The sequence below is a fragment of the Tachypleus tridentatus genome, unplaced genomic scaffold, assembly GCF_004210375.1.
Source record: "Tachypleus tridentatus isolate NWPU-2018 unplaced genomic scaffold, ASM421037v1 Hic_cluster_2, whole genome shotgun sequence".
NCBI classification, from domain to species: domain Eukaryota; kingdom Metazoa; phylum Arthropoda; class Merostomata; order Xiphosura; family Limulidae; genus Tachypleus; species Tachypleus tridentatus.
In genome coordinates, this window is record NW_027467782.1 from 62,808,757 (window position 1) to 62,880,845 (window position 72,089).

The window sequence follows — 72,089 nt, forward strand, 5'->3', positions numbered from 1 at the left end:
TCCGTATATCAGTAACAGATCTGAAACATACTTTCAAACAATTCCAACTCATTTAGTCAAAAACTGGAGAAATCTTTGAGAAACGTTTTATTCCAAATCCCATCACTTACACTACAAACGCTTACTCTGTCAAAGATGGTGTGCACTGTCAAAGATGGTGTGGAGAAGAACCTAGATCACTGATTTATTTGTACGATATGCAATAAAATGTTTATAGAGGGTGCTTATAAGCCTTTCCTTACTAGAACTGAAGATCTCCAATTAACCAAATCAAGTTTGGCACTGGTAGAGTCTTCAAGTACATGTTAGTTCAACCTTTTTTTATATATATATACCTAGCTTTCTAGAAATTTTAGAAAAGATAAGATGTTGAAAGATTAAGTTCTTGTATATTTTTGAAAATTATTTAATATTAATAGTATAATTCAAAGTAATTTGTGTTCGATAAAAATAAGAATTACAGTGTAAAAGTAGGCTTAGTAAGTGCAAGGGTACTTCCAATTTAGCTATAATTCAAATTACTGGCAAATCTTAAATCAGGTTTAATACATTTTTTCAATATAAATACAATATAAAGACTTATTTATTGTGTTTTGAAGATTAATGTGTTTATTTGAACTCAGACCCACTAGTTTGAATATTGTTATAGGTGGAATATAATATAAATCAAGTATACACCAAAGACTAGTTATTGTCACTTCTAATGACGTTATGTTTCAAAGTTTTATATAATTAAAGATAAAGTTTATTATTATAGTGTTACGACAAGCTAGTGATAAAAAGTAAAATAATTGATGTTTAAACGTTGGGCTTATAAGTAAGTGTTAACAATAGACTATTGGTATTTGTTTGGTATAACTGAATATTTATTTCCAGGCAACAAGCGTAAATACAATCTTTAAAACTAGTGTATGAAATAGGTGTTCACAGTTTTTAGGTGTGATGGGTGCAATAAGTGGCTTTTATTTGGGAACTCGGGACTGGCGTGATCTTTTAAGAAAGCTAGTATTAAAGACGGGTAATTTGTATGTATAGGTTGGAAGAAAAGTTGAAGTCATAATTAAAAGTAGCTGCAACAGATAAAGTGTAGTCTGTTGGAATAGGCAGAAGGAATTAAACAGGAGTTTAAACTTTTACATTCATGAAGGTAACAATGACGTTAGGAAGAGTAGTGTTAAAACTAAAAGTAGTGATACATAAGGTAACAATGACGTTAGGAAGACTAGTGTTAAAACTAAAAGTAGTGATACATAAGGTAACAATGACGTTAGGTAGACTAGTGTTAAAACTAAAGGTAGTGATACATAAAGTAACAATGACGTTAGGAAGAGTAGTGTTAAAACTAAAGGTAGGGATACATAAGGTAACAATGACGTTAGGAAGACTAGTGTTAAAACTAAAGGTAGTGGATTTAATTGTAAGGAACATGTTCTATTGAACAAATATATCAGCCTTTCGTTGCTGGAGACGAGGAATTATCGGAGCGAAGGAAAACAAAGGGAAAGACGTGAATGATAAATTTAAAGAGGTTGTAGTTATAGGTGATTATTTTATAACGCATGGGGATAGGATAGTCTCTGAGTGAATAGGGAGACAAGAATTAGATTATGCCACCTAGGGGCACAAGTAGAGGATATAACTGACAGAGTACGAGATATAATAAACGAGACTAATAGAGATGCAGCTTTTGTGGTGCATGTAAGGACTAATGTTATATGTAATGGTAGTCATAGGAGCTAATTAATAAGTGCAAAGGGTTGGTAAAGGCATTTGAAGAAAAGTCTTAGGTTGTCTAAAAATAAATGTAATTTTTGAACTGCGAAGTTTAGAAAAGTATAAACAAGTGTTGTAAAACATGATTTAATCAAAGTAAGTATCATTTACTTTAAAACACTTTTCCCAACATGTAATGATGCTGTTTATGCCGTTGCTGTAGAAATCAGAGTTTCTATGGTCAGTGAGCTCTCTGAAAGCTTCTTCTACAGCTGCCTGGTATTGAAAGCGTTTATTATTCAAAAAAGTCGTCAAAGTGCTTGAAAAAATAAAAATATATTGGGAAAAGGTCTGGAACATAAGATGGATGAGGCAGAACCTTGATTCCCAATTCATTCAATTTTTGGAGCGTCATCATTGACAGGTCTCATAACGCCGATTTTGTTGATCTTCAGTCAACTCACGTGGAACCAACTTATCCAACTTCTTCATCTTTCCAATCGCACTCAGGTGGTTGGCAATGCATGATTTGCTTATGCCTAATTTTTCTGCAAGCTCACATACTGTTGTACGAGGGTCTGTCTCAACTGCTTCCCTTAATGTGGTTTCATCTAAGTATGGCTTCCTTCCATACTTCTCTGTGTTAAATCCTTTGGAACTAATGTTTAACTGTATGCTCAGTAATAGATCCATGGCCGAATGCCTGGCTGATGTTCCTTGTGGTTTCGGTAACTTTTCGTCCAAGTTTGAAGTAGTAGTGAAATATCAGACGAAAGTCCTTCTTGTCCATGCTGTCTTGGGGATTACGAAACTTACTCTGAGTAGAGTTGAAACAGCAGACAATTAAGACATCTTGCAAGCGACAAAGGCTGGATTAAACCAACTCATTAATCAGTTTCTAAATGTCATCTTAATAATTCCGACGTTTATTTCTGGACGACATGATACCATAATTTAACTGTGACAGGGATACTGCTCAGAAAAAACTGTTGAAAAGCAGCTATTAGTACCTTACTGGAACTAAACGCTAGGCTTAGGTTAGTATTTAACGATGAGCAGATTACTGGTTGGACATGTAAGATTAGTGCAATGAAAGAAAGGAGCTTTCTAGAATTGATGGTTTGATTTAAATAATATAGAGGTTGGCTTGTTTGCTAGGACTATTAATTCAGCTGTAAGAGAAGTTTTAAACTTGGAGTAGATAATGGTCAGGACGAGAATAAACTTAATAAAAATAATAATAACAGTCATAAAAAGTTTAGCTTGGGAAATGAGTATTTCTGTAGTCATAAGGGTAGGCTTAATTGTTACTGCTATAGTGCTGGGAATGGAGGATTTTGATATGATGGGAATCACTGAAACAAACTTAAATATAAATGATTTTGACGAAATTTCTTTGAAATACATTATTACAGACTGTTTAATAAGGATAGCTTACTAAAGAGAGGAGAAATGTGAAATGTGAGTTACATCCTGTTGAAGTTGAGGATATCTGAGGTAACAACAGGGAGATGAATCTGCTTGAGTTTCTATTAGTGAATATAAAGGGAAAAAGCTTTAAGTAGTAATTTGTTACAGACCACAAAATGACGTTGATAAAATTAGGGATAAAACTTACAATAATATTAAGATTCCAGCTGTCAATAAAATCATAATTATGGGTGATTTTACTTTCAGGCAGATAGATTATGAAATGCTAGAGTCAAACTGTGACGGAAAAAAGGTTTCTGAAAACTATTCAAGATGGCTTTGTTAACTGATTTGTCAAGGAACCTTCTACAAACAACTCTATTTTGGATTTATTGTTAACTTTAAATATAGAAATGATTGGGTGAAAATTGAAGAACGTCTGCTCAATCAGTTTCAATATCTTGCTGCATACGAAGATAAGGAATAATACCTTGGTTACAAATTAAACAAAGTAAATTTTGAATGGATACGACAAGAATTACCTGTTGTAAACTGAGCAGCAGCTGAGATATTTGGAGAAAGTGATTAGATTTGCAATTTTTTTAAATATTCAGGCTAAACATATCCCTTATAAAAAAACACTTGAAAGTAAAAAATAACAAGTTGGCTCGCAAATAGTTTAAAAGATAAAATTAAAGAAACGTACCAGATATGTAAGAAATTTAAATTGGCTACTAGAATGAGAGATTTAGAAGATTATAGAACATCAACAAAGTTGGTGAAACAGGAAATTAATACATCATAAAGATGTGTGTGAAAGTATGGCTTAAAATATAAACATTTAAAATATAAAACATTAACAATTTATGTAGAAGAGTGGCTGGATGGAAGAAAGCAGAGGGTTGTTACAAATAGAGTTCAGTCAAACTCGACTAATGCAACAACCGGAGTACCTCAAAACTCAATCTTGGGACCTTTGTCCTTTTTTACTTATATCAGTGGCATACACGAAAGAATGTTAAATAATATTTAAATTTACTGATGGAATTAAGGTCTTGGGTGTTGCTAGCTGTGAAGAGGATGCTGCTGATTTACAAAATGATTTAGATCATTTAGTGAGTTGGAAAAATAAATGGCAAATGGGTTTTAACTATAATAACTGCATGGTAGTGCATCTAAATTATCATAATTTGAATTATTAGTATAATTTGTATAGTAATAACCTTAAGTTTGTTATGAAAGAAAAGGTCATTGGTGTAATGGTTGATCAGTCTCTAAAGTCATCCAAGCAGTGTGCTGTTGCTAGTGGCAGGACAAATAGGATTTTATGTTGTGTCTACAGAAATATTGAATACAAGTCTAAAGAGGTTATAATTTCTTTACATATGTCACTGATTAAGCAACATTTGGCATGTTGTGTTTAGTCTTGGGCTCCATACCTTAGGAAGGACATTGAATTATTGGTAAGGGTTACTAGAATGTTTTCTGGGACTGAGAGGTTGCCTCACAATGAGAGGTTGAAATCTCTCAAATCATTTTTTCCTGAAAAAAAGGAAAGTTAGAGGAAATATGATTAAGGTATGTAAGATTTTAAAAGGAATTGATAAACATGATCCATTATTGAATTTTCATACTTAACAGTGACAATAGTAGAAGAAGGAACACAAACATAAGTTTTGGCAGGGTAGGAGTCATTTTAGCTGAAACAGTTTTATTTTTCTAGTAGGTTGGTTGACTATTGGAATGAATTACCTTTGGATATTTTGGAAGCAGTTAATTTAAATGAGTTTAAGAGAAGTCAAGATAACTATGCCAATGCCTTTAAAATTAATTCAAAAATAGTTATAGTTTATAGGTTGGGACAGCCAAGGTGGACCAGTGGGTTCTATGTTGTTCAAAACCATTATATTATATTATTCTCGATAATATAGTAGTACGTCATAGTTTGTACTTCCAAGTAAGTCCAGTGTTTTACAACATTATAAAAATATAAATTTTTATATTTTCACACTCAAGACAACCTCTATTACACATATGTACCAGTATAGAAATCTGCTAATGCCGGTCATAATATAATTCATACCATGAATGGGGTGTAGGTTGTCTTCCACTATTTCGAACCGTTCGTTTTATTCGTTATCCATTTCGAGTCTATTCTCGGGTTGTCCCGAGTTTCGTCATGCGATATTATTCAAACTGGTTGAGTCACCTTGTGACGTACGGACGGACAACACTGTAAAGATGACGAAGTGATTAGAAGCATCACCACCACCCATTATAAATTCGCACTTCCTTCTGTTGAAGATTCAAGTGAAACATCATAACTTTGGGTTCGAAATGAAATTTAATAATTAGAATTTAAAATGATAACAGTTTTAAAAATTGTTTTAGTCACATCCTGGAAGTGTCCTTGATAGGAAAATTTGACGGATGTGGCTCCGTTTAAATATATCTACTGTGGTTTTGTTTCCTTTGAAATTGTCCTTGAACAAAGACAGCCATTTCTGGCACAAACTGGGCTCACTCGATGCTATAAGAAAATAAATTCATTTTTCGATATCTCTGGTGGGCGCAAGACAGATAGTCCATTGTGTAGCTTTACGCCTTACAATAAACAAATAGCGCTGAAATCTCTTATTTAACTAGATTGTAACATGTATTTTTACTATTTTTCGTTGTGGTTTCTCTCTTTATGTTAACGTTTACATTTACGAAACATAACGTACAAAATGCACAATATGTCGTCTTTTTTATTTCTAGGTCAAATTTTTGAGAACACCTTTTCTTAACACTTTCAGACTTTAACTTACACTTTTTTTGCAAGTTTTAGCAGCTGGATTTTGTATCTGTTGTTGTGAGTCTGTGTTGTTGGCTCTGTTATTATGGATTCTGTAAAACATACATTGTTGTACGTATCACACATTCTAATTTATAAAAGAATAAAAACAACACGTTTGCATTCTCACATTCTTAGTTTAGATTCATTAAAAATTAAAATAGCTACTCGTAACACCTAGGAACAATGGTCAACAATAAGTAACGGGTACTAAAAATATATTCAAACTTATCTAAATAGAATCACGTCATGTCCAACCTGTCCTACCTCTCATGAAAGTAGGTACTTGAGCAAAACTATTTTTGGTATCGTAAAAAGAGAAAGAATTGAAGAGCGAAAATAATTTATAATAAAGACCTTGAAGTATGAAGGAAGGTTCTCAAGCGACAATAGAATAATAGAATTACGTGAATTACCTTTTAATTACATTTTTAATTAGAAAATCACAGGTTGTATAACATATTATACCAAAACAGGTCGACCTATCAGATGTGTTAGAAAACTAACACCGATCTTGTAGGGTCAAATTGGGAACATGAACAACAAGTTAGGCGACATATCATACCAATCTCAGTTTTATTGACTGAAGTTAGGAGAACATACGACAGACTCTACAACATAGTAAGCCAATAGTATTATTAATTACGTGTAAATACATCCAGATGGGAAAAAGTTGCAAAATAATTAATCATGTATTTCCTCTTCCCACGCGGTTTACACCATGCTTTTCATCTTTGAAACGTTCGAAGAACTATATTTTTCATTCTACAAGTTATATGGCAAGCGCGACACTTTTAAAGGCACAATTTTCGTGCTAAAAGTGACGTAATTCACTTCTAGAACGATTCAAGGAGCACGTGGACCAGTAGAACAGGTGCATATTATATATGTATATAAATGAGACAGCCTTCGGTTAGTCGTTTTCGGGAAAGAGAAGACACCCATTCGAGGATTAGAAGCTGAATAGATACAACCTCCAGTCCCTGACGCTATCTGTTTAAGTATTAAAAAGGACGCGTTTATACAGCAAAATCGCGATTTCTGATAAACGGAGACCCATACACACCTAGTCTGCTGCAGAACATCCATGTATCTCATAACTTTGTTTATCACCACCTTCATCAACGCTTGCGCATGCGACGACGACGCCATTTTGTTTCCAGATTCAGTTGACATATCCGGAAATCCATCAACATTTAACGGTTTAAAGGTAAGCAGCTTCATGGTATAGTTTTATATCTATTTATGGTTGTATGTTGGAAAGTGTGAAAACTGTAATGGACAGTGACTCTCCCACCACCTTCCTTGGAAAGTGTGAAAACTGTAACAGACAGTGACTCTCCCACCACCTTCCTGGCGACAGTTTATTTCTAAAGAGGGAGTGAATTTTAATGATGCTTTGACACATTACGCAGATATTAATAAATATAAGGATAGCTCAGTCCAGTTATCTAGGTATCAAAGTAGTTCAAACTTAATATCTATATGTCAGTGTAGTCCAGACCTGGTATCTCAAAGTCACGATAGTTGAGGCGGTATCTGGGAATATGTTAAGAATAATACCGTTCATATAGATATTGGTTCCATACTACGTACATACTAGTCTATGTAATTTTTTCCTGTAACAGACACAGTACCAACCTTCTGAAACTGCGTTTTCTAAAATACCATACCACTCGTATGTAATGTATATCAATCTATATCTCCTGTACCAGATACTATACCACTCGTATGTAATCTATATCTCCTGTATCACATACGATACCACTCATATATAATCTATATCTCCTGCAACAGATACGATACCACTCGTTTGTAAGCTATATCTCCTGTAACAGATATGATACCACTCGTATATAATCTATATTTCCTGTATCACATACGATACCACTCATATGTAATCAATATCTCCTGTAACAGATATGATACCACTCGTATGCAATCTATATCTTCTCTATCAGATACTGAACAACAATTAATCTTCAAACTTACACTTATAGTCTTTAGGATTTTTGCTCATAAACCAACCAGTTTCTCAAACGGGGCCCTTACAGTTTCAACACGATCTGTAGGATAATATTTCATTCTATTTGGATTATGCGCCTCGAAACACTTTCATTTAACAACAAGTGTTCGTTTTCTCTGGTATAAGTTACGAAGAATGATGAAACACAGGAAGTGTGATCTACAAACGATACACCTCGAGAATACGCTGCCAAACGGAAGAAAAATTGGAGAAATGGAAAATAACAAAAGAAACCTGTTCCTTTTCGGCACAACAAGGTCCCTGTATGTCATGACGTCAGCTGTTATTGGGAGGTAATATCGTGTATCTGTATAGTAACAAAAAGCACGCAATCCTAACAACTGTATTGTAAATTCCTTAGTAAGTTTAATATTCAAATGTGCAAGTTTCTCGCCCTCTAATTCACACCCTCTATTCGGAACTTATTTGTACCTCCGTGTTGAACAAATGGTATGTAAAAAATGAACCAGAAATACATACATACTGTTTTCGTACGAGAACAAAACGTTTCTAGCAGTATATAAATAACAAACTTAATGGTGAACTACAAGTAACAGATGTGTCTTGTTTTAATGTGAGACTTGTAACAGAAAAATGGGAACCGGAAATAAAAACCGACCAATTTCCGGTTTAACTCGAACTTAACCTGCGCAGTACAGCATTTGCGTCTGTCACGTGACTTTGATAATATAACTAATACTGTTTTGTTTTCCTCAGAAATGTATCTCTGAGCCTTTGTCAAGTTTCTTGATGTCACATTTAATAGAATACTCATATGAGTAGGACATATCAGTAACACCCACTCATCTATCAACAAACGAATCTTATATTTATTGTGAACCGTGGTGTCTATCTCCAGTTTGAAAAGCCGTGCACTTCGACAAAGCTCAACATTCACTTTTGGCATAAGAGAAGAACAGGCATGAACAATGTTGATGTCAAATTTAGTTTCATAAGCCACATAAATTGTTAGGAAATAATCACATTATCATTCACATTTCAAAGTGTGACGTAACTTGATAAAAATGTGTCGTATGTTATTGTCTAGTGGTTCCTGACATGATTGAAATTACTTTTCACAGTGGACAATACAAGTAGCCCTAACTATGAGTGAAACCAAGACTGTGACGTAATTAACCACTTTAAAGTACGTGAAATAATTTAAATTGATAGATTAACTTAAGCCTTTCCCTTCACTGGGGACGGGTAGTGTTACTTGTTAACAATATATAACTCACTACAGGTAAACACGAATAATACGAATGGAACAAGCCTTAAGAATTTGCAGCTGTCAAATTACATACAACATGCTTGATAAATCCTATAGAGATTGTCAAATGCAACAGAAGAGATTACTGAAGTTAATTATGAAGCTTCCTACTTTTAAACCTGCAACGTGCTTACACAAAGTAAGTAACTTACCATTAATAAAAGAGAAATTAGCTCCCCTAGCAAAACGTACTATCGTAAGACATAAATCATTTAACCTCTCGTCACTTTTTTAGTTCCAGTTTTTATCTTCCTTTACAACTTTGTATTATCTTCACTAACGGCTGCTGTGTTTTTTCCTTGTTACAACACTTAATGTCCAAACAAAAATCGGGTAAGGTTATTCATTTTTTAACACACAATACACAGGTATCTCCATCAGTAAGAATTAGTGGTACTGACGTCACTCTTCATGGTGGTTTGTGTTATTTGTTGGGTGTGTTATGAAACCTGCTAAACAACTGTGTTTATGTGAAGTAACTTATATTTACACTGTCAGCAAATAAAATACGTTTGTTGTTTGTTTCTTTTTATTAAAAGTTTTGCGCAAATAGTTAATTACATTTATCTGTCACAAGTTAGGAATTGACACACGAGAGAGGGATGACTGATTAAGAGTATACACAGGCAACTCGTATTCAACTAAAAGAATAGTTGGACATGAACAAAACTCCCAACGTGGGAAACATATTTTCACAGCAATCCTCAGAAAAGTTGAATAATTATACTAACCATTAGACCTCCTTGACTAATAAAACAGATGTTATGTAGTTAAATTAATGAACAGTTGTAGGACGGATCCATTAACTTCAACTGAATATTGAACTTTGATAAATACACTGTTAACAAAACGTTAAATTTAATCTTGCAAATAATTAACGATTTACATTCAGAAGAAATCTTCGTGTAGTATCCATGGGGTACCTCTCCCCACCAGTGGCAAAGCTGTATGTCTGCGGAGTTAAACCGCTAGAAACCAGGTTTTGACACCCGATTCCAAACAAACAAACATAATCCATGGTGTAGACTTGTGGTGAATCAGCAGTACATATGGAATTTTGTGACAATAAAATATCTGGTTCCAAAGCACAGATAGCTCATTGTGTGGCTTTATGTTAAATAACAAATAATGAAAGCATGATTTAGAACTGCTAACGAAAGAGAGCGATCAGTGAGACACAGACAGAGGGCGGAAATGAATCAAATTCATTTAAATTACTTTTAGTTATAAAACTTTTTCAAGACGTAATGTATAGACAGACGTCGCGGCCATACGCAAAAGCTAATTATAACGAAAGTGTCTGGGAATCGTGTGTGGCCAACAGCATGATTAAAATATCTGTAAGTCACATGTTAGCTAAGACTAGTCTTATTCTATTGAGTAAAACAGCTGTAAGTTGTACATTATCTAAACCCAGTCATATTCTGTTGATTAAAATAACTACAAATTGCACATTAATCAAGCCTAACCACATTCTTTTAGTTAAAATAGCCGCAAATTTTACCTTGGCTAAGCCTAGATTTATCCTGTTAATTAAAACAGCTGCAAACTGTACATTAACCAAACCTAGCTTTATTTTGTTAATTAAAATACCTGCAATATTCTCTTCAGCTAAGTTAAACCTTATTTTGTTGATTAGCACTATTTAATCCAGGACACTGTGTGACGTGACACATTGATCACAGCACTTGAATCTCACTGTGAAGTGACACATTAATTACAGCACTTGAATCTCACTGTGAAGTGACACATTGATTACAGCACTTGAATCTCACTGTGAAGTGACACATTGATCACAGCACTTGAATCTCACTGTGAAGTGACACATTGATTAGAGCACTTGAATCTCACTGTGAAGTGACACATTGATTAGAGCACTTGAATCTCACTGTGAAGTGACACATTGATCACAGCACTTGAATCTCACTGTGAAGTGACACATTGATCACAGCACTTGAATCTCACTGTGAAGTGACACATTGATTACAGCACTTGAATCTCACTGTGAAGTGACACATTGCTTCCAGCACTGGAATCTCACTGTGAAGTGACACATTGATTACAGCACTTGAATCTCACTGTGAAGTGACACATTGCTTCCAGCACTTGAATCTCACTGTGAAGTGACACATTGATTACAGCACTTAAATCTCACTGTGAAGTGATTCATTGATTACAGCACTTGAATCTCACTGTGAAGTGACACATTGATTACAGCACTTGAATCTCACTGTGAAGCGACACATTGATTACCGCACTTGAATCTCATTGTGAAGTGACACATTGATCACAGCACTCTCGTGTTTCAGATTCCAGAATCGTTACTCATCAAGATGAGCACTGCGAAGAACTTTACTCAGTTCGTGAATGAATTTTTGATAGACGTTCCTTACATCTTTGGTAGGTGCAATTTTCTCTCTTGGTCTAAAGCTAATCCTAGAAAACACGGAATTATTAACCATTAACAATGTCGATGGTTTATCTACAACACTGGAGTAAAGCTTATATTTCAGAATAATTTTTATAGTCTTGGTTTTATCGTAAAATATAATAATATGTCAGGAAAGACGCAGTGTATAATTCACTTTTTCCTGTTGTTTATTTCCATATTTTTCATCATCTCACATCAACGAGAGTTTGATGTTCACTCTCTGAGTTTCTTCACCAAGTCGTTTCCAAAGAAACTCCAAAGATGTGATGAATTTAAATTATTTATGTAAACACTTTGTTGGCAAACGATATTTTTTTGTAAAATGGATAATTTGAACGTCGAAAGATAGCGGAACATGACAAGCAAAACGGTCTGACATTTGTTACAAAATAACAACAATTGCAGATGATTCCATCTAATTTATTCTTCTCGGAATTCAGAATCAAAGATATATTGGCTTATAATGATCCTCCAATTTATGGAATGTAACTTACCATGTTTAAAGTACTTTTGTGTCTCATCAACTAGCCCAACTAAAGAGTTGTACGTTTTGTTTTTTTTAAATTTCGAGCAAAGTTACACAAGGGTTATCTGCGCTAGCCGTCCCTAATTTAGCAGTATGAGACTAGAGAGAAAGCAGCTAGTGATCACCACCTACCGCCAACTGTTGGGCTACTCTTTTACCAAGGAATAGTGGGATTGACCAGCATATTATAACGCCCTCACGGTTGAAAGGGCGAGTATATTTGGTGCGACTGGAAAAAGAGTTGTAGTATTGACGTAATGTCTTCTAAACACTAAGTTATCGGACTCTGGCTCCGATAAACTGTTATTTTTTATCCTAAATACGTTGAAATATTTTAGTACTTTCCCTAAATTTTCATTTAAATCATAATTCCCTATATTCTACACACCTCTAGTGTCATTTAACTCATAATTCCCTATATTCTACACACCTCTAGTGTCATTTAAATCATAATTTCCTATATTCTACACACCTCTAGTGTCATTTAAATCATAATAGAACTGCAAATAATACGTTCTAATGTTTTTCACAACAAAATTTGGTGTTTAGTGTTGTTTAAAGAAAGTGTCTCTGATGTTAAAACAGAATGTATTTACATATTTTTTTTTCAATTTTCCAGAAAGACGTAAGGACGTAAGCGTGCCGGGTAAGTTATCCATTAAATTACTTTTCTCTCGTGTACTCTATCGCTATATTACAATGGTGTCATTATTGACGTAATACGCAACTTTCGGACATATAGACTAACAAATCTAAAACATGGGATTAAACGGACATCATAAAAGGAGAAATAGACACGAAAATGTGTGTGTACAGTTTTTTTGTCGAATGAGATTCTGGATCATTGGTTTTTATATTTAATTTGAGAATTTGAACATATTTAAAACAAACAAAGTAATATTAAATTATTGTGGTCTAGCTCTCTATTCCCTCTGTATTTACATCACCTTTCACGCTATCATATGGTGACTTGATGAGTTATTAACGTAAAGATATATAGGAGTACAGTGTAGGAGTATAGTAGAATATGGTGATATTTCCAAAGTGATCAGAAGTATAGCTTAATATTATAATGGTGATATAATAATACGGTGTAGTAATTCAAGTGATATATTAATACAACTTATTGGTTTCATAGCGATACAGTAATATAATATAATTGGTACACATACATGAATATTCACGTATAATGTAAGTGCTATGATTTAGAAAATTTTATTATAGTACAAGATTTAAACCTATTTTACAATTCGATAGTTTATCGCATGTTTGTTTACGTAACTGTGTAAGAATGATACACTGTTTAGCTCAATTATTGTAAATTGGCGTTTGTATTATTGCGCCATGTTAACAGAACCTTCTATTTGTTGCAGTTTCTTTAACTGATCATTATTTCGCGTAAAATTAGTTTATATAAAGTTCTAAGCCCCGATCAGGATATAACTACGTTTATAATGTGTAGATCAACTTAAGTTAGAAAAGTTAGACTGCGTTATGGTGAGTTTAACCTCACAGAGCATACAGTGACGATTTCTAAAATGAAGTAGTTACTGATCGTATCTTTATAACAGAGAAGAGGGAAAATAGGTTGTCTTTTTCAATGTGTTCTAAAACAACCGAACCAATTTGTGGGGCCCTTGACGAAGATGAAGACAATTACTTAAAGTTTGGATACAACTGAGATAACCAATAGTGTAACGGGCATTCATACATACGTTCGATTTGTTTTATTATATTACTTTAAAACAAGTGGACTGCATGCTGTTTGTTTATTGTTGATATTTATAGCCTGCAAGTCACAGACACCTAACGTACAAAATCCAGCCCATACATACATACATAAGAACAGACAATAATAACACAATAGTTACATAGTAGCATAGTATAATATTAGACCAGAGATATAGTTATATAATATAACATTATAACAGTGATATAATAGTACTTTGTAACTTTTCTATAGTGATATAGTAACAGAGTAATGTAACTTCAGCAGTGGTAAAATTAATGAGTAGTTGTGCATAGAGGTATATTCGATATAATATTAATATGAATGGATACTACTGTCTATATGTGTATTGGATATGATGGTAAAATAAATAGATAGTATTGTGTATGTAGTTGTGTATTAGATATACAGTAATAGTATTAATGGATAGTTGTATATAGTTGTGTACTAGAGATATACGGTAGTAACATTAATGGATAGTCCTGCCTTGTTGCGAATTTACTATACACTGCTGGCCGAAACCTTAAGGCCAATGAGCATAAAGAAAAAAATATGCATTTTGCGCTGCTAGACTCAACCACTTATTTAAGTAGAGCTTCGAAAGATGAAAATAAGAAAAGGGAAAATAAAAATAAAAAACGTTTTTAACATTTAATAGGGAAAATGTGAACACTATGAAATTATCCTAAAAACTAGCTGGTCAAAAGATTAAGACTATACTGAAACGAAGCATTAATCGCTAAACACGTAACAAAATTGAGTCATTTGTGTTCAAGCATTAGCCTTGTCAACATCTTCCACTGACATCTCCTGTGTTACATTGGGTAAAAACATGGCAAAGGCTAAAAAGTTGACAGAGTTTGAACGTGGCAGAATTGTCGAGCTGTAAAGCAAGGTCTCTCTCAACGTGACATCACTGGTGAGATTGGGTGTAGTAAAACTACTGTTACAAATTTCTTAAAAGACTCTGAGGAATACGGAAGGAGAATTTCAAGTGGTCGGCCCAAGAAAATTTCGCCGGCGTTGAGCAGAAGAATTCGACGGGTTGTCCGGTAGACACCAGCCGATCGTCGAACCAGGTTAAGGCCCTTACGGACGCAAAATGCAGCTCAAGAACAATGTAACGACATCTACGAGAGAAAGACTTCAAAAACCATAAACGTCTTCAAAGACCACGCCTCCTTCTACACCACGAAACAGCTCGGTTAAACTTTGCTGAGAAGCACCAAACATGGGACGTAGAAAAGTGGAAGAAGGTTTTGTTTTCTGATGAGATAAATTTAATTGGGATGGTCCAGATGGCTTCCAACGTTACTGGCATGATAAGGATGTTCCACCGGAAACATTTTTTACACGACACAGTGGAGGAGGTTCCATCATGATCTGGAGTGCTTTCTCCTTCCATGGAACAATGGAGCTTCAGGTTATACAGGGGTGTCAAACAGCAGCTGGCTACATTGGCATGTTGAAGAGAGCGTCTTCATTGACTGAAGGCCCTCGCTTGTGTAGAAATGACTGGATCTTTTAACAGGACAATGTTGCACTCCACAATGCTCGCAGGACAAAGGACTTTTTCATAGCGAATAACGTGATTCTTTTGGGCCACCCAGCGTGTTCGCCCGAACAGAACTCCATTGAAAATGTTTTGGGGTGGATGGCAAGGGAAGTCTGTAGAAATGGACGTCAATTCCAAACAGTGCATGATCTTTGTGAAGCCATCTTCACCACTTGGAATAACATTCCAGCCAGCCTTCTGCAAACGCTTATATCGACCATGATAAAGCGAATGTTTGCAGTTATTTACAATGACGGCCGGGCAACTCACTACTGAGACCTCTTGTTGGGCATTTCTTACTCTGTTTAGGACTTCTTTTGGTATGGTCATAAACATTTGACCAGCTAGTATTTAGGCTAATTTCATAGTGTTCACATTTTCACTATTAAATGCTAAAAAAATTATTTTTATTTTCCCTTTTCTTATTTTCATCTTTCGAAGCTCTACTCAAATAAGTAGTTGACTCTAACAACGAAAAATGCACATTTTTTTCTTTGTGTTCATTGGCTTTAAAATTTTGACCAGCAGTGTATACAGTGAAAACATTAATGGATAATCGGGTTGTGTGTTTTATGTATATAGTAGTAACATTAATGTATAGTTTTTGTGTTTAAATCTGTATTAAATATATAATGGCAAATAATTTGATAGCTGCTTCTGTAGTAACATCAATGGATAGTAGTGTCTGGTTGTGTATTTTATATAAACAGTAATAACATTAATGGATAATCGTGTCCAGTTGAGTATTTTATGTATATAGTAATAACATTAATGGATAGGCGTGTCTAGTTGTGTATTTTATGTGTATAGTGGTAACATTAATGGATCGTTTTTGTGTCTTAATATGTATTAGGTATATAGCAGTAAATAGGTGGATAGCTGCTTCTACTTATTTCTGTAGTCTATATATCCTCTAGTAAAAAAACTAAATAGTTTCGTCTAGTTGTGTATTGTATATGTAGAGTAGTAACGTTAATGGATAGTCGTGTGTAGTTCTGTATTTCATAATATAGTAGTAACATTACTTAATTGTTATGCTTAGTTGTGTACTACATATATAATGGTCTTAACGTTTTATTTACGATTAATAAAGTCATAAACATACTTATTTATATTATTTAGCTACTCCGGCAACTTGCGAACCATACCTTGACATAGTGGAGCTTCCTAAGTCTTCTGACCCGTTGCTTGTGTCATGGCCTCCATGCACGAGACTTAAAAGATGTAGTGGTTGTGCTACCAGCTCCTTACTCACTTGCGTTCCTACGAAGACTAAAACAGTATCATTAAAGGTTTGTATCTTCTCTGCTCTGATATAGCAACGATTAACGTTCATATGCTCTTGTGATAGGTTCAGTGATTATACATAACATTTAGAGATCATATGCTATTGATATAAGACAGTGAAAAAACATAACAATTAAAGTTTATGTGTTTTTGGGATAGGCTCAGTGATTATATACAACAATAAAAGTTTATGCGTTGTTGGGATAGGGTCAGTGATTATATATAACAATTAAAGTTTATATGTTGTTAAAATAGGGTCAGTGATTATATGTAACAATTAAAGTTTATGCGTTGTTGGGATAGGGTCAGTGATTATATATAACAATTAAAGTTTATATGTTGTTAAAATAGGGTCAGTGATTATATGTAACAATTAAAGTTTCTGTGTTGTTGGGATAGGGTCAGTGATTATATATAACAAAGTTTATGTGTTGTTGGGATAGAGTCAGTGATTATATATAACAATTAAAGTTTGTGTTTTTGGGATAGGATCAGTGATTATATATAACAATTAAAGTTTATGTGTTTTTGAAATAGGATCAGTGATTATATATAACAATTGAAGTTTACATGTTGTTGGGGAAGGGTCAGTGATTATATATAACAATTAAAGTTTATGTGTTTTTGGGATAGGGTTAGAGATTATATATAACAATTAAAGTTTATGTGTTTTTGGAATAGGATCAGTGATTATATATAACAATTGAAGTTTACATGTTGTTGGGGAAGGGTCAGTGATTATATATAACAATTAAAGTTTATGTGTTTTTGGGATAGGGTTAGAGATTATATATAACAATTAAAGTTTATGTGTTTTTGGAATAGGATCAGTGATTATATATAACAATTGAAGTTTACATGTTGTTGGGGAATGGTCAGTGATTATATATAACAATTAAAGTTTGTGTTTTTGGGATAGGGTCAGTGATTATATATAACAATTAAAGTTTATGTGTTTTTGGGATAGGGTCAGTGATTATATATAACAATTAAAGTTTATGTGTCTTTGGGATAGGGTCAGTGACTATATATAACAATTAAAGTTTATGTGTTGTTAAAATAGGGTCAGTGATTATATATAACAATTAAAGTTTATGTGTTGTTGGGATAGGATCAGTGATTATATATAACAATTAAAGTTTACATGTTGTTGGGATAGGGTCAGTGATTATATATAACAATTAAAGTTTATGTGTTTTTGGGATAGGGTCAGTGACTATATATAACAATTAAAGTTTATGTGTTGTTCAAATAGGGTCAGTGATTATATATAACAATTAAAGTTTATGTGTTGTTGGGATAGGGTTAGTGATTATATATAACAATTAAAGTTTATGTGTTTTTGGGATAGGGTTAATGATTATATATAACAATTAAAGTTTATGTGTTTTTGGGATAGGCTCAGTGATTATATACAACAATAAAAGTTTATGCGTTGTTGGGATAGGGTCAGTGATTATATATAACAATTAAAGTTTATATGTTGTTAAAATAGGGTCAGTGATTATATGTAACAATTAAAGTTTATGCGTTGTTGGGATAGGGTCAGTGATTATATATAACAATTAAAGTTTATATGTTGTTAAAATAGGGTCAGTGATTATATGTAACAATTAAAGTTTCTGTGTTGTTGGGATAGGGTCAGTGATTATATATAACAAAGTTTATGTGTTGTTGGGATAGAGTCAGTGATTATATATAACAATTAAAGTTTATGTGTTTTTGGGATAGGATCAGTGATTATATATAACAATTAAAGTTTATGTGTTTTTGGGATAGGGTTAAAGATTATATATAACAATTAAAGTTTATGTGTTTTTGGGATAGGGTTAATGATTATATATAACAATTAAAGTTTATGTGTTTTTGGGATAGGGTTAGTGATTATATGCAACAATTAAAGTTTATGTGTTTTTGGGATAGGGTTAATGATTATATATAACAATTAAAGTTTATGTGTTTTTGGGATAGGGTTAGTGATTATATGTAACAATTAAAGTTTATGTGTTGTTGGGATAGGGTTAGTGACCATATATAACAAAGTTTATGTGTTGTTGGGATAGAGTCAGTGACTATATATAACAATTAAAGTTTATGTGTTTTTGGGATAGGATCAGTGATTATATATAACAATTGAAGTTTACATGTTGTTGGGGAAGGGTCAGTGATTATATATAACAATTAAAGTTTATGTGTTTTTGGGATAGGGTTAAAGATTATATATAACAATTAAAGTTTATGTGTTTTTGGGATAGGGTTAATGATTATATATAACAATTAAAGTTTATGTGTTTTTGGGATAGGGTTAGTGATTATATGCAACAATTAAAGTTTATGTGTTTTTGGGATAGGGTTAATGATTATATATAACAATTAAAGTTTATGTGTTTTTGGGATAGGGTTAGTGATTATATGTAACAATTAAAGTTTATGTGTTGTTGGGATAGGGTTAGTGACCATATATAACAAAGTTTATGTGTTGTTGGGATAGAGTCAGTGACTATATATAACAATTAAAGGTTATGTGTTTTTGGGATAGGATCAGTGATTATATATAACAATTAAAGTTTATGTGTTTTTGGGATAGGATCAGTGATTATATATAACAATTGAAGTTTACATGTTGTTGGGGAAGGGTCAGTGACTATATATAACAATTACAGTTTATGTGTTGTTGGGATAGGGTTAGAGATTATATATAACAATTAAAGTTTATGTGTTTTTGGGATAGTATCAGTGATTATATATAACAATTAAAGTTTATGTGTTGTTGGGATAGGTTCAGTGATTATATATAACAATTAAAGTTTATGTGTTTTTGGGATAGGGTTAGTGATTATATGTAACAATTAAAGTTTATGTGTTGTTGGGATAGGGTTAGTGACCATATATAACAAAGTTTATGTGTTGTTGGGATAGAGTCAGTGACTATATATAACAATTAAAGGTTATGTGTTTTTGGGATAGGATCAGTGATTATATATAACAATTAAAGTTTATGTGTTTTTGGGATAGGATCAGTGATTATATATAACAATTGAAGTTTACATGTTGTTGGGGAAGGGTCAGTGACTATATATAACAATTACAGTTTATGTGTTGTTGGGATAGGGTTAGAGATTATATATAACAATTAAAGTTTATGTGTTTTTGGGATAGTATCAGTGATTATATATAACAATTAAAGTTTATGTGTTGTTGGGATAGGTTCAGTGATTATATATAACAATTAAAGTTAATCTGTTGTTGGGATAGGGTCAGTGATTATATATAACAATTAAAGTTTATGTGTTTTTGGGATAGGGTCAGTGACTATATATAACAATTAAAGTTTATGTGTTGTTAAAATATGGTCAGTGATTATATATAACAATTAAAGTTTATGTGTTTTTGGGATAGGGTTAGTGATTATATATAACAATTAAAGTTTATGTGTTTTTGGGATAGGGTCAGTGATTATATATAACAATTAAAGTTTATGTGTTTTTGGGATAGGGTCAGTGATTATATATAACAATTAAAGTTTATGTGTTGTTGGGATAGGGTTAGAGATTATATATAACAAATAAAGTTTATGTTGTTGGGATAGGGTCAGTTATTATATATAACAATTAAAGTTTATGTGTTTTTGGGATAGGGTCAGTGAATATATATAACAGTTAAAGTTTATGTGTTGTTGGGATAGGGTTAGTGATTATATATAACAATTAAAGTTTATGTGTTTTTGGGATAGGGTCAGTGATTATATATACCAATTAAAGTTCTTATGCTGTTTGGATCGTGTCAGTTATTTTGTATAACAACTATGCTGTTGGAAGAAGGAAGATTTATTATTTGTTTATTAATAAAAAACATTTAATGTCGTTTATCTTTTTTCTAAATGTTTGTTTTACCTCCGCTGACTCATAAATTTGAATGACATTTACAAGATTTACGTAAGAGTAAATAGATCGGGAGTGAATGAATGACCTTTACACGGTTTACGTTTTCTATAACTGCTCTGAATGATTAGTGTTTATATTGTTTCAGTTGTGTTTCACAGTTCTGTTGTTTACTTGCTGAAACATTTCCAGTTGTGTCACCCAGTAGATGGAATATTTGTTGATTTGTCAAATATCTTATAAGACTTTGTGGTTTTTACAGATGTTGAAATAAACGTGTCTCTCACATTTTATACAAAGGTTGCATCAAGTTACAAAATTCATTTCTTGTTTACATCGCCCAGAGAGTGTCAATAAAACCACCAATAGATTTAGGGATCAACTGTTAAAACCACCAATAGATTTAGGGATCAATTGCTAAAACCACCAATAGATTTAGGGATCAATTGCTAAAACCACCAATAGATTTAGGGATCAACTGTTAAAACCACCAATAGATTTAGGGATCAATTGCTAAAACCACCAATAGATTTAGGGATCAATTGCTAAAACCACCAATAGATTTAGGGATCAACTGTTAAAACCACCAATACATTTAGGGATCAACTGTTAAAACCACAAATAGATTTAGGGATCAACTGTTAAAACCACCAATACATTTAGGGATCAACTGTTAAAACCACCAATAGATTTAGGTATCAACTGTTAAAACCACCAATAGATTTAGGGATCAACTGTTAAAACCACCAATAGATATAGGGATCAACTGTTAAAATCACCAATAGATTTAGGGATCAACTGTTAAAACCACCAATAGATTTAGGGATCAACTGTTAAAACCACCAATAGATTTAGGGACCAACTGTTAAAACCACCAATAGATTTAGGGATCAACTGTTAAAACCACCAATAGATTTAGGGATCAACTGTTAAAACCACCAATAGATTTAGGGATCAACTGTTAAAACCACCAATAGATTTAGGGATCAACTGTTAAAACCACCAATAGATTTAGGGATCAACTGTTAAAACCACCAATAGATTTAGGGACCAACTGTTAAAACCACCAATAGATTTAGGGATCAACTGTTAAAACCACCAATAGATTTAGGGACCAACTGTTAAAACCACCAATAGATTTAGGGATCAACTGTTAAAACCACCAATAGATTTAGGGATCAACTGTTAAAACCACCAATAGATTTAGGGACCAACTGTTAAAACCACCAATAGATTTAGGGATCAACTGTTAAAACCACCAATAGATTTAGGGATCAACTGTTAAAACCACCAATAGATTTAGGGACCAACTGTTAAAACCACCAATAGATTTAGGGATCAACTGTTAAAACCACCAATAGATTTAGGGACCAACTGTTAAAACCACCAATAGATTTAGGGATCAACTGTTAAAACCACCAATAGATTTAGGGATCAACTGTTAAAACTACCAATAGATTTAGGGATCAACTGTTAAAACCACCAATAGATTTAGGGACCAACTGTTAAAACCACAAATAGATTTAGGGATCAACTGTTAAAACCACCAATAGATTTAGGGACCAACTGTTAAAACCACCAATAGATTTAGGGATCAACTGTTAAAACCACCAATAGATTTAGGGATCAACTGTTAAAACCACCAATAGATTTAGGGACCAACTGTTAAAACCACCAATAGATTTAGGGATCAACTGTTAAAACCACCAATAGATTTAGGGATCAACTGTTAAAACCACCAATAGATTTAGGGACCAACTGTTAAAACCACCAATAGATTTAGGGATCAACTGTTAAAACCACCAATACATTTAGGGACCAACTGTTAAAACCACCAATAGATTTAGGGATCAACTGTTAAAACCACCAATAGATTTAGGGATCAACTGTTAAAACTACCAATAGATTTAGGGATCAACTGTTAAAACCACCAATAGATTTAGGGACCAACTGTTAAAACCACAAATAGATTTAGGGATCAACTGTTAAAACCACCAATAGATTTAGGGACCAACTGTTAAAACCACCAATAGATTTAGGGATCAACTGTTAAAACCACCAATAGATTTAGGGATCAACTGTTAAAACTACCAATAGATTTAGGGATCAACTGTTAAAACTACCAATAGATTTAGGGATCAACTGTTAAAACCACCAATAGATTTAGGGATCAACTGTTAAAGCCACCAATAGATTTAGGGACCAACTGTTAATGTGCAACGACGAGTGTTGTTTGAGAAACAGTTTTTCATGTAATCAAATGATTTTAAATATTCGTTTCCTCTGACCTTTTCATGTTTAACTAATTAGAACGATCGTTATTTCTATGACCTTTCACACCCTGATTTACTCCATCAACAGGTAGTCAAGGCTAAATATTCTGAAGCAGCGAGTGGAAAGTTTAGTTTCATGAAGCAGGAAACAATTAAGATGGAAGAGCACGAGAAATGTTCGTTTAAATGTAGAGTGAAAGCTACAGACTGTAACAACCAACAGAATTATAATGAAGATGAATGTCGTTGCGTGTGTAAAAATCATCACATGTCTGGCAGTTGTCATAAGGACCAAATCTGGGACTCTGACGTCTGCGAGTGCAAATGTAGGAACTACTCTGAGTGTTCAACTGGACTCTATTTTAACACACGGACTTGCAGGTAGGACACTTGCATGAAGACAGCGAATATTTAGAGTAGAAATTAAAGTATGAAAAGCGAAGTTTAGAAGGTTACATTAAAAATAACAAAGAATTTCTGGAACAATTTATCAGAGAAACAGGGACAAATGATGTTGACACGTGAAGTTCTGGTGGTGAAACGGATGTGGAATGAACATTACGGGAAAAGAACTAACCTAGTCAACATCTTTAACTTACTCTGTTCTGAGTCTCAAAAAGAACTCCAGTCATAGAGACGTTCACTCACCAAAAATGCAATGACAAATTACAATGTGAATGTTCACAAAGTTCAGACTAAGAATGTTTGTTAATTTCTTCCTTTTAATGATTTTATTAACGATCCTTAACCACTTTTAACTGAATACTTTAACTTTCCACAACAATTATTATCAGACAACTTAGTTTATTATCAGAGGGTCTAGAGTTTATGACAAACAACTTAGTTTATTATCAGGGTGTTTAGATATTATGACAAACAACTTAGTTTATTATCAGGGTGTTTAGAGTTTATGACAAACAATTTAGTTTATTATCAGAGGGTCTAGAGTTTATGACAAACAACTTAGTTTATTATCAGGGTGTTTAGATATTATGACAAACAACTTAGTTTATTATCAGGGTGTTTAGAGTTTATGACAAACAACTTAGTTTATTATCAGAGTGTCTGGCGATTATGACAAACAACTTAGTTTATTATCAGAGGGTCTAGAGTTTATGACAAACAACTTAGTTTATTATTAGAGTGTCTAGATATTATGACAAACAACTTAGTTTATTATCAGATCTAATGCACATAACATTTCGTTTTTTTATGTTAAGTTTTACTTACAGTACGTATATGATCTGCTCAGAAGTCTGTCATGGAGTCGTTGTATGTTTGTGTATGTGGGAATATAGAATTTGTGAGCGGGAAACTTTGTAGAAGCTCGCGATTATTGCATTTTGTTATTTTTGTGGTTTTATTTTAAGTTTCTAGATCCAGGTTCGACAAATGTATTCTATGATTAGTTGTATATTGTTAATACGTTAGTTGAGGTTGTTTCTGTATTATTTCCTGAGAAACTTCTAGTTCGACTTATTCTTTGCCAGATGTTGCTTGAGATTTCATTTATATATTTTTGTCATGTTAATTTTGTGTCATCGGTAAAACAATGAAAATTTGGTAATATAACAGTTTGGAGAAGTGTTCTGTTAATACAGGGTTTGGGGTTCATTTTAATTAGTTTTGCTAGAACTAGGAATAACGTTTTTGGTATATGAATTTTATTAGTTTCTTAGAACAGAAGGCTGTAAAGTCTTGACCGCTGTTGTTGGTGTTTCAGAATTCTTCCAAATAGCTGCTAAGGCGTTCGACTCGTAATCCGAGGGTCGCGGGTTCCAATCCCAGTCGCACCAAACATGCTCACCCTTTTAGCCGTGGGGGCGTCATAATGTTACGGTCAATCCCACTATTCGTTGGTAAAAGAATCACCACCCAAGAGGTGGCGGTGGGTGGTGATGACTAGCTGCCTTCCCTCTAGTCTTACACTGCTAAGCTAGGGACGGCTAGCGCAGATAGCCCTCGAGTAACTTTGCGCGAAATTCAAAAAATAAACAAACAAACCAAATAGCTGCATCGTGAATTGAAACAGTAATTTTGATTGTGTAATGACTTGTCGCTTACATACATGACTAAGAGTATAGGGCTAACTACCCCTTCTTGAAGTACCCCTGCCGCAGGAGTAAAACACTCCTAGTAGGTGTCCTCAACATTTTGTATTTTTTAGAAAGTTTGCTAAATAGCGAATACCTCCTCGCGGTAGTTCCATTTCTGACATCTCTAACCTTATACCTAAGTGACAGATTTTATCGAAAGCCTTATCTTAATCATGCAAACAAATCACCGTACACTCTCTTTTGTCAAAAGAGAGTTAATTTGTCAAAATTAACCATCAGTCTAACTAAACTATCTATTGTTTGCCGAAATTCTCTGAAACTGTTTTGTACTTCCGGAGATTTAAAAATTTATTCTGAGTAAAGATTTAATCTTTCACTTTTTATTATTTCTAAAATTTTTCCTACACAACTGGTCAGGCTGATTGGTCAGTATCTTTGTGACTTGTTTGCTGGTTTCCCTTCCTTGAGAAACATGAGAACATTCGCCTGCTTCCAAGAGACAGGGACATACCTTGTTTTGAGGGACACGTTAATAAGTGCCTTGAGATGTTCAAGCAATAACTGATCTCCATTCTTGAGTAATGTTATTTGTAAGTTGTTTGTACCTAGTGCTTTATTTGTAGTGTGTTTTACAGTTATATAGATGTGTGTTATTGTTATTTCACTTGTCATGTATTCTTACACGAGTTCTATTGTTGTTTCTGGTGGCTGTGAAACTGATAAGAGTGTTGTAAAGATATCTTTGTTTTGTTGAGTTTTGTTGTTCACTTGGTTTCTGTAATAATTATTCACATCTGGATCATTTTGTGTTTGAAAAATACCCTGTAGGCGTTCTTTAAGTACCTCAGTTTTGTTTTTATTTGGTTTGTTACTATACGTTGTTTTGTTACCATGGTCTAGTTTTTGATTATGTTTTTTTTTGTGAATCTTTTTAAATGATTCCAGAATTTTTGTGAGTTATGTTCTTCGTTTAAGGTATTACAATAAGTATCCCAATTTCTTTTTTAGTGATTTTATTTCGTTTATAATTATCATTCGTAGTACCTTTATCTGTTAGTTTAAAGTTAGATCTCCAGTGTGTAAGTAAAATGTTTTTAATCTGCCTTTTTCTTTTATCACATCTGTTGTGTTTGTTGTGGTTTCCATGTGTATTTTGTTGTTTTGAGAAAGGTATTTCTGCTGCTTTAGTGACACATTCAGTTATTACTTGACAATGATTATCTATGTCTTGTAGATACGAGGTAATTGTTATCTTTCAAGCTGGTAATAATCCAGTTATAACTTGACAACAATTATCTATGTTTTGTAGACACGAGGTACTTGTTATCTTTCAATCTGGTAATAATCCAGTTATTACTTAACAATAATTATCTATGTCTTGTGGACACGAGGTACTTGTTATCTTTAAAGCTGGTAATAATCCAGTTATTACTTGACAATAATTATCTATGTCTTGTGGACACGAGGTACTTGTTATCTTTCCAGCTGGTAATAATCCAGTTATTACTTGAAAAAAATTATCTATGTTTTGTAGACACGAGGTACTTGTTATCTTTCAATCTGGTAATAATCCAGTTATTACTTAACAATAATTATCTATGTCTAGTAGACACGATGTACTTGTTATCTTTCCAGCTGGTAATAATCCAGTTATTACTTGACAATAATTATCTATGTCTTGTAGACACGAGGTACTTGTTATCTTTCAAGCTGGTAATAATCCAGTTATTACTTGACAATAATTACCTATGTCTTGTAGACACGAGGTACTTGTTATCTTTCCAGCTGGTAATAATCCAGTTATTACTTGACAATAATTATCTATGTCTTGTAGACACGAGGTACTTGTTATCTTTCAAGCTGGTAATAATCCAGTTATTACTTGACAATAATTATCTATGTCTTGTAGACACGAGGTACTTGTTATCTTTCCAGCTGGTAATAATCCAGTTATTACTTGACAATAATTATCTATGTCTTGTAGACACGAGGTACTTGTTATCTTGCAAGCTGGTAATAATCCAGTTATTACTTGACAATAATTATCTATGTCTTATAGACACGAGGTACTTGTTATCTTTCAAGCTGGTAATAATCCAGTTATTACTTGACAATAATTATCTATGTCTTGTAGACACGAGGTACTTCTTATCTTTCCAGCTGGTAATAATCCAGTTATTACTTGACAATAATTATCTATGTCTTGTGGACACGAGGTACTTGTTATCTTTCAAGCTGGTAATAATCCAGTTATTACTTGACAATAATTATCTATGTCTTGTAGACACGAGGTACTTGTTATCTTTCAAGCTGGTAATAATCCAGTTATTACTTGACAATAATTATCTATGTCTTGTGGACACGAGGTACTTGTTATCTTTCAAGCTGGTAATAATCCAGTTATTACTTGACAATAATTATCTATGTCTTGTAGACACGAGGTACTTGTTATCTTTCCAGCTGGTAATAATCCAGTTATTACTTGACAATAATTATCTATGTCTTGTAGACACGAGGTACTTGTTATCTTTCCAGCTGGTAATAATCCAGTTATTACTTGACAATAATTATCTATGTCTTGTAGACACGAGGTACTTGTTATCTTTCAAGCTGGTAATAATCCAGTTATTACTTGACAATAATTATCTATGTCTTGTGGACACGAGGTACTTGTTATATTTCAAGCTGGTAATAATCCAGTTAATACTTGACAATAATTATCTATGTCTTGTAGACAGGAGGTACTTGTTATCTTTCAAGCTGGTAATAATCCAGTTATTACTTGACAATAATTATCTATGTCTTGTAGACACGAGGTACTTGTTATCTTTCAAGCTGGTAATAATCCAGTTATTACTTGACAATAATTATCTATGTCTTGTGGACACGAGGTACTTGTTATATTTCAAGCTGGTAATAATCCAGTTAATACTTGACAATAATTATCTATGTCTTGTAGACACGAGGTACTTGTTATCTTTCAAGCTGGTAATAATCCAGTTATTACTTGACAATAATTATCTATGTCTTGTGGACACGAGGTACTTGTTATATTTCAAGCTGGTAATAATCCAGTTATTACTTGACAATAATTATCTATGTCTTGTAGACACGAGGTACTTGTTATCTTTCAAGCTGGTAATAATCCAGTTATTACTTGACAATAATTATCTATGTCTTGTGGACACGAGGTACTTGTTATATTTCAAGCTGGTAATAATCCAGTTAATACTTGACAATAATTATCTATGTCTTGTAGACACGAGGTACTTGTTATCTTTCAAGCTGGTAATAATCCAGTTATTACTTGACAATAATTATCTATGTCTTGTGGACACGAGGTACTTGTTATATTTCAAGCTGGTAATAATCCAGTTAATACTTGACAATAATTATCTATGTCTTGTAGACAGGAGGTACTTGTTATCTTTCAAGCTGGTAATAATCCAGTTATTACTTGACAATAATTATCTATGTCTTGTGGGCACGAGGTACTTCTTATCTTTCAAGCTGGTAATAATCCAGTTATTACTTGACAATAATTACCTATGTCTTGTGGACACGAGGTACTTGTTATCTTTCAAGCTGGTAATAATCCAGTTATTACTTGACAATAATTATCTATGTCTTCTAGACACGAGGTACTTGTTATCTTTCAAGCTGGTAATAATCCAGTTATTACTTGACAATAATTATCTATGTCTTGTAGACACGAGGTACTTGTTATCTTTCCAGCTGGTAATAATCCAGTTATTACTTGACAATAATTATCTATGTCTTGTAGACACGAGGTACTTGTTATCTTTCCAGCTGGTAATAATCCAGTTATTACTTGACAATAATTATCTATGTCTTGTAGACACGAGGTACTTGTTATCTTTCAAGCTGGTAATAATCCAGTTATTACTTGACAATAATTATCTATGTCTTGTGGACACGAGGTACTTGTTATCTTTCAAGCTGGTAATAATCCAGTTATTACTTGACAATAATTATCTATGTCTTATAGACACGAGGTACTTGTTATCTTTCAAGCTGGTAATAATCCAGTTATTACTTGACAATAATTATCTATGTCTTGTGGACACGAGGTACTTGTTATCTTTCAAGCTGGTAATAATCCAGTTATTACTTGACAATAATTATCTATGTCTTATAGACACGAGGTACTTGTTATCTTTCAAGCTGGTAATAATCCAGTTATTACTTGACAATAATTATCTATGTCTTGTAGACACGAGGTACTTGTTATCTTTCAAGCTGGTAATAATCCAGTTATTACTTGACAATAATTATCTATGTCTTGTAGACACGAGGTACTTGTTATCTTTCAAGCTGGTAATAATCCAGTTATTACTTGACAATAATTATCTATGTCTTGTGGACACGAGGTACTTGTTATCTTTCAAGCTGGTAATAATCCAGTTATTACTTGACAATAATTATCTATGTCTTATAGACACGAGGTACTTGTTATCTTTCAAGCTGGTAATAATCCAGTTATTACTTGACAATAATTATCTATGTCTTGTAGACACGAGGTACTTGTTATCTTTCAAGCTGGTAATAATCCAGTTATTACTTGACAATAATTATCTATGTCTTGTAGACACGAGGTACTTGTTATCTTTCAAGCTGGTAATAATCCAGTTATTACTTGACAATAATTATCTATGTCTTGTGGGCACGAGGTACTTGTTATCTTTCAAGCTGGTAATAATCCAGTTATTACTTGACAATAATTATCTATGTCTTGTAGACACGAGGTACTTGTTATCTTTCAAGCTGGTAATAATCCAGTTATTACTTGACAATAATTATCTATGTCTTGTAGACACGAGGTACTTGTTATCTTTCAAGCTGGTAATAATCCAGTTATTACTTGAATATAATTATCTATGTCTTGTAGACACGAAATACTTGTTATCTTTCCAGCTGGTAATAATCCAGTTATTACTTGACAATAATTATCTATGTCTTGTAGACACGAGGTACTTGTTATCTTTCAAGCTGGTAATAATCCAGTTATTACTTGACAATAATTATCTATGTCTTGTTGACACGAGGTACTTGTTATCTTTCCAGCTGGTTATAATCCAGTTATTACTTGACAATAATTATCTATGTCTTGTGGACACGAGGTACTTGTTATCTTTCAAGCTGGTAATAATCCAGTTATCACCTGACAATAATTATCTATGTCTTGTAGACACGAGGTACTTGTTATCTTTCCAGCTGGTAATAATCCAGTTATTACTTAACAATAATTATCTATGTCTTCTAGACACGAGGTACTTGTTATCTTTCAAGCTGGTAATAATCCAGTTATTACTTGACAATAATTATCATGTTTTTTGGACACGAGGTACTTGTTTTCTTTCAAGCTGGTAATAATCCAGTTATTACTTGACAATAATTATCTATGTCTTTTAGACACGAGGTACTTGTTATCTTTCAAGCTGGTAATAATCCAGTTATTACCTCACAATAATAATCTATGTCTTGTAGACACGAGGTACTTGTTATCTGTCAAGCTGGTAATAATCCAGTTATTACTTAACAATAATTATCTATATCTTGTAGACACGAGATACTTGTTATCTTTCCAGCTGGTAATAATCCAGTTATTACTTGACAATAATTATCTATGTCTTGTAGACACAAGGTTCTTGTTATCTTTCAAGCTGGTAATAATCCAGTTATTACTTGACAATAATTATCTATGTCTTGTAGACACGAGGTACTTGTTATCTTTCAAGCTGGTAATAATCCAGTTATTACTTGACAATAATTATCTATATCTTGTGGACACGAGGTACTTGTTATCTTTCAAGCTGGTAATAATCCAGTTATTACTTGACAATAATTATCTATGTCTTCTAGACACGAGGTACTTGTTATCTTTCCAGCTGGTAATAATCCAGTTATTACTTGACAATAATTATCTATGTCTTGTGGACACGAGGTACTTGTTATCTTTCAAGCTGGTAATAATCCAGTTATTACTTGACAATAATTATCATGTTTTTTGGACACGAGGTACTTGTTATCTTTAAAGCTGATAATAATCCAGTTATAACTTGACAATAATTATCTATGTCTTGTGGACACGAGGTACTTGTTATCTTTCAAGCTGGTAATAATCCAGTTATTACTTGACAATAATTATCATGTTTTTTGGACACGAGGTACTTGTTATCTTTCAAGCTGATAATAATCCAGTTATAACTTGACAATAATTATCTATGTCTTTTAGACACGAGGTACTTGTTATCTTTCAAGCTGGTAATAATCCAGTTATTACTTGACAATAGTTATCTATGTTTTGTAGACACGAGGTACTTGTTATCTTTCCAGCTGGTAATAATCCAGTTATTACTTGACAATAATTATCTATGTCTTGTAGACAGGAGGTACTTGTTATCTTTCCAGCTGGTAATAATTCAGTTATTACTTGACAATAATTATCTGTCTTGTAGACACGAGGTACTTGTTATCTTTCAAGCTGGTAATAATCCAGTTATTACTTGACAATAATTATCTATGTCTTGTAGACACGAGGAACTTGTTATCTTTCCAGCTGGTAATAATCCAGTTATTACTTGACAATAATTATCTATGTCTTGTAGATACGAGGTACTTGTTATCTTTCAAGCTGGTAATAATCCAGTTATTACTTGACAATAATTATCTATGTCTTGTAGACACGAGGTACTTGTTATCTTTCAAGCTGGTAATAATCCAGTTATTACTTGACAATAATTATCTATGTCTTGTGGACACGAGGTACTTGTTATCTTTCAAGCTGGTAATAATCCAGTTATTACTTGACAATAATTATCATGTTTTTTGGACACGAGGTACTTGTTATCTTTCAAGCTGATAATAATCCAGTTATAACTTGACAATAATTATCTATGTCTTTTAGACACGAGGTACTTGTTATTTTTCAAGCTGGTAATAATCCAGTTATCACCTGACAATAATTATCTATGTCTTGTAGACACGAGGTACTTGTTATCTTTCCAGCTGGTAATAATCCAGTTATTACTTAACAATAATTATCTATGTCTTCTAGACACGAGGTACTTGTTATCTTTCAAGCTGGTAATAATCCAGTTATTACTTGACAATAATTATCATGTTTTTTGGACACGAGGTACTTGTTTTCTTTCAAGCTGGTAATAATCCAGTTATTACTTGACAATAATTATCTATGTCTTTTAGACACGAGGTACTTGTTATCTTTCAAGCTGGTAATAATCCAGTTATTACCTCACAATAATAATCTATGTCTTGTAGACACGAGGTACTTGTTATCTGTCAAGCTGGTAATAATCCAGTTATTACTTAACAATAATTATCTATATCTTGTAGACACGAGATACTTGTTATCTTTCCAGCTGGTAATAATCCAGTTATTACTTGACAATAATTATCTATGTCTTGTAGACACAAGGTTCTTGTTATCTTTCAAGCTGGTAATAATCCAGTTATTACTTGACAATAATTATCTATGTCTTGTGGACACGAGGTACTTGTTATCTTTCAAGCTGGTAATAATCCAGTTATTACTTGACAATAATTATCTGTCTTGTAGACACGAGGTACTTGTTATCTTTCAAGCTGGTAATAATCCAGTTATTACTTGACAATAATTATCTATGTCTTGTGGACACGAGGTACTTGTTATCTTTCAAGCTGGTAATAATCCAGTTATTACTTGAAAATAATTATCTATGTCTTGTGGGCACGAGGTACTTGTTATCTTTCAAGCTGGTAATAATCCAGTTATTACTTGACAATAATTATCTATGTCTTGTAGACACGAGGTACTTGTTATCTTTCAAGCTGGTAATAATCCAGTTATTACTTGACAATAATTATCTATGTCTTGTAGACACGAGGTACTTGTTATCTTTCAAGCTGGTAATAATCCAGTTATTACTTGAATATAATTATCTATGTCTTGTGGACACGAGGTACTTGTTATCTTTCAAGCTGGTAATAATCCAGTTATTACCTCACAATAATTATCTATGTCTTGTGGACACGAGGTACTTGTTATCTTTCAAGCTGGTAATAATCCAGTTATTACTTGACAATAATTATCTATGTCTTGTAGACACGAGGTACTTGTTATCTTTCAAGCTGGTAATAATCCAGTTATTACTTGACAATAATTATCTATGTCTTGTAGACACGAGGTACTTGTTATCTTTCAAGCTGGTAATAATCCAGTTATTACTTGACAATAATTATCAATGTCTTGTGGACACGAGGTACTTGTTATCTTTCAAGCTGGTAATAATCCAGTTATTACTTGACAATAATTATCTATGTCTTGTAGACACGAGGTACTTGTTATCTTTCCAGCTGGTAATAATCCAGTTATTACTTGACAATAATTATCTATGTCTTGTAGACACGAGGTACTTGTTATCTCTGAAGCTGGTAATAATCCAGTTATTACTTGACAATAATTATCTATGTCTTGTGGACACGAGGTACTTGTTATCTTTCAAGCTGGTAATAATCCAGTTATTACTTGACAATAATTATCAATGTCTTGTGGACACGAGGTACTTGTTATCTTTCAAGCTGGTAATAATCCAGTTATTACTTGACAATAATTTTCTATGTCTTGTAGACACGAGGTACTTGTTATCTTTCCAGCTGGTAATAATCCAGTTATTACTTGACAATAATTATCTATGTCGTGTGGACACGAGGTACTTGTTATCTTTCAAGCTGGTAATAATCCAGTTATTACTTGACAATAATTATCTATGTCTTCTAGACACGAGGTACTTGTTATCTTTCCAGCTGGTAATAATCCAGTTATTACTTGACAATAATTATCTATGTCTTGTGGACACGAGGTACTTGTTATCTTTCAAGTGGTAATAATCCAGTTATTACTTGACAATAATTATCTATGTCTTGTAGACACGAGGTACTTGTTATCTTTCCAGCTGGTAATAATCCAGTTATTACTTGACAATAATTATCTATGTCTTGTAGACACGAGGTACTTGTTATCTTTCAAGCTGGTAATAATCCAGTTATTACTTGACAATAATTATCTATGTCTTGTAGACACGACGTACTTGTTATCTTTCCAGCTGGTAATAATCCAGTTATTACTTGACAATAATTATCTATGTCTTGTGGACACGAGGTACTTGTTATCTTTCAAGCTGGTAATAATCCAGTTATTACTTGACAATAATTATCATGTTTTTTGGACACGAGGTACTTGTTATCTTTCAAGCTGATAATAATCCAGTTATAACTTGACAATAATTATCTATGTCTTTTAGACACGAGGTACTTGTTATTTTTCAAGCTGGTAATAATCCAGTTATCACTTGACAATAATTATCTATGTCTTGTAGACACGAGGTACTTGTTATCTTTCCAGCTGGTAATAATCCAGTTATTACTTAACAATAATTATCTATGTCTTCTAGACACGAGGTACTTGTTAGCTTTCAAGCTGGTAATAATCCAGTTATTATTTGACAATAATTATCTATGTCTTGTAGACACGAGGTACTTGTTATCTTTCAATCTGGTAATAATCCAGTTATTACTTGACAATAATTATCTATGTCTTGTAGACACGATGTACTTGTTATCTTTCCAGCTGGTAATAATCCAGTTATTACTTAACAATAATTATCTATGTCTTGTAGACACGAGGTACTTGTTATCTTTCAAGCTGGTAATAATCCAGTTATTACTTGACAATAATTATCTATATCTTGTGGACACGAGGTACTTGTTATCTTTCAAGCTGGTAATAATCCAGTTATTACTTGACAATAATTATCTATGTCTTCTAGACACGAGGTACTTGTTATCTTTCCAGCTGGTAATAATCCAGTTATTACTTGACAATAATTATCTATATCTTGTGGACACGAGGTACTTGTTATCTTTCAAGCTGGTAATAATCCAGTTATTACTTGACAATAATTATCATGTTTTTTGGACACGAGGTACTTGTTATCTTTCAAGCTGATAATAATCCAGTTATAACTTGACAATAATTATCTATGTCTTGTAGACACGAGGTACTTGTTATCTTTCAATCTGGTAATAATCCAGTTATTACTTGACAATAATTATCTATGTCTTGTAGACACGATGTACTTGTTATCTTTCCAGCTGGTAATAATCCAGTTATTACTTAACAATAATTATCTATGTCTTGTAGACACGAGGTACTTGTTATCTTTCAAGCTGGTAATAATCCAGTTATTACTTGACAATAATTATCTATGTCTTCTAGACACGAGGTACTTGTTATCTTTCCAGCTGGTAATAATCCAGTTATTACTTGACAATAATTATCTATGTCTTGTGGACACGAGGTACTTGTTATCTTTCAAGCTGGTAATAATCCAGTTATTACTTGACAATAATTATCATGTTTTTTGGACACGAGGTACTTGTTATCTTTCAAGCTGATAATAATCCAGTTATAACTTGACAATAATTATCTATGTCTTGTGGACACGAGGTACTTGTTATCTTTCAAGCTGGTAATAATCCAGTTATTACTTGACAATAATTATCATGTTTTTTGGACACGAGGTACTTGTTATCTTTCAAGCTGATAATAATCCAGTTATAACTTGACAATAATTATCTATGTCTTTTAGACACGAGGTACTTGTTATTTTTCAAGCTGGTAATAATCCAGTTATCACCTGACAATAATTATCTATGTCTTGTAGACACGAGGTACTTGTTATCTTTCCAGCTGGTAATAATCCAGTTATTACTTAACAATAATTATCTATGTCTTCTAGACACGAGGTACTTGTTATCTTTCAAGCTGGTAATAATCCAGTTATTACTTGACAATAATTATCATGTTTTTTGGACACGAGGTACTTGTTTTCTTTCAAGCTGGTAATAATCCAGTTATTACTTGACAATAATTTTCTATGTCTTCTAGACACGAGGTACTTGTTATCTTTCAAGCTGGTAATAATCCAGTTATTACTTGACAATAGTTATCTATGTTTTGTAGACACGAGGTACTTGTTATCTTTCCAGCTGGTAATAATCCAGTTATTACTTGACAATAATTATCTATGTCTTGTAGACAGGAGGTACTTGTTATCTTTCAAGCTGGTAATAATCCAGTTATTACTTGACAATAATTATCTATGTCTTGTAGACACGAGGAACTTGTTATCTTTCCAGCTGGTAATAATCCAGTTATTACTTGACAATAATTATCTATGTCTTGTAGATACGAGGTACTTGTTATCTTTCAAGCTGGTAATAATCCAGTTATTACTTGACAATAATTATCTATGTCTTGTAGACACGAGGTACTTGTTATCTTTCAAGCTGGTAATAATCCAGTTATTACTTGACAATAATTATCTATGTCTTGTGGACACGAGGTACTTGTTATCTTTCAAGCTGGTAATAATCCAGTTATTACTTGACAATAATTATCTATGTCTTGTGGACACGAGGTACTTGTTATCTTTCAAGCTGGTAATAATCCAGTTATTACTTGACAATAATTATCTATGTCTTGTAGACACGAGGTACTTGTTATCTTTCCACCTGGTAATTATCCAGTTATTACTTGACAATAATTATCTATGTCTTGTAGACACGAGGTACTTGTTATCTTTCAAGCTGGTAATAATCCAGTTATTACTTGACAATAATTATCAATGTCTTGTGGACACGAGGTACTTGTTATCGTTCAAGCTGGTAATAATCCAGTTATTACTTGACAATAATTATCTATGTCTTCTAGACAAGAGGTACTTGTTATCTTTCCAGCTGGTAATAATCCAGTTATTACTTGACAATAATTATCTATGTCTTGTAGACACGAGGTACTTGTTATCTTTCAAGCTGGTAATAATCCAGTTATTACTTGACAATAATTATCTATGTCTTGTGGACACGAGGTACTTGTTATCTTTCAAGCTGGTAATAATCCAGTTATTACTTGACAATAATTATCTATGTCTTGTGGACACGAGGTACTTGTTATCTTTCAAGCTGGTAATAATCCAGTTATTACTTGACAATAATTATCTATGTCTTTTAGACACGAGGTTCTTGTTATTTTTCAAGCTGGTAATAATCCAGTTATTACTTGACAATAATTATCTATGTCTTGTAGACACGAGGTACTTGTTGTCTTTCCAGCTGGTAATAATCCAGTTATTACGTAACAATAATTATCTATGTCTTCTAGACACGAGGTACTTGTTATCTTTCAAGCTGGTAATAATCCAGTTATTATTTGACAATAATTATCTATGTCTTGTAGACACGAGGTACTTGTTATCTTTCAATCTGGTAATAATCCAGTTATTACTTGACAATAATTATCTATGTCTTGTAGACACGAGGTACTTGTTATCTTTCCAGCTGGTAATAATCCAGTTATTACTTGACAATAATTATCTATGTCTTGTAGACACGAGGTACTTGTTATCTTTCAATCTGGTAATAATCCAGTTATTACTTGACAATAATTATCTATGTCTTATGGGCACGAGGTACTTTTTATCTTTCAAGCTGGTAATAATCCAGTTATTACTTGACAATAATTATCTATGTCTTGTAGACACGAGGTACTTGTTATCTTTCAAGCTGGTATTAATCCAGTTATTACTTAACAATAATTATCTATGTCTTGTAGACACGAGGTACTTGTTATCTTTCAAGCTGGTAATAATCCAGTTATTACTTCACAATAATTATTTATGTCTTGTGGGCACGAGGTACTTGTTATCTTTCAAGCTGGTAATAATCCAGTTATTACTTGACAATAATTATCTATGTCTTGTAGACACGAGGTACTTGTTATCTTTCAAGCTGGTAATAATCCAGTTATTACTTGACAATAATTATCTATGTCTTGTTGACACGAGGTACTTGTTATCTTTCCAGCTGGTTATAATCCAGTTATTACTTGACAATAATTATCTATGTCTTTTAGACACGAGGTACTTGTTATCTTTCAAGCTGGTAATAATCCAGTTATTACTTGACAATAATAATCTATGTCTTGTAGACACGAGGTACTTGTTATCTTTCAAGCTGGTAATAATCCAGTTATTACTTAACAATAATTATCTATATCTTGTAGACACGAGATACTTGTTATCTTTCCAGCTGGTAATAATCCAGTTATTACTTGACAATAATTATCTATGTCTTGTAGACACAAGGTACTTGTTATCTTTCAAGCTGGTAATAATCCAGTTATTACTTGACAATAATTATCTATGTCTTGTGGACACGAGGTACTTGTTATCTTTCCAGCTGGTAATAATCCAGTTATTACTTGACAATAATTATCTATGTCTTGTAGACACGAGGTACTTGTTATCTTTCAAGCTGGTAATAATCCAGTTATTACTTGACAATAATTATCTATGTCTTGTAGACACGAGGTACTTGTTATCTTTCAAGCTGGTAATAATCCAGTTATTACTTGACAATAATTATCTATGTCTTCTACACACGAGGTACTTGTTATCTTTCAAGCTGGTAATAATCCAGTTATTACTTGACAATAATTATCTATGTCTTGTAGACACGAAATACTTGTTATCTTTCCAGCTGGTAATAATCCAGTTATTACTTGACAATAATTATCTATGTCTTGTAGACACGAGGTACTTGTTATCTTTCAAGCTGGTAATAATCCAGTTATTACTTGACAATAATTATCTATGTCTTGTTGACACGAGGTACTTGTTATCTTTCCAGCTGGTTATAATCCAGTTATTACTTGACAATAATTATCTATGTCTTGTGGACACGAGGTACTTGTTATCTTTCAAGCTGGTAATAATCCAGTTATTACCTCACAATAATTATCTATGTCTTGTGGACACGAGGTACTTGTTATCTTTCAAGCTGGTAATAATCCAGTTATTACTTGACAATAATTATCTATGTCTTGTAGACACGAGGTACTTGTTATCTTTCAAGCTGGTAATAATCCAGTTATTACTTGACAATAATTATCTATGTCTTGTAGACACGAGGTACTTGTTATCTTTCAAGCTGGTAATAATCCAGTTATTACTTGACAATAATTATCAATGTCTTGTGGACACGAGGTACTTGTTATCTTTCAAGCTGGTAATAATCCAGTTATTACTTGACAATAATTATCTATGTCTTCTAGACACGAGGTACTTGTTATCTTTCCAGCTGGTAATAATCCAGTTATTACTTGACAATAATTATCTATGTCTTGTGGACACGAGGTACTTGTTATCTTTGAAGCTGGTAATAATCCAGTTATTACTTGACAATAATTATCATGTTTTTTGGACACGAGGTACTTGTTATCTTTCAAGCTGATAATAATCCAGTTATAACTTGACAATAATTATCTATGTCTTGTGGACACGAGGTACTTGTTATCTTTCAAGCTGGTAATAATCCAGTTATTACTTGACAATAATTATCTATGTCTTGTAGACACGAGGTACTTGTTATCTTTCCAGCTGGTAATAATCCAGTTATTACTTGACAATAATTATCTATGTCTTGTAGACACGAGGTACTTGTTATCTCTGAAGCTGGTAATAATCCAGTTATTACTTGACAATAATTATCTATGTCTTGTGGACACGAGGTACTTGTTATCTTTCAAGGTGGTAATAATCCAGTTATTACTTGACAATAATTATCTATGCCTTGTAGACACGAGGTACTTGTTATCTTTCCAGCTGGTAATAATCCAGTTATTACTTGACAATAATTATCTATGTCTTGTAGACACGAGGTACTTGTTATCTTTCAAGCTGGTAATAATCCAGTTATTACTTGACAATAATTATCTATGTCTTGTGGGCACGAGGTACTTGTTATCTTTCAAGCTGGTAATAATCCAGTTATTACTTGACAATAATTATCTATGTCTTGTAGACACGAGGTACTTGTTATCTTTCAAGCTGGTATTAATCCAGTTATTACTTAACAATAATTATCTATGTCTTATAGACACGAGGTACTTGTTATCTTTCAAGCTGGTAATAATCCAGTTATTACTTGACAATAATTATTTATGTCATGTGGGCACGAGGTACTTGTTATCTTTCAAGCTGGTAATAATCCAGTTATTACTTGACAATAATTATCTATGTCTTGTGGACACGAGGTACTTGTTATCTTTCAAGCTTTTAATAATCCAGTTATTACTTGACAATAATTATCTATGTCTTGTAGACACGAGGTACTTGTTATCTTTCAAGCTGGTAATAATCCAGTTATTACTTGACAATAATTATCTATGTCTTGTGGACACGAGGTACTTGTTATCTTTCAAGCTGGTAATAATCCAGTTATTACTTGACAATAATTTTCTACGTCTTGTAGACACAAGGTACTTGTTATCTTTCAAGCTGGTAATAATCCAGTTATTACATGACAATAATTATCTATGTCTTGTGGACACGAGGTACTTGTTATCTTTCAAGCTGGTAATAATCCAGTTATTACTTGACAATAATTATCTATTTCTTGTAGACACGAGATACTTGTTATCTTTCAAGCTGGTAATAATTAAGTTATTACTTGACAATAATTATCAATGTCTTGTAGACACGAGGTACTTGTTATCTTTCAAGCTGGTAATAATCCAGTTATTACTTGACAATAATTATCTAGGTCTTGTAGACACGAGGTACTTGTTATCTTTCCAGCTGGTAATAATCCAGTTATTACTTGACAATAATTATCTATGTCTTGTAGACACGAGGTACTTGTTATCTTTCAAACTGGTAATAATCCAGTTATTACTTGACAATAATTATCTATGTCTTGTAGACACGAAATACTTGTTATCTTTTCAAGCTGGTAATAATCCAGTTATTACTTGACAATAATTATCTATGTCTTGTAGACAGGAGGTACTTGTTATCTTTCCAGCTGGTAATACTACAGTTATTACTTGACAATAATTATCTGTCTTGTAGACACGAGGTACTTGTTATCTTTCAAGCTGGTAATAATCCAGTTATTACTTGACAATAATTATCTATGTCTTGTAGACACGAGGTACTTGTTATCTTTCCAGCTGGTAATAATCCAGTTATTACTTGACAATAATTATCTATGTCTTGTAGACAGGAGGTACTTGTTATCTTTCCAGCTGGTAATACTACAGTTATTACTTGACAATAATTATCTGTCTTGTAGACACGAGGTACTTGTTATCTTTCAAGCTGGTAATAATCCAGTTATTACTTGACAATAATTATCTATGTCTTGTGGACACGAGGTACTTGTTATCTTTCAAGCTGGTAATAATCCAGTTATTACTTGACAATAATTATCTATGTCTTGTAGACACGAGGTACTTGTTATCTTTCCAGCTGGTAATAATCCAGTTATTACTTGACAATAATTTTCTATGTCTTGTAGACACGAGGTACTTGTTATCTTTCAAGCTGGTAATAATCCAGTTATTACTTGACAATAATTATCTATGTCTTGTAGACACGAGGTACTTGTTATCTTTCAAGCTGGTAATAATCCAGTTATTACTTGACAATAATTATCTATGTCTTGTAGACACGAGGTACTTGTTATCTTTCAAGCCGGTAATAATCCAGTTATTACTTGACAATAGTTATCTATGTATTGTAGACACGAGGTACTTGTTATCTTTCCAGCTGGTAATAATCCAGTTATATATGACAATAATTATCTATGTCTTGTAGACACGAGGTACTTGTTATCTTTCAAGCTGGTAATAATCCAGTTATTACTTGACAATAATTATCTATGTCTTGTAGACACGAGGTACTTGTTATCTTTCCAGCTGGTAATAATCCAGTTATTACTTGACAATAATTATCTATGTCTTGTAGACACGAGGTACTTGTTATCTTTCAAGCTGGTAATAATCCAGTTATTACTTGACAATAATTATCTATGTCTTGTGGACACGAGGTACTTGTTATCTTTCAAGCTGGTAATAATCCAGTTATTACTTGACAATAATTATTTATGTCTTGTATACACGAGGTACTTGTTATCTTTCCAGCTGGTAATAATCCAGTTATTACTTGAACATAATTATCTATATCTTGTGGACACGAGGTACTTGTTATCTTTCAAGCTGGTAATAATCAAGTTATTATTTGACAATAATTATCTATGTCTTGTAGACACGAGGTACTTGTTATTTTTCCAGCTGGTAATAATCCAGTTATTACTTGACAATAATTATCTATGTCTTGTAGACACGAGGTACTTGTTATCTTTCCAGCTGGTAATAATCCAGTTATTACTTGACAATAATTATCTATGTCTTGTAGACACGAGGTACTTGTTATCTTTCAAGCTGGTAATAATCCAGTTATTACTTGAAAATAATTATCTATGTCTTGTAGACACGAGGTACTTGTTATCTTTCAAGCTGGTAATAATCCAGTTATTACTTGACAATAGTTATCTATGTTTTGTAGACACGAGGTACTTGCTATCTTTCCAGCTGGTAATAATCCAGTTATTACTTGACAATAATTATCTATGTCTTGTAGACACGAGGTACTTGTTATCTTTCAAGCTGGTAATAATCCAGTTATTACTTGACAATAATTATTTATGTCATGTGGGCACGAGGTACTTGTTATCTTTCAAGCTGGTAATAATCCAGTTATTACTTGACAATAATTATCTATGTCTTGTGGACACGAGGTACTTGTTATCTTTCAAGCTGGTAATAATCCAGTTATTACTTGACAATAATTATCTATGTCTTGTAGACACGAGGTACTTGTTATCTTTCAAGCTGGTAATAATCCAGTTATTACTTGACAATAATTATCTATGTCTTGTGGACACGAGGTACTTGTTATCTTTCAAGCTGGTAATAATCCAGTTATTACTTGACAATAATTTTCTATGTCTTGTAGACACAAGGTACTTGTTATCTTTCAAGCTGGTAATAATCCAGTTATTACATGACAATAATTATCTATGTCTTGTGGACACGAGGTACTTGTTATCTTTCAAGCTGGTAATAATCCAGTTATTACTTGACAATAATTATCTATTTCTTGTAGACACGAGATACTTGTTATCTTTCAAGCTGGTAATAATTAAGTTATTACTTGACAATAATTATCAATGTCTTGTAGACACGAGGTACTTGTTATCTTTCAAGCTGGTAATAATCCAGTTATTACTTGACAATAATTATCTAGGTCTTGTAGACACGAGGTACTTGTTATCTTTCCAGCTGGTAATAATCCAGTTATTACTTGACAATAATTATCTATGTCTTGTAGACACGAGGTACTTGTTATCTTTCAAACTGGTAATAATCCAGTTATTACTTGACAATAATTATCTATGTCTTGTAGACACGAAATACTTGTTATCTTTTCAAGCTGGTAATAATCCAGTTATTACTTGACAATAATTATCTATGTCTTGTAGACAGGAGGTACTTGTTATCTTTCCAGCTGGTAATACTACAGTTATTACTTGACAATAATTATCTGTCTTGTAGACACGAGGTACTTGTTATCTTTCAAGCTGGTAATAATCCAGTTATTACTTGACAATAATTATCTATGTCTTGTAGACACGAGGTACTTGTTATCTTTCCAGCTGGTAATAATCCAGTTATTACTTGACAATAATTATCTATGTCTTGTAGACAGGAGGTACTTGTTATCTTTCCAGCTGGTAATACTACAGTTATTACTTGACAATAATTATCTGTCTTGTAGACACGAGGTACTTGTTATCTTTCAAGCTGGTAATAATCCAGTTATTACTTGACAATAATTATCTATGTCTTGTGGACACGAGGTACTTGTTATCTTTCAAGCTGGTAATAATCCAGTTATTACTTGACAATAATTATCTATGTCTTGTAGACACGAGGTACTTGTTATCTTTCCAGCTGGTAATAATCCAGTTATTACTTGACAATAATTTTCTATGTCTTGTAGACACGAGGTACTTGTTATCTTTCAAGCTGGTAATAATCCAGTTATTACTTGACAATAATTATCTATGTCTTGTAGACACGAGGTACTTGTTATCTTTCAAGCTGGTAATAATCCAGTTATTACTTGACAATAATTATCTATGTCTTGTAGACACGAGGTACTTGTTATCTTTCAAGCTGGTAATAATCCAGTTATTACTTGACAATAGTTATCTATGTATTGTAGACACGAGGTACTTGTTATCTTTCCAGCTGGTAATAATCCAGTTATTACTTGACAATAATTATCTATGTCTTGTAGACACGAGGTACTTGTTATCTTTCAAGCTGGTAATAATCCAGTTATTACTTGACAATAATTATCTATGTCTTGTAGACACGAGGTACTTGTTATCTTTCCAGCTGGTAATAATCCAGTTATTACTTGACAATAATTATCTATGTCTTGTAGACACGAGGTACTTGTTATCTTTCAAGCTGGTAATAATCCAGTTATTACTTGACAATAATTATCTATGTCTTGTGGACACGAGGTACTTGTTATCTTTCAAGCTGGTAATAATCCAGTTATTACTTGACAATAGTTATTTATGTCTTGTAGACACGAGGTACTTGTTATCTTTCCAGCTGGTAATAATCCAGTTATTACTTGACAATAATTATCTATATCTTGTGGACACGAGGTACTTGTTATCTTTCAAGCTGGTAATAATCAAGTTATTATTTGACAATAATTATCTATGTCTTGTAGACACGAGGTACTTGTTATTTTTCCAGCTGGTAATAATCCAGTTATTACTTGACAATAATTATCTATGTCTTGTAGACACGAGGTACTTGTTATCTTTCCAGCTGGTAATAATCCAGTTATTACTTGACAATAATTATCTATGTCTTGTAGACACGAGGTACTTGTTATCTTTCAAGCTGGTAATAATCCAGTTATTACTTGACAATAATTATCTATGTCTTGTAGACACGAGGTACTTGTTATCTTTCAAGCTGGTAATAATCCAGTTATTACTTGACAATAGTTATCTATGTTTTGTAGACACGAGGTACTTGTTATCTTTCCAGCTGGTAATAATCCAGTTATTACTTGACAATAATTATCTATGTCTTGTAGACACGAGGTACTTGTTATCTTTCAAGCTGGTAATAATCCAGTTATTACTTGACAATAATTATCTATGTCTTGTAGACACGAGGTACTTGTTATCTTTCCAGCTGGTAATAATCCAGTTATTACTTGACAATAATTATCTATGTCTTGTAGACACGAGGTACTTGTTATCTTTCCAGCTGGTAATAATCCAGTTATTACTTGACAATAATTATCTATGTCTTGTAGACACGAGGTACTTGTTATCTTCCAAGCTGGTAATAATCCAGTTATTACTTGACAATAATTATTTATGTCTTGTAGACACGAGGTACTTGTTATCTTTCCAGCTGGTAATAATCCAGTTATTACTTGACAATAATTATCTATATCTTGTGGACACGAGGTACTTGTTATCTTTCAAGCTGGTAATAATCCAGTTATTATTTGACAATAATTTTCTATGTCTTGTAGACACGAGGTACTTGTTATCTTTCAAGCTGGTAATAATCCAGTTATTACTTGACAATAATTATCTACGTCTTGTAGACACGAGGTACTTTTTATCTTTCTAGCTGGTAATAATCCAGTTATTACTTAACAATAATTATCTATGTCTTCTAGACACGAGGTACTTGTTATCTTTCAAGCTGGTAATAATCAAGTTATTATTTGACAATAATTATCTATGTCTTGTAGACACGAGGTACTTGTTATCTTTCCAGCTGGTAATAATCCAGTTATTACTTGACAATAATTATCTATGTCTTGTAGACACGAGGTACTTGTTATCTTTCAAGCTGGTAATAATCCAGTTATTACTTGACAATAATTATCTATGTCTTGTAGACACGAGGTACTTGTTATCTTTCAAGCTGGTAATAATCCAGTTATTACTTGACAATAATTATCTATGTCTTGTAGACACGAGGTACTTGTTATCTTTCAAGCTGGTAATAATCCAGTTATTACTTGACAATAGTTATCTATGTTTTGTAGACACGAGGTACTTGTTATCTTTCCAGCTGGTAATAATCCAGTTATTACTTGACAATAATTATCTATGTCTTGTAGACACGAGATACTTGTTATCTTTCAAGCTGGTAATAATCCAGTTATTACTTGACAATAATTATCTATGTCTTGTAGACACGAGGTACTTGTAATCTTTCCAGCTGGTAATAATCCAGTTATTACTTGACAATAATTATCTATGTCTTGTAGACACGAGGTACTTGTTATCTTTCAAGCTGGTAATAATCCAGTTATTACTTGACAATAATTATCTATGTCTTGTGGACACGAGGTACTTGTTATCTTTCAAGCTGGTAATAATCCAGTTATTACTTGACAATAATTATCTATGTCTTGTAGACACGAGGTACTTGTTATCTTTCCAGCTGGTAATAATCCAGTTATTACTTGACAATAATTATCTATGTCTTGTGGACACGAGGTACTTGTTATCTTTCAAGCTGGTAATAATTCATCTAATTTTGTTACGTATCGTTCGCAGTCTACTTTATTGTGGTTAAATTGTGTTTGAGGTTTTGGTGGGGGACGAGATGGAAGTTACTCCAAACAGGAATATGGTCGTTATGGACAGGAATATAGTCGTTATGGACAGGAATATGGTCGTTATGGACAGGAATATATCTTGTCCAACATGAAATTCTAAACATTTCAAATTTAAATCAGAAGAGGCGATACATACATCTAATATTTCCCCTAAATTTATGCACCAGTAAGTTGGCGATAAGTCACTTTAAAGTACTGAGTTTCTATTATTTAAGAATTATTGTAAGCGAGATTCATTTGCTATTGTCCTCCGACATCTGAAATTTGTGTGTTTAGAATTGAGATCCCCTATCACAATGTAGGTGTTGTTACAGTTTACTATAATACTTAACTGTTTTGTGTCTAGTAATCTACTGGGTGGACAGTAGATTCCTCCAATTGTAATTTTGAAGCTATTTATTATAGTTACATCCATGGCTATGCAATAATTTTTACTTTCGAAGTTTGTGTTAGTGATTGCCAATTGTGATTTAGAGATTATGTCTATACCTGTAATTTTATATTTTTAGGTAGAATAAACTAGAAGCTTAACGCGCGAGCCTCTGGACATTGTTATTACAATTATATAGTTACATTTTAAATGATTTTATGTATTTTAATACGTTAGAATAAGAAAGAATAACGTGGTTTTCTTAGAAGAATGTCCCAGTTTGCGTAATATATTATAAAGTCTTTATTTTTGTTGATTTTACTTACGAAGAAAAATTTTCCACAGTTTTATACGAGTGCTTCGTGTTTTTTTAAATGCAATTTGGAAATATTTCTGGAAAAAATTACAAAATAAGTAATAATGTCCGGGTGCATACCCTCAGGGTTTACTTAGTATTGTTTAGTTTTCTATGTTCTTCCCTCTTTGACTTGTGGCTGACAAACACAGACACATCGTTTTATTATTATATATTAGTGTAGTGCGAATCAGCACATGAATAACAATAATGTATGTGTATGCTTACGTAATAACAATAATGTATGTGTATGTTTACAGAGATACATATATATTGAATACATTGAATGGACGGTTGTTATTTCCACGTTTATCAGTATTACGAATACGCTAAAGATATGTTTCTACAGCTCGTTCGAACTTCTAAAAGGATTTGTAAAACTAAAAATAATTCGTTTTTAAGAACCTTTATACTTGAAACTGCTGTAACAGTGTAAGCCTGTTTTAATGAAGCTTACAATATATTTAATATTTTCTTTTGTTTATATTTTCTTTAACGTAGATGTGAAGCCTCCAGTTTTTGATGAAGTGTTTAACATTAACTAGACGTCGCCTTGCAGCCCAGTGAGACTTCTTGATTCGAGAGTAAAACTACCTGGTTTTAAGAACTCGTTACGTAATTACTAAATATACAGTTGAGTCATATATATCCTAATCATATACATATTTTACTTTTAGTTAAGACCAGTGATATTTATGTTCAGTATAATAGTTTGTATTATAGGCTACAAGAAAATATTTTTTAAAAATGTGATTTTCAATAAATTATTTTAATGTTTTCATTCATTACCAAGTTTTGTTGTTGTTTTAATGATGTATTCCAGAAATAAAGTCTTTGACCTTATGACCAAGCTGTTTATTATCTACGTTTATAAATCAAATCTTAGACAGGCGAACATAACCGATTGAATGTTTTTAAACATTTTTTAAATTTAATTTCTATCTAAGTGTTAGGTACTGGATGATTCTTTTTTGCCTGTTTATTGACAAGTTCTGGATGATTCTTCTTTACCTGTTTATTGACAAGTTGTTTTAAGAATGTTGGAATGTTCCATCCCATCACAAACATCATAATCTCCATACTCTTGCTGTTTGGTTATTTGAAGTACATTCTAAACCGCACATATTTTTTTAATAGTTAGATGGTACTTCCGATCTTTCATAGTTATTAACAAACAAACAGTAAATATATGAAGAAGGAACGATCATTATTTTATCATTGAACAAACGTTTAAATGCTCGATTATTCAAACACGTTTCGTAGTGATATCACTTGGTTACCAAACCGTCACATGGTCTCAGAAAAATACGTAGATTCAAAATGTTACTTGAAGACAAAAATATAAACGCTCTAGGACCAGAGCTTAAATAAGCATAAAGTAATAAAGGTTTTATATGTGTGTGTGTGTGTTTCGTTACGTTACATAAGGAGGTTTGATGGAGGTGTTGTAAAGCCAGCGTGTTTCGTTACGTTACATAAGGAGGTTTGATGGGCGTGGTGTAAAGCCAGTGTGTTTCGTTACGTAACATAAGGAGGTTTGATGGGGTGTTGTAAAGCCAGCGTGTTTCGTTACGTTACATAAGGAGGTTTGATGGGGTGTTGTAAAACCAGCGTGTTTGTTACGTCACATAAGGAGGTTTGATGGGCGTGGTGTAAAGCCAGTGTGTTTCGTTACGTAACATAAGGAGGTTTGATAGGGGCGTTGTTGTAAAACCAGCGTGTTTCGTTACGTTACATAGGAGGTTTGATAGGGTGTTGTAAAACCAGCGTGTTTCGTTACGTTACATAGCTGAGGTTTGATTGGGGTGTTGTAAAAGCCAGCGTGTTTCGTTACGTTACATAAGGAGGTTTGATAGGCGTGTTGTAAAAGCCAGTGTGTTTCGTTAGGTTACATAAGGAGGTTTGATGGGGTGTCGTAAAAGCCAAAATGTGTTTCACGTCATTACATAAGGAGGTTTGATGGGGTGTTGTAAAACCAGCGTGTTTCGTTACGTTACATAAGGAGGTTTGATAGGAGGCTGTGTTGTAAAAAAGCCAGTGTGTTTCGTTACGTTACATAAGGAGGTTTGATGGGGTGTTGTAAAGCCAGCGTGTTTCGTTACGTTACATAAGGAGGTTTGATGGGGGTGTTGTAAAGCCAGCGTGTTTCGTTACGTTACATAAGGAGGTTTGATGGGGGTGTTATAAAGCCAGCGTGTTTCGTTACGTTACATAAGGAGGTTTGATGGGCGTGTTGTAAAGCCAGTGTGTTTCGTTACGTTACATAAGGAGGTTTGATGGGGGTGATGTAAAGCCAATGTGTTTCGTTACGTTACATAAGGAGGTTTGATGGGGGTGATGTAAAGCCAGTGTGTTTCGTTACGTTACATAAGGAGGTTTGATGGGGGTGTTGTAAAGCCAGCGTGTTTCGTTACGTTACATAAGGAGGTTTGATGGACGTGATGTAAAGCCAATGTGTTTCGTTACGTAACATAAGGAGATTTTATGGTAGTAAAGCCACTATGATTAATTATTCTACATAAGTTGGTTCGTTAGGAATGTCTTGAAGTCACTGTGTTTCATTACATGACATAAAGAGGTTTGATAGGAATGTCTTGAAGTCACTGTGTTTCATTACATGGCATAAAGAGGTTCGTTAGGAATGTCTTGAAGTCACTGTGTTTCATTACATGGTATAAAGAGGTTCGTTAGGAATGTCTTGAAGTCACTGTGTTTCATTACATGATATAAAGAGGTTTGATGTGGATGTCTTGAAGTCACTATGTTTCATAACATGATATAAAGAGGTTTGATGTGGATGTCTTGAAGTCATTGTGTTTCATTACATGACATAAGAAGGTTTGATAGGATGTCTTGAAGTCATTATGTTTCATTACATGACATAAAGAGGTTTCATAGGAATGTCTTGAAGTCACTGTGTTTCATTACATGGCATAAAGAGGTTCGTTAGGAATGTCTTGAAGTCACTGTGTTTCATTACATGATATAAAGAGGTTTGATGTGGATGTCTTGAAGTCACTATGTTTCATTACAGGACATAAAGAGGTTTGATAGGATGTCTTGAAGTCACTGTGTTTCATTACATGATATAAAAAGGTTTGATGTGGATGTCTTAATGTCACTATGTTTCATTACATGACATAAAAAGGTTTGATAGGATGTCTTGAAGTCATTATGTTTCATTACATGACATAAAGAGGTTTGATGTGGATGTCTTGAAGTCATTGTGTTTCATTACATGACATAAAAAGGTTTGACAGAATGTCTTGAAGTCCTTATGTTTCATTACATGACATAAAGAGGTTTGATAGAATGTCTTGAAGTCATTATGTTTCATTACATGACATAAAGAGGTTTGATAGGAATGTTTAGAAGTCACTGTGTTTCATTACATGGCATAAAGAGGTTCGTTAGGAATGTCTTGAAGTCACTGTTTCATTACATGATATAAAGAGGTTTGATGAAAATGTCTTGTAGCTACTGTATTTCATTGTATCATATATATCACTATTTGCTAGGAATGTCTTTAAATCAATTTTTTCAGCGTGTCACATCAAGAGGAATGTCTTTAAACCACTGTTTTTCAGTGTCTCACATAAAGAGGAATGTCTTTAAACCACTGTTTTTCAGCGTGTCACATAAAGAAGAATGTCTTTAAACCACTGTTTTCAGCGTGTCACATGAAGAATGTCTTTAAACCACTGTTTTTCAGCGTGTCACATAAAAAGGAATGTCTTTAAACCACTGTTTTTCAGCGTGTCACATAAAGAAAAATAAATTTAAACCACTGTTTTTCAGCGTGTCACATAAAGAGGAATGTCTTTAAACCACTGTTTTTCAGCGTGTCACGTAAAGAGGAATATTTTTCAACCACTGTTTTTCAGCGTGTCACGTAAAAAGGAATATCTTTAAATCACTGTTTTTCAGCGTGTCACATAAAGAGGAATATCTTTAAACCACTGTTTTTCAGCGTATCACGTAAAGAAGAATATTTTTAAATCACTGTTTTTCAGCGTGTCACATAAAGAGGAATGTCTTCAAACCACTGTTTTTCACCGTGTCACATAAAGAGGAATATCTTTAAACCACTGTTTTTCAGCGTGTCACATAACAAGGAATATCTTTAAACCAGTTTTTCAGCGTGTCACGTAAAAAGGAATGTCTTTAAACCACTGTTTTTCAGCGTGTCACAGAAAAAGGAATATCTTAAAACCACTGTTTTTCAGCGTGTCACGTAAAAAGGAATGTCTTTAAACCACTGCTTTTCAGCGTGTCACATAAAGAGGAATGTCTTTAAACCACTGTTTTAAAGCGTGTCACATAAAGAGGAATATCGTTAAACCAGTTTTTCAGCGTGTCACATGAAGAGGAATGTCTTTTAACCACTGTTTTTCACCGTGTCACCGAAAGAGGAATGTCTTTAAACCACTGTTTTTCAGCGTGTCACATAAAAAGTAACATCTATAAACCACTGTTTTTCAGCGTGTCACGTAAAGAGGAATATCTTTAAATCAGTTTCTCAGCGTATCACATAAAGAGGAATGTCTTTAAACCACTGTTTTTCAGCGTGTCACATAAAAAGGAATGTCTTTAAACCACTGATTTTCAGCGTGTCACATAAAAAGGAATGTCTTTAAATCACTGTTTTTCAGCGTGTCACATGAAAAGGAATGTCTATAAACCACTGTTTTTCAGCGTGTCACCTAAAGAGGAATGTCTTTAAACCACTGTTTTTCAGCGTGTCACGTAAAAAGTGACATCTATAAACCACTGTTTTCCAGCGTGTCACATAAAAAGAAATGTCTATAAACCACTGTTTTTCAGCGTGTCACGTAAAAGCAATGTCTTTAAACCACTTTTTTTCAGCGTGTCACGTAAAGTGGAATGTCTTTTAACCACTGTTTTTCAGCGTGTCACATAAAAAGAAACATCTTTAAACCACAGTTTTTCAGCGTGTCACATAAAGAGGAATGTCTTTAAACCACTGTTTTTCAGCGTGTCACATAAAAAGGAATGTCTATAAACCACAGTTTTTCAGCGTGTCACATAAAGAGGAATGTCTTTAAACCACTCTTTTTCAGCGTGTCATATAAAGAGTAATATCCTTAAACAACTGTTTTTCAGCGTGTCACATAAAGAGAAATGTCTATAAATCACTGTTTTTCAGCGTGTCACATAAAGAGAAATGTCTTTCAACCACTGTTTTTCAGCGTGTCACGTAAAGAGGAATGTCTATAAACCACTGTTTTTCAGCGTGTCACGTAAAAATGAATATCTTTAAATCACTGTTTTTCAGCGTGTCACATAAAGAGGAATATCTTTAAACCACTGTTTTTCAGCGTGTCACGTAAACAAGAATATTTTTAAATCACTGTTTTTCAGCGTGTCACATAAAAAGGAATATCTTTAAACCACTGTTTTTCACCGTGTCACATAAAAAGGAATGTCTTTAAACCATTGTTTTTCAGCGTGTCACGTAAAAAGCAATGTCTTTAAACCACTGTTTTTCAGCGTGTCACATAAAAAGGAATATCTTTAAACCACTGTTTTTCAGCATGTCACGTAAATAGCAATGTCTTTAAACCACTGTTTTTCAGCGTGTCACATAAAAAGAAACATCTTTAAACCACAGTTTTTCAGCGTGTCACATAAAGAGGAATGTCTTTAAACCACTGTTTTTCAGCGTGTCACATAAAGAGGAATGTCTTTAAACCACTGTTTTTCAGCGTGTCACATAAAAAGAAACATCTTTAAACCACAGTTTTTCAGCGTGTCACATAAAGAGGAATGTCTTTAAACCACTGTTTTTCAGCGTGTCACATAAAAAGGAATGTCTATAAACCACTGTTTTTCAGCGTGTCACGTAAATAGGAATGGCTTTAAACCACTGTTTTTCAACGTGTCACATAAAAAGGAATGTCTTTAAACCATTGTTTTTCAGCGTGTCACGTAAAAAGCAATGTCTTTAAACCACTTTTTTCAGCGTGTCACGTAAAGTGGAATGTCTTTAAACCACTGTTTTTCAGCGTGTCACATAAAAGAAACATCTTTAAACCACAGTTTTTCAGCGTGTCACATAAAGAGGAATGTCTTTAAACCACTGTTTTTCAGCGTGTCACATAAAGAGGAATGTCTTTAAACCACTGTTTTTCAGCGTGTCACATAAAGAGAAATGTCTTTAAACCACTGTTTTTCAGCGTGTCACGTAAAGAGGAATGTCTTTAAACCACTGTTTTTCAGCGTGTCACATAAAGAGGAATATCGTTAAACCACTATTTTTTTTCAGCGTGTCACATAAAGAGGAATATCTTTAAACCACTGTTTTTCAGCGTGTCACATAAAGAGAAATGTCTTTAAACCACTGTTTTTCAGCGTGTCACATAAAAAGGAATGTCTTTAAACCACTGTTTTTAAGCGTGTACATAAAAAGGAATATCTTTAAACTACTGTTTTCAGCGTGTCACATAAAAAGGAATATCTTTAAACCACTGTTTTTCAGCGTGTCACATAAAGAGGAATGTCTTTAAACCACTGTTTTTCAGCGTGTCACATGAAGAGGAATGTCTTTAAACCACTGTTTTTCAGCGTGTCATATAAAGAGTAATATCCTTAAACAACTGTTTTTCAGCGTGTCACATAAAGAGAAATGTCTATAAATCACTGTTTTTCAGCGTGTCACATAAAGAGAAATGTCCTTAAACCACTGTTTTTCAGCGTGTCACATAAAGAGGAATGTCTTTAAACCACTGTTTTTCAGCGTGTCACGTAAAGAGGAATGTCTTTCAACCACTGTTTTTCAGCGTGTCACGTAAAGAGGAATGTCTATAAACCACTGTTTTTCAGCGTGTCACGTAAAAATGAATATCTTTAAATCACTGTTTTTCAGCGTGTCATATAAAGAGGAATATCTTTAAACCACTGTTTTTCAGCGTGTCACGTAAAGAAGAATATTTTTAAATCACTGTTTTTCAGCGTGTCACATAAAAAGGAATATCTTTAAACCACTGTTTTTCACCGTGTCACATAAAGAGGAATATCTTTAAACCACTGTTTTTCACCGTGTCACATAAAGAGGAATATCTTTAAACCACTGTTTTTCAGCGTGTCACATAAAAAGAAATATCTTTAAACCACTGTTTTTCAGCATGTCACGTAAATAGCAATGTCTTTAAACCACTGTTTTTCAGCGTGTCACATAAAGAGGAATGTCTTTAAACCACTGTTTTTCAGCGTGTCACATAAAGAGGAATGTCTTTAAACCACTGTTTTTCAGCGTGTCATATAAAGAGTAATATCCTTAAACAACTGTTTTTCAGCGTGTCACATAAAGAGAAATGTCTATAAATCACTGTTTTTCAGCGTGTCACATAAAGAGAAATGTCTTTAAACCACTGTTTTTCAGCGTGTCACGTAAAGAGGAATGTCTATAAACCACTGTTTTTCAGCGTGTCACGTAAAAATGAATATCTTTAAATCACTGTTTTTCAGCGTGTCACATAAAGAGGAATATCTTTAAACCACTGTTTTTCAGCGTGTCACGTAAAGAAGAATATTTTTAAATCACTGTTTTTCAGCGTGTCACATAAAAGGAATATCTTTAAACCACTGTTTTTCAGCGTGTCACATAAAAGGAATGTCTTTAAACCACTGTTTTTCAGCGTGTCACGTAAAAAAGGAATGTCTTTAAACCACTGTTTTCAGCGTGTCACATAAAAAGGAATATCTTTAAACCACTGTTTTTCAGCATGTCACGTAAATAGCAATGTCTTTAAACCACTGTTTTTCAGCGTGTCACATAAAAAGAAACATCTTTAAACCACAGTTTTTCAGCGTGTCACATAAAGAGGAATGTCTTTAAACCACTGTTTTCAGCGTGTCACATAAAGAGGAATGTCTTTAAACCACTGTTTTCAGCGTGTCACATAAAGAGAAATGTCTTTAAACCACTGTTTTTCAGCGTGTCACGTAAAGAGGAATGTCTTTAAACCACTGTTTTTCAGCGTGTCACATAAAGAGGAATATCTTTAAACCACTGTTTTTTCAGCGTGTCACATAAAGAGGAATATCTTTAAACCACTGTTTTTCAGCGTGTCACATAAAGAGAAATGTCTTTAAACCACTGTTTTCAGCGTGTCACATAAAGAGGAATGTCTTTAAACCACTGTTTTTCAGCGTGTCACATAAAAGGAATATCTTTAAACCACTGTTTTTCAGCGTGTCACATAAAAAGGAATATCTTTAAACCACTGTTTTTCAGCGTGTCACATAAAGAGGAATGTCTTTAAACCACTGTTTTTCAGCGTGTCACATGAAGAGGAATGTCTTTAAACCACTGTTTTTCAGCGTGTCATATAAAGAGTAATATCCTTAAACCACTGTTTTTCAGCGTGTCACATAAAGAGAAATGTCTATAAATCACTGTTTTTCAGCGTGTCACATAAAGAGAAATGTCTTTAAACCACTGTTTTTCAGCGTGTCACATAAAGAGGAATGTCTTTAAACCACTGTTTTTCAGCGTGTCACGTAAAGAGGAATGTCTTTAAACCACTGTTTTTCAGCGTGTCACGTAAAGAGGAATGTCTATAAACCACTGTTTTTCAGCGTGTCACGTAAAAAAGAATATCTTTAAATCACTGTTTTTCAGCGTGTCACATAAAGAGGAATATCTTTAAACCACTGTTTTTCAGCGTGTCACATAAAAGGAATATCTTTAAACCACTGTTTTCACCGTGTCACATAAAGAGGAATATCTTTAAACCACTGTTTTTCAGCGTGTCACATAAAGAGGAATATCTTTAAACCACTGTTTTTCAGCGTGTCACATAAAAAGGAATATCTTTAAACCACTGTTTTTCAGCGTGTCACGTAAATAGCAATGTCTTTAAACCACTTTTTTCAGCGTGTCACGTAAAGAGGAATGTCTTTAAACCACTGTTTTTCAGCGTGTCACATAAAAAGAAATATCTTTAAACCACTGTTTTTCAGCGTGTCACATAAAGAGGAATGTCTTTAAACCACTGTTTTTCAGCGTGTCATATAAAGAGTAATATCCTTAAACCACTGTTTTTCAGCGTGTCACATAAAGAGAAATGTCTATAAACCACTGTTTTTCAGCGTGTCACATAAAGAGAAATGTCTTTAAACCACTGTTTTCAGCGTGTCACGTAAAGAGGAATGTCTATAAACCACTGTTTTTCAGCGTGTCACGTAAAAGGAATATCTTTAAACCACTGTTTTTCAGCGTGTCACATAAAGAGGAATATCTTTAAACCACTGTTTTTCAGCGTGTCACGTAAAGAAGAATATCTTTAAACCACTGTTTTTCAGCGTGTCACATAAAAAGGAATATCTTTAAACCACTGTTTTTCAGCGTGTCACATAAAGAGGAATATCTTTAAACCACTGTTTTTCAGCGTGTCACATAAAGAGGAATATCTTTAAACCACTGTTTTCAGCGTGTCACATAAAAGAAATATCTTTAAACCACTGTTTTTCAGCGTGTCACATAAAGAGGAATGTCTTTAAACCACTGTTTTTCAGCGTGTCACATAAAAGAAATATCTTTAAACCACTGTTTTTCAGCGTGTCACATAAAGGAATGTCTTTAAACCACTGTTTTTCAGCGTGTCATATAAAGAGTAATATCCTTAAACAACTGTTTTTCAGCGTGTCACATAAAGAGAAATGTCTATAAACCACTGTTTTTCAGCGTGTCACATAAAGAGAATGTCTTTAAACCACTGTTTTCAGCGTGTCACATAAAGAGGAATGTCTTTAAACCACTGTTTTTCAGCGTGTCACGTAAAAGGAATATCTTTAAACCACTGTTTTTCAGCGTGTCACATAAAGAGGAATATCTTTAAACCACTGTTTTTCAGCGTGTCACGTAAAGAAGAATATTTTTAAACCACTGTTTTTCAGCGTGTCACATAAAAGGAATATCTTTAAACCACTGTTTTTCAGCGTGTCACATAAAAGGAATGTCTTTAAACCACTGTTTTCAGCGTGTCACATAAAAGGAATATCTTTAAACCACTGTTTTCAGCGTGTCACATAAAAGGAATATCTTTAAACCACTGTTTTTCAGCGTGTCACATAAAGAGGAATGTCTTTAAACCACTGTTTTTCAGCGTGTCACATAAAAGAAATATCTTTAAACCACTGTTTTTCAGCGTGTCACATAAAGAGGAATGTCTTTAAACCACTGTTTTCAGCGTGTCACATAAAGAGGAATGTCTTTAAACCACTGTTTTTCAGCGTGTCACATAAAAGAAATATCTTTAAACCACTGTTTTTCAGCGTGTCACATAAAGAGGAATGTCTTTAAACCACTGTTTTTCAGCGTGTCACATAAAAAGGAATGTCTTTAAACCACTGTTTTCAGCGTGTCACATAAAGAGAATGTCTTTAAACCACTGTTTTTCAGCGTGTCACATAAAAGGAATGTCTTTAAACCACTGTTTTTCAGCGTGTCACATAAAAGGAATGTCTTTAAACCACTTTTTTCAGCGTGTCACATAAAGAGGAATGTCTTTAAACCACTGTTTTTCAGCGTGTCACATAAAGAGGAATGTCTTTAAACCACTGTTTTTCAGCGTGTCACATAAAGAGAAATGTCTTTAAACCACTGTTTTTCAGCGTGTCACATAAAGAGGAATGTCTTTAAACCACTGTTTTTCAGCGTGTCACATAAAGAGGAATATCTTTAAACCACTGTTTTTTCAGCGTGTCACATAAAGAGGAATATCTTTAAACCACTGTTTTTCAGCGTGTCACATAAAGAGAAATGTCTTTAAACCACTGTTTTCAGCGTGTCACATAAAAGGAATGTCTTTAAACCACTGTTTTCAGCGTGTCACATAAAAGGAATATCTTTAAACCACTGTTTTCAGCGTGTCACATAAAAGGAATATCTTTAAACCACTGTTTTCAGCGTGTCACATAAAGAGGAATGTCTTTAAACCACTGTTTTTCAGCGTGTCACATAAAGAGGAATGTCTTTAAACCACTGTTTTTCAGCGTGTCACATAAAGAGTAATATCTTTAAACCACTGTTTTTCAGCGTGTCACATAAAGAGAAATGTCTATAAACCACTGTTTTTCAGCGTGTCACATAAAGAGAAATGTCTTTAAACCACTGTTTTTCAGCGTGTCACATAAAGAGGAATGTCTTTAAACCACTGTTTTTCAGCGTGTCACGTAAAGAGGAATGTCTTTAAACCACTGTTTTCAGCGTGTCACATAAAGAGGAATGTCTTTAAACCACTGTTTTCAGCGTGTCACGTAAAAGGAATATCTTTAAACCACTGTTTTTCAGCGTGTCACATAAAGAGGAATATCTTTAAACCACTGTTTTTCAGCGTGTCACATAAAGAAGAATATCTTTAAACCACTGTTTTCAGCGTGTCACATAAAAGGAATATCTTTAAACCACTGTTTTCAGCGTGTCACATAAAGAGGAATATCTTTAAACCACTGTTTTTCAGCGTGTCACATAAAGAGGAATATCTTTAAACCACTGTTTTTCAGCGTGTCACATAAAAAGAAATATCTTTAAACCACTGTTTTCAGCGTGTCACATAAAGAGGAATGTCTTTAAACCACTGTTTTTCAGCGTGTCACATAAAGAGGAATGTCTTTAAACCACTGTTTTTCAGCGTGTCACATAAAGAGTAATATCTTTAAACCACTGTTTTTCAGCGTGTCACATAAAGAGAAATGTCTTTAAACCACTGTTTTTCAGCGTGTCACATAAAGAGAAATGTCTTTAAACCACTGTTTTTCAGCGTGTCACATAAAGAGAAATGTCTTTAAACCACTGTTTTCAGCGTGTCACATAAAGAGGAATGTCTTTAAACCACTGTTTTCAGCGTGTCACGTAAAAAGGAATATCTTTAAACCACTGTTTTCAGCGTGTCACATAAAGAGGAATATCTTTAAACCACTGTTTTTCAGCGTGTCACGTAAAGAAGAATATTTTTAAACCACTGTTTTTCAGCGTGTCACATAAAAGGAATATCTTTAAACCACTGTTTTCAGCGTGTCACATAAAAGGAATGTCTTTAAACCACTGTTTTCAGCGTGTCACGTAAAAGGAATGTCTTTAAACCACTGTTTTTCAGCGTGTCACATAAAAGGAATATCTTTAAACCACTGTTTTTCAGCGTGTCACGTAAAGAGGAATGTCTTTAAACCACTGTTTTTCAGCGTGTCACATAAAAGAAATATCTTTAAACCACTGTTTTTCAGCGTGTCACATAAAGAGGAATGTCTTTAAACCACTGTTTTTCAGCGTGTCACATAAAGAGGAATGTCTTTAAACCACTGTTTTCAGCGTGTCACATAAAGAGAAATGTCTTTAAACCACTGTTTTCAGCGTGTCACGTAAAGAGGAATGTCTTTAAACCACTGTTTTTCAGCGTGTCACATAAAGAGGAATATCTTTAAACCACTGTTTTTTCAGCGTGTCACATAAAGAGGAATATCTTTAAACCACTGTTTTTCAGCGTGTCACATAAAGAGAAATGTCTTTAAACCACTGTTTTTCAGCGTGTCACATAAAGAGGAATGTCTTTAAACCACTGTTTTCAGCGTGTCACATAAAAGGAATATCTTTAAACCACTGTTTTCAGCGTGTCACATAAAAGGAATATCTTTAAACCACTGTTTTTCAGCGTGTCACATAAAGAGGAATGTCTTTAAACCACTGTTTTTCAGCGTGTCACATAAAGAGGAATGTCTTTAAACCACTGTTTTCAGCGTGTCACATAAAGAGTAATATCTTTAAACCACTGTTTTTCAGCGTGTCACATAAAGAGAAATGTCTTTAAACCACTGTTTTTCAGCGTGTCACATAAAGAAAATGTCTTTAAACCACTGTTTTCAGCGTGTCACATAAAGAGGAATGTCTTTAAACCACTGTTTTCAGCGTGTCACATAAAGAGGAATGTCTTTAAACCACTGTTTTTCAGCGTGTCACGTAAAGAGGAATGTCTTTAAACCACTGTTTTTCAGCGTGTCACGTAAAAGGAATATCTTTAAACCACTGTTTTTCAGCGTGTCACATAAAGAGGAATATCTTTAAACCACTGTTTTTCAGCGTGTCACGTAAAGAAGAATATCTTTAAACCACTGTTTTTCAGCGTGTCACATAAAAGGAATATCTTTAAACCACTGTTTTTCAGCGTGTCACATAAAGAGGAATATCTTTAAACCACTGTTTTTCAGCGTGTCACATAAAGAGGAATATCTTTAAACCACTGTTTTCAGCGTGTCACATAAAGGAATATCTTTAAACCACTGTTTTTCAGCGTGTCACATAAAGAGCAATGTCTTTAAACCACTGTTTTCAGCGTGTCACGTAAAGAGGAATGTCTTTAAACCACTGTTTTTCAGCGTGTCACATAAAAGAAATATCTTTAAACCACTGTTTTTCAGCGTGTCACATAAAGAGGAATGTCTTTAAACCACTGTTTTTCAGCGTGTCACATAAAGAGAAATATCTTTAAACCACTGTTTTTCAGCGTGTCACATAAAGAGAAATGTCTATAAACCACTGTTTTTCAGCGTGTCACATAAAGAGAAATGTCTTTAAACCACTGTTTTTCAGCGTGTCACATAAAGAGGAATGTCTTTAAACCACTGTTTTTCAGCGTGTCACGTAAAAGAATATCTTTAAACCACTGTTTTTCAGCGTGTCACATAAAGAGGAATATCTTTAAACCACTGTTTTTCAGCGTGTCACATAAAGAAGAATATCTTTAAACCACTGTTTTTCAGCGTGTCACATAAAAAGGAATATCTTTAAACCACTGTTTTTCAGCGTGTCACATAAAAGGAATATCTTTAAACCACTGTTTTTCAGCGTGTCACATAAAAGAAATGTCTTTAAACCACTGTTTTCAGCGTGTCACGTAAAAAGGAATGTCTTTAAACCACTTTTTTCAGCGTGTCACGTAAAGAGGAATGTCTTTAAACCACTGTTTTTCAGCGTGTCACATAAAAAAGAAACATCTTTAAACCACTGTTTTTCAGCGTGTCACATAAAGAGGAATGTCTTTAAACCACTGTTTTCAGCGTGTCACATAAAGAGTAATATCTTTAAACCACTGTTTTCAGCGTGTCACATAAAGAGAAATGTCTTTAAACCACTGTTTTCAGCGTGTCACATAAAGAGAAATGTCTTTAAACCACTGTTTTCAGCGTGTCACATAAAGAGGAATGTCTTAAACCACTGTTTTCAGCGTGTCACGTAAAGAGGAATGTCTTTAAACCACTGTTTTTCAGCGTGTCACGTAAAGAGGAATGTCTTTAAACCACTGTTTTTCAGCGTGTCACGTAAAAGGAATATCTTTAAACCACTGTTTTTCAGCGTGTCACATAAAGAGGAATATCTTTAAACCACTGTTTTTCAGCGTGTCACATAAAGAAGAATATCTTTAAACCACTGTTTTCAGCGTGTCACATAAAAGGAATATCTTTAAACCACTGTTTTCAGCGTGTCACATAAAGAGGAATATCTTTAAACCACTGTTTTTCAGCGTGTCACATAAAGAGGAATATCTTTAAACCACTGTTTTTCAGCGTGTCACATAAAAGGAATATCTTTAAACCACTGTTTTTCAGCGTGTCACATAAAAGAAATGTCTATAAACCACTGTTTTTCAGCGTGTCACGTAAAAAGCAATGTCTTTAAACCACTTTTTCAGCGTGTCACGTAAAGTGAAATGTCTTTAAACCACTGTTTTTCAGCGTGTCACATAAAAGAAACATCTTTAAACCACTGTTTTCAGCGTGTCACATAAAGAGGAATGTCTTTAAACCACTGTTTTTCAGCGTGTCACATAAAGAGGAATGTCTTTAAACCACTGTTTTTCAGCGTGTCACATAAAGAGGAATATCTTTAAACCACTGTTTTCAGCGTGTCACATAAAGAGGAATATCTTTAAACCACTGTTTTTCAGCGTGTCACATAAAGAGGAATGTCTTTAAACCACTGTTTTCAGCGTGTCACATAAAGAGAAATGTCTTTAAACCACTGTTTTTCAGCGTGTCACATAAAGAGGAATGTCTTTAAACCACTGTTTTCAGCGTGTCACATAAAGGAATATCTTTAAACCACTGTTTTTCAGCGTGTCACATAAAAGGAATATCTTTAAACCACTGTTTTTCAGCGTGTCACATAAAGAGGAATGTCTTTAAACCACTGTTTTCAGCGTGTCACATAAAGAGGAATGTCTTTAAACCACTGTTTTTCAGCGTGTCACATAAAGAGGAATATCTTTAAACCACTGTTTTCAGCGTGTCACATAAAGAGGAATATCTTTAAACCACTGTTTTTCAGCGTGTCACATAAAGAGGAATATCTTTAAACCACTGTTTTTCAGCGTGTCACATAAAAGGAATATCTTTAAACCACTGTTTTTCAGCGTGTCACATAAAAGAAATGTCTTTAAACCACTGTTTTTCAGCGTGTCACGTAAAAGGAATGTCTTTAAACCACTTTTTTCAGCGTGTCACGTAAAGAGGAATGTCTTTAAACCACTGTTTTTCAGCGTGTCACAAAAAAGAAATATCTTTAAACCACTGTTTTTCAGCGTGTCACATAAAGAGGAATGTCTTTAAACCACTGTTTTTCAGCGTGTCACATAAAGAGGAATGTCTTTAAACCACTGTTTTTCAGCGTGTCACATAAAGAGGAATATCTTTAAACCACTGTTTTTCAGCGTGTCACATAAAGAGGAATATCTTTAAACCACTGTTTTTCAGCGTGTCACATAAAGAGGAATGTCTTTAAACCACTGTTTTCAGCGTGTCACATAAAGAGAAATGTCTTTAAACCACTGTTTTTCAGCGTGTCACATAAAGAGGAATGTCTTTAAACCACTGTTTTCAGCGTGTCACATAAAGGAATATCTTTAAACCACTGTTTTTCAGCGTGTCACATAAAAGGAATATCTTTAAACCACTGTTTTTCAGCGTGTCACATAAAGAGGAATGTCTTTAAACCACTGTTTTCAGCGTGTCACATAAAGAGGAATGTCTTTAAACCACTGTTTTTCAGCGTGTCACATAAAGAGTAATATCTTTAAACCACTGTTTTTCAGCGTGTCACATAAAGAGAAATGTCTATAAACCACTGTTTTCAGCGTGTCACATAAAGAGAATGTCTTTAAACCACTGTTTTCAGCGTGTCACATAAAGAGGAATGTCTTTAAACCACTGTTTTTCAGCGTGTCACATAAAAAGAAATATCTTTAAACCACTGTTTTTCAGCGTGTCACATAAAGAGGAATGTCTTTAAACCACTGTTTTTCAGCGTGTCACATAAAGAGTAATATCTTTAAACCACTGTTTTCAGCGTGTCACATAAAGAGAAATGTCTTTAAACCACTGTTTTCAGCGTGTCACATAAAGAGAAATGTCTTTAAACCACTGTTTTCAGCGTGTCACATAAAGAGGAATGTCTTTAAACCACTGTTTTTCAGCGTGTCACGTAAAGAGGAATGTCTTTAAACCACTGTTTTCAGCGTGTCACGTAAAGAGGAATGTCTTTAAACCACTGTTTTTCAGCGTGTCACATAAAGAGAATATCTTTAAACCACTGTTTTCAGCGTGTCACATAAAGAGAAATGTCTTTAAACCACTGTTTTTCAGCGTGTCACGTAAAAAGGAATATCTTTAAACCACTGTTTTTCAGCGTGTCACATAAAGAGGAATATCTTTAAACCACTGTTTTTCAGCGTGTCACGTAAAGAAGAATATCTTTAAACCACTGTTTTTCAGCGTGTCACATAAAAAGGAATATCTTTAAACCACTGTTTTCAGCGTGTCACATAAAGAGGAATATCTTTAAACCACTGTTTTCACCGTGTCACATAAAGAGGAATATCTTTAAACCACTGTTTTCAGCGTGTCACATAAAAGGAATATCTTTAAACCACTGTTTTTCAGCGTGTCACATAAAAGAAATGTCTATAAACCACTGTTTTTCAGCGTGTCACGTAAAAGGAATGTCTTTAAACCACTTTTTTTCAGCGTGTCACGTAAAGTGGAATGTCTTTAAACCACTGTTTTCAGCGTGTCACATAAAAAAACATCTTTAAACCACTGTTTTTCAGCGTGTCACATAAAGAGGAATGTCTTTAAACCACTGTTTTTCAGCGTGTCACATAAAGAGTAATATCTTTAAACCACTGTTTTTCAGCGTGTCACATAAAGAGAAATGTCTATAAACCACTGTTTTTCAGCGTGTCACATAAAAGAAATGTCTTTAAACCACTGTTTTTCAGCGTGTCACATAAAGAGGAATGTCTTTAAACCACTGTTTTTCAGCGTGTCACATAAAGAGGAATGTCTTTAAACCACTGTTTTTCAGCGTGTCACATAAAGAGAAATGTCTTTAAACCACTGTTTTTCAGCGTGTCACATAAAGAGGAATGTCTTTAAACCACTGTTTTCAGCGTGTCACATAAAGAGAAATATCTTTAAACCACTTTTTTCAGCGTGTCACATAAAGAGGAATATCTTTAAACCACTGTTTTTCAGCGTGTCACATAAAGAGGAATATCGTTAAACCACTGTTTTTCAGCGTGTCACATAAAGAGGAATATCTTTAAACCACTGTTTTTCAGCGTGTCACATAAAAGGAATATCTTTAAACCACTGTTTTCAGCGTGTCATAAAGAGGAATGTCTTTAAACCACTGTTTTTCAGCGTGTCACATAAAGAGGAATGTCTTTAAACCACTGTTTTTCAGCGTGTCACATAAAGAGGAATATCTTTAAACCACTGTTTTTCAGCGTGTCACATAAAGAGAAATGTCGTTAAACCACTGTTTTTCAGCGTGTCACATAAAGAGAAATGTCCTTAAACCACTGTTTTTCAGCCTGTCACATAAAGAGGAATGTCTTTAAACCACTGTTTTTCAGCGTGTCACGTAAAGAGGAATGTCTTTAAACCACTGTTTTTCAGCGTGTCACGTAAAGAGGAATGTCTTTAAACCACTGTTTTCAGCGTGTCACATAAAGAGTAATATCTTTAAACCACTGTTTTCAGCGTGTCACATAAAGAGAAATGTCTTTAAACCACTGTTTTTCAGCGTGTCACATAAAAAGGAATATCTTTAAACCACTGTTTTTCAGCGTGTCACATAAAGAGGAATGTCTTTAAACCACTGTTTTTCAGCGTGTCACATAAAAGGAATATCTTTAAACCACTGTTTTCAGCGTGTCACATAAAAGAAATGTCTTTAAACCACTGTTTTTCAGCGTGTCACGTAAAAGGAATGTCTTTAAACCACTGTTTTTCAGCGTGTCACGTAAAGAGGAATATCTTTAAACCACTGTTTTTCAGCGTGTCACATAAAGAGGAATGTCTATAAACCACTGTTTTTCAGCGTGTCACGTAAAAAGGAATATCTTTAAATCACTGTTTTTCAGCGTGTCACATAAAGAGGAATATCTTTAAACCACTGTTTTTCAGCGTGTCACGTAAAGAAGAATATCTTTAAACCACTGTTTTCAGCGTGTCACATAAAGGGAATATCTTTAAACCACTGTTTTTCAGCAGTGTCACATAAAGAGGAATATCTTTAAACCACTGTTTTTCAGCGTGTCACATAAAGAGGAATATCTTTAAACCACTGTTTTTCAGCGTGTCACATAAAAGAAATATCTTTAAACCACTGTTTTTCAGCGTGTCACATAAAGAGGAATGTCTTTAAACCACTGTTTTCAGCGTGTCACGTAAAGGAATGTCTTTAAACCACTTTTTTCAGCGTGTCACATAAAGTGGAATGTCTTTAAACCACTGTTTTTCAGCGTGTCACATAAAAGAAATATCTTTAAACCACTGTTTTTCAGCGTGTCACATAAAGAGGAATGTCTTTAAACCACTGTTTTTCAGCGTGTCACATAAAGAGGAATGTCTTTAAACCACTGTTTTTCAGCGTGTCACATAAAAGGAATGTCTTTAAACCACTGTTTTTCAGCGTGTCACATAAAGAGGAATATCTTTAAACCACTGTTTTTCAGCGTGTCACATAAAAGGAATGTCTTTAAACCACTGTTTTCAGCGTGTCACATAAAGAGAAATGTCTTTAAACCACTGTTTTTCAGCGTGTCACATAAAGAAAAATGTCTTTAAACCACTGTTTTCAGCGTGTCACATAAAGAGGAATGTCTTTAAACCACTGTTTTTCAGCGTGTCACATAAAGAGGAATATCTTTAAACCACTGTTTTTCAGCGTGTCACATAAAGAGGAATGTCTTTAAACCACTGTTTTTCAGCGTGTCACATAAAGAGGAATGTCTTTAAACCACTGTTTTTCAGCGTGTCACATAAAGAGGAATGTCTTTAAACCACTGTTTTTCAGCGTGTCACATAAAGAGGAATATCTTTAAACCACTGTTTTTCAGCGTGTCACATAAAGAGAAATGTCTTTAAACCACTGTTTTCAGCGTGTCACATAAAGAGGAATATCTTTAAACCACTGTTTTCAGCGTGTCACATAAAGAGGAATGTCTTTAAACCACTGTTTTCAGCGTGTCACATAAAGAAGAATATCTTTAAACCACTGTTTTTCAGCGTGTCACATAAAGAGGAATATCTTTAAACCACTGTTTTTCAGCGTGTCACATAAAGAGGAATATCTTTAAACCACTGTTTTTCAGCGTGTCACATAAAGAGGAATATCTTTAAACCACTGTTTTCAGCGTGTCACATAAAAGGAATATCTTTAAACCACTGTTTTTCAGCGTGTCACATAAAAAGAAATGTCTTTAAACCACTGTTTTTCAGCGTGTCACGTAAAAGCAATGTCTTTAAACCACTTTTTTCAGCGTGTCACGTAAAGAGGAATGTCTTTAAACCACTGTTTTTCAGCGTGTCACATAAAAAAAAACATCTTTAAACCACTGTTTTTCAGCGTGTCACATAAAGAGGAATGTCTTTAAACCACTGTTTTTCAGCGTGTCACATAAAGAGAGAATATCTTTAAACCACTGTTTTTCAGCGTGTCACATAAAGAGAATGTCTTTAAACCACTGTTTTCAGCGTGTCACATAAAGAGAAATGTCTTTAAACCACTGTTTTCAGCGTGTCACATAAAGAGGAATGTCTTTAAACCACTGTTTTTCAGCGTGTCACATAAAGAGGAATGTCTTTAAACCACTGTTTTCAGCGTGTCACATAAAGAGGAATGTCTTTAAACCACTGTTTTTCAGCGTGTCACATAAAGAGAATGTCTTTAAACCACTGTTTTTCAGCGTGTCACATAAAGAGGAATGTCTTTAAACCACTGTTTTCAGCGTGTCACATAAAGAGAAATATCTTTAAACCACTGTTTTTCAGCGTGTCACATAAAGAGGAATATCTTTAAACCACTGTTTTTCAGCGTGTCACATAAAGAGGAATATCTTTAAACCACTGTTTTCAGCGTGTCACATAAAGAGGAATATCTTTAAACCACTGTTTTTCAGCGTGTCACATAAAGAGGAATATCTTTAAACCACTGTTTTCAGCGTGTCACATAAAGAGGAATGTCTTTAAACCACTGTTTTCAGCGTGTCACATAAAGAGGAATGTCTTTAAACCACTGTTTTTCAGCGTGTCACATAAAGAGAAACCACTGTTTTCAATAAAGAGAAACATCTTTAAACCACTGTTTTCAGCGTGTCACATAAAGAGGAATGTCTTTAAACCACTGTTTTCAGCGTGTCACATAAAGAGAAATGTCTTTAAACCACTGTTTTCAGCGTGTCACATAAAGAGAAATGTCTTTAAACCACTGTTTTCAGCGTGTCACATAAAGAGAGAATGTCTTTAAACCACTGTTTTTCAGCGTGTCACATAAAGAGGAATGTCTTTAAACCACTGTTTTCAGCGTGTCACATAAAGAGGAATGTCTTTAAACCACTGTTTTCAGCGTGTCACATAAAGAGGAATATCTTTAAACCACTGTTTTTCAGCGTGTCACATAAAGAGGAATATCTTTAAACCACTGTTTTTCAGCGTGTCACATAAAGAGGAATATCTTTAAACCACTGTTTTCAGCGTGTCACATAAAGAGGAATATCTTTAAACCACTGTTTTTCAGCGTGTCACATAAAGAGAAATATCTTTAAACCACTGTTTTTCAGCGTGTCACATAAAGAAATGTCTTTAAACCACTGTTTTTCAGCGTGTCACATAAAGAGGAATGTCTTTAAACCACTGTTTTTCAGCGTGTCACATAAAGAGGAATGTCTTTAAACCACTGTTTTTCAGCGTGTCACATAAAGAGGAATGTCTTTAAACCACTGTTTTCAGCGTGTCACATAAAGAGGAATATCTTTAAACCACTGTTTTCAGCGTGTCACATAAAGAGGAATATCTTTAAACCACTGTTTTTCAGCGTGTCACATAAAGAGGAATATCTTTAAACCACTGTTTTTCAGCGTGTCACATAAAGAGAATATCTTTAAACCACTGTTTTTCAGCGTGTCACATAAAGAGGAATGTCTTTAAACCACTGTTTTTCAGCGTGTCACATAAAGAGGAATATCTTTAAACCACTGTTTTCAGCGTGTCACATAAAAGAGGAATATCTTTAAACCACTGTTTTTCAGCGTGTCACATAAAAGAATATCTTTAAACCACTGTTTTTCAGCGTGTCACATAAAGAGGAATATCTTTAAACCACTGTTTTTCAGCGTGTCACATAAAGGAATGTCTTTAAACCACTGTTTTTCAGCGTGTCACATAAAGAGAATGTCTTTAAACCACTGTTTTCAGCGTGTCACATAAAGAGGAATGTCTTTAAACCACTGTTTTCAGCGTGTCACATAAAGTGGAATGTCTTTAAACCACTGTTTTCAGCGTGTCACATAAAAGAAACTGTTTTTCATGTCTTTAAACCACTGTTTTTCAGCGTGTCACATAAAGAGGAATGTCTTTAAACCACTGTTTTTCAGCGTGTCACATAAAGAGAAATGTCTTTAAACCACTGTTTTTCAGCGTGTCACATAAAGAGAAATGTCTTTAAACCACTGTTTTCAGCGTGTCACATAAAGAGGAATATCTTTAAACCACTGTTTTCAGCGTGTCACATAAAAGGAATGTCTTTAAACCACTGTTTTCAGCGTGTCACATAAAGAAAATGTCTTTAAACCACTGTTTTCAGCGTGTCACATAAAGAGAAATCTTTAAACCACTGTTTTCAGCGTGTCACATAAAGAGGAATATCTTTAAACCACTGTTTTTCAGCGTGTCACATAAAGGAATATCTTTAAACCACTGTTTTTCAGCGTGTCACATAAAGAGAAATATCTTTAAACCACTGTTTTCAGCGTGTCACATAAAGAGGAATATCTTTAAACCACTGTTTTTCAGCGTGTCACATAAAGAGAATATCTTTAAACCACTGTTTTCAGCGTGTCACATAAAAGGTTTTCAGCGTGTCACATAAAGAGAATGTCTTTAAACCACTGTTTTTCAGCGTGTCACATAAAGAGGAATATCTTTAAACCACTGTTTTTCAGCGTGTCACATAAAGAGAATATCTTTAAACCACTGTTTTTCAGCGTGTCACATAAAGAGAAATGTCTTTAAACCACTGTTTTCAGCGTGTCACATAAAGAGGAATGTCTTTAAACCACTGTTTTCAGCGTGTCACATAAAGAGAATATCTTTAAACCACTGTTTTTCAGCGTGTCACATAAAGAGAAATGTCTTTAAACCACTGTTTTTCAGCGTGTCACATAAAGAGAATGTCTTTAAACCACTGTTTTTCAGCGTGTCACATAAAGAGGAATATCTTTAAACCACTGTTTTCAGCGTGTCACATAAAGAGGAATATCTTTAAACCACTGTTTTCAGCGTGTCACATAAAGAGGAATATCTTTAAACCACTGTTTTCAGCGTGTCACATAAAGAGGAATATCTTTAAACCACTGTTTTTCAGCGTGTCACATAAAGAGGAATATCTTTAAACCACTGTTTTTCAGCGTGTCACATAAAGAGGAATATCTTTAAACCACTGTTTTCAGCGTGTCACATAAAGAGGAATATCTTTAAACCACTGTTTTTCAGCGTGTCACATAAAGAGGAATATCTTTAAACCACTGTTTTCAGCGTGTCACATAAAGGAATATCTTTAAACCACTGTTTTCAGCGTGTCACATAAAGAGGAATGTCTTTAAACCACTGTTTTTCAGCGTGTCACATAAAGAGAATGTCTTTAAACCACTGTTTTCAGCGTGTCACATAAAGAGGAATGTCTTTAAACCACTGTTTTTCAGCGTGTCACATAAAAGAAATATCTTTAAACCACTGTTTTTCAGCGTGTCACATAAAGAGGAATATCTTTAAACCACTGTTTTTCAGCGTGTCACATAAAGAGGAATGTCTTTAAACCACTGTTTTCAGCGTGTCACATAAAGAGAATGTCTTTAAACCACTGTTTTCAGCGTGTCACATAAAGAGGAATGTCTTTAAACCACTGTTTTCAGCGTGTCACATAAAGAGAATGTCTTTAAACCACTGTTTTTCAGCGTGTCACATAAAGAAGGAATATCTTTAAACCACTGTTTTTCAGCGTGTCACATAAAGAGAAATATCTTTAAACCACTGTTTTCAGCGTGTCACATAAAGAGGAATGTCTTTAAACCACTGTTTTCAGCGTGTCACATAAAGAGAATGTCTTTAAACCACTGTTTTTCAGCGTGTCACATAAAGAGGAATGTCTTTAAACCACTGTTTTCAGCGTGTCACATAAAGGAATGTCTTTAAACCACTGTTTTCAGCGTGTCACATAAAGAGAATATCTTTAAACCACTGTTTTTCAGCGTGTCACGTAAAGGAATGTCTTTAAACCACTGTCTTTAAAACCACTGTTTTTCAGCGTGTCACATAAAGAGGAATATCTTTAAACCACTGTTTTCAGCGTGTCAGCTTTAAACCACTGTTTTCAGCGTGTCACATAAAGAGGAATATCTTTAAACCACTGTTTTTCAGCGTGTCACATAAAGAGGAATATCTTTAAACCACTGTTTTTCAGCGTGTCACATAAAGAGGAATATCTTTAAACCACTGTTTTCAGCGTGTCACATAAAGAGGAATATCTTTAAACCACTGTTTTTCAGCGTGTCACATAAAGGAATATCTTTAAACCACTGTTTTTCAGCGTGTCACATAAAGAGGAATATCTTTAAACCACTGTTTTTCAGCGTGTCACATAAAGAGAATATCTTTAAACCACTGTTTTTCAGCGTGTCACATAAAAGAATGTCTTTAAACCACTGTTTTTCAGCGTGTCACATAAAGAGGAATGTCTTTAAACCACTGTTTTCAGCGTGTCACATAAAGAGGAATGTCTTTAAACCACTGTTTTCAGCGTGTCACATAAAAGAAATATCTTTAAACCACTGTTTTTCAGCGTGTCACATAAAGAGGAATGTCTTTAAACCACTGTTTTCAGCGTGTCACGTAAAGTGTCTTTTTTAACCACTGTTTTTCAGCGTGTCACATAAAGAGGAAACATCTTTAAACCACTGTTTTTCAGCGTGTCACATAAAAGAAATATCTTTAAACCACTGTTTTTCAGCGTGTCACATAAAGAGGAATGTCTTTAAACCACTGTTTTCAGCGTGTCACATAAAGAGAAATGTCTAATATCTTTAAACCACTGTTTTTCAGCGTGTCACATAAAGAGGAATGTCTTTAAAC

At 33.7% G+C, this 72,089-nt stretch overlaps 1 protein-coding gene across 1 annotated transcript; it reads left to right on the forward strand.

Moving 5' to 3' along the window:
- Positions 1-6,825: 6,825 nt before the first annotated feature.
- On the forward strand, positions 6,826-48,230 carry LOC143242602 (uncharacterized). The gene is made up of 6 exons (XM_076486070.1): positions 6,826-7,169; positions 11,565-11,655; positions 12,832-12,858; positions 16,619-16,788; positions 23,026-23,318; positions 47,886-48,230. The coding sequence occupies exons 1-6, from the start codon at positions 7,047-7,049 to the stop codon at positions 47,905-47,907; spliced, it is 726 nt and encodes a 241-aa protein (XP_076342185.1). The 5' UTR covers positions 6,826-7,046; the 3' UTR covers positions 47,908-48,230.
- Positions 48,231-72,089: the final 23,859 nt, after the last annotated feature.

Excerpts from the sequence above, each read along its gene's own strand:
- LOC143242602 (XM_076486070.1), top strand. The coding sequence starts at position 7,047 with ATGTATCTCATAACTTTGTTTATCACCACCTTCATCAACGCTTGCGCA. Across the intron at positions 7,170-11,564 it reads CAACATTTAACGGTTTAAAG|ATTCCAGAATCGTTACTCAT; the intron begins GTAAGCAGCTTC and ends CTCGTGTTTCAG. Across the intron at positions 16,789-23,025 it reads CTAAAACAGTATCATTAAAG|GTAGTCAAGGCTAAATATTC; the intron begins GTTTGTATCTTC and ends CTCCATCAACAG.